The sequence below is a fragment of the Balaenoptera acutorostrata genome, chromosome X (assembly GCF_949987535.1).
Source record: "Balaenoptera acutorostrata chromosome X, mBalAcu1.1, whole genome shotgun sequence".
Lineage (NCBI taxonomy): Eukaryota > Metazoa > Chordata > Mammalia > Artiodactyla > Balaenopteridae > Balaenoptera > Balaenoptera acutorostrata.
The window spans coordinates 10241534-10313322 of NC_080085.1; the positions used below are offsets into that span (position 1 = coordinate 10241534).

Consider the following 71789-nt stretch of genomic DNA (forward strand, 5'->3'; position numbering starts at 1 on the left):
GCTGAGCTAGAGATGCGTAGTTCAAGTCTCCTGCGGCGATGACAGTGATGGACACCTTGGGCAGAAATGATGTAGTCTAGGGACTTGCTATTCAAACAGTGGTCCCTGGACCAACAACGTCAGCACCTCCTGGGAGTTCCTTAGAAAAGCCCCACTTTGTACCTGATAAATCAGAATCTGAATTTCAACAACAGACCCAAGTGGTTGCCAGGCATTTCACAGTTTGAGAAGCGCTGCCCTTATTAACCTCAGCGCTACTGACAAAGCATTCTTTACTGGGATGAGGTGTGTGTGTGGAGGGGGGAGCTTTTGAGGGTAGGGCATTTAGCATCCCCAGCCTCTGCCCACCAGGCGCCACGAGCATCTCCCCTTCCCTCCCCTCGAGTTGTGAAAACTACAAATACTCTGCCAAACGTCCCTTGGGGGACAAGATACACCTCCCCTCAGTTGAGAACCACTGACCGAAGGGCAAGGTATGGAGTAAATGGAAAGATGATGGGAATTGAGCTTTGAAGAATTCTAATTGTTCACAGCTGGCAGAAGATGAGCCTGGAAAGGACAATGAAAAGGAGGAGACAGATAGAAGGAAAGCGAGGAGAGCAGTGTCTAAGATATCAAGGAAGCAAGGATGATGAGGACGGTGTCACATGCCGCTGAGATGAAGGTGAGGACTGCAGAGTGCCCATTTAATTGAGAGAAATGGAAGTGACCCTCTGGGAGCTTGTTAGAAATACAGAATCTCAGGTCCCACCCCAGACCTCCTGAATCAGAATCTACGTTCGTTTGAACAAGAGCCCCAGGCCCCCAGGCGATTCCTACACACACATTAAAGTCTGCTAACAGAGACTTAGGTAAGTCTTTAAGCTAGTTTAGTAGTGAAGGAGAGGAAACAAAACGCTGTGCAATTGTATCTACAACCGGTTTGCTACATGTGACTGCCTTAAATATACTTACTGTCTATAAACAGATTTAAAGGAACCACCTATGGTTGAACACGGCACATATTTAAACAGGAAAGTGCAATTTCCAAACTCATAAATCAGAACTCTGGTTGCACTCCTGTTTTCAAGGTACTTGATGGCTTCAACATTTCATGATTTTATTAAAGTCTCAAGTACAGTCATTACTTTATACTTTCATGCAGGCAGTTAGTGCCCATGAACAAATGAACATGTGTTTGCAGCTAATTGGCTTTCATAAAAGAAGAATATTTAGTATAGTTTGGTGTAAGCAGAATCTTAATTAATATTTTTACTAATTGTGTTTCTATCAGTGGACGTGCTGTTGACGTATATTACTCTAGACCGGCGGTTTTCTTTTTCTTTTTTCCCCAATTTTATTGAGACATAATTGGCAAATAAAAATTGTACATATTGAAGGTGTACAACGTGATGGTTTGATATATGTATATATTGTGAAATGATTACCACACATCCATCACCTGAAATAGTTACCAATTTTGGCAGTGTGTGGTGAGAACACTTAACATCTACTCTCTTAGCAAATTTCAAGTGTGAAATACAGTTTTATTAACTGTAATCATCCTGCTGTGTATTTGATCCTCAGAGCTTATTCATCTTATAACTGACAGTTTGTACCCTTTGCCTAACATCTTCCCATTTGCCTTAGTGCCGCCCTCACCCATTCTACTCCCTGATTCTGAGTTTGACTATTTTAGATTCCACCTATAAAGACACTGTACAGTATTTGTCTTTCTCTGTTCGACTTATTTCACTTAGCATAATGTCCTACACGTTCATCCGTGTTGTTCCAAATGGTAGAATTTGCTTCATTTTTATGGCTGAATTTTTTATATATATATATCTCACATTTTCTTTATCCATTCATCCATCAGTGGACACTTAGGTTTTTTCCATCTCTTGACTAGAGTGAATAATGCTTCAATGAACATAGGGGTGCAGATATCTTTTCAAATTAGTGTTTTCGTTTTCTTCAGGTAAATACCCAAAACTGGAATTAATGGATCATATGGTAACTCTATTTTTAATTTTTTGAGGAACCTCCGTACTGTTTTCCATAGTGGCTGCACCAATGTACATTCTCACCAACAGTGCACAAGGGTTCCTTTTTCTCTACATCCTCGCCAACACTTGTTATTTCTTGTTTTTTTGATAACGGCCATTCTGGCTGGTATGAGGGGATATCTCATTGTGGTTTTGATTTGTGTTTCCCTGATGACTACTGATGCCCAGCACCTTTTCATGTACCTATTGGCGATTTGTATGTCTTCTTTGGAAAAATGTCTATTCAGATCCTCTGTCCATTTTTAAGTTGATTGTTTGCTTTTTGCTGTCGAGTTGTATGAGTTCCTTATGTATTTTGGATATTAACCCCTAATCAGATAGATGGTTTGCAAATATTTTCTCCTGTTTTATAGATTGCCTTTTCATTTTGTTGATGTTTTTCTTTGTTATGCAGAAACTTTTTAGTTTGATGTAGTCCCACTTGCTGATATTTGCTTTTGTTGCTTGTGCTTTTGGTGTCATATCCAAAAAAACATTGACCAGTGTCAAGGAGGTTTTTTGCTATGTTTTCCTCAAGGAGTTTTATGGTTTTAAGTTCTATATTTAAGGCTTTAATCCATGCAAACACACAGGTGTAAGATGACCCTGTCCCATCAATAACAAGGGCTACAACTGCAGAGAGTCTCAGGCTGGGGACAGTACCATGATATCCCAGAAGGGAGGAGATATTTATTGTGAGACAGTCCTGGTGATTCAGATCTCAGTTTCCCCACTTGCTATGGTGGTTCTTAACCTTGGCTGTCATTGAAATTACCTGAGGTTCTTCAAAAATCCCCATGCCTGGGCCCCACCAATGAAGCTTCTGATTTAATTGGTCTGGGGGAGAGCCATTTGGTCTTGAAATCTTGCAGGTGATTCCAATGTGCCGGCAAAGTCGAGAATCATCACTCTATTGCAAGCGGTTCTCAGACTTGAGCGTGCGTCAGAGTCACCTGAGGGGCTTGTTAAACCTCGGATTGCTGCGTCCCACATCGGTTTCTGATTCGGTAGGTCTGAAGTTGGAGCCTGAGAATTTGCATATCTAACAAGCTGGGCCCGGGGGCTGCTGATGTTACTGAGTGGTCCTCAGACTTCATTGGCTCTGCCCTGGAACTCCTGAGTTTCTTGAGTTCTGACATTTGCATTTTAAATAAGAGCCAGGTGATCCCAATGCACGTGATCTAGATACAAAGCCTTGCAAAACCGCGCCCTAGATGGTGAGATCGCACTGGGAGGCACAGTCATCTTTGAGGTTGTCGTCCGTTTTCTTTCCTTTTCCTTCATTCCCATTCACGCTGACCTTAAGCTCTGTGCCCATTGCCTCGGGGGACATGTGCGGGGTAAGTGAGTTCTTGGGATTTTGTCTTCTAAAAGCCTAATAGTCTTAGGGGATCATGAGGGGTTTGTGGAGGTAAAGCTACTCAAGGACATCTGGGTCTCCAGGAATGGCAAAAGGTGAGGTTGCTTCTCCACCTTTTTTTGGAGAGAGAAGCCAAGAGGGAAGGGAATGGGAGGGCTGGGGAGGCCTGTTGATTCAGAGAAAAGAGGGGACCTGCCAACTTCATGTGGAAGATGAAGACGCACCCCCGTGTGTCACTACAGCAGAGCCAGAAACTGTGTACAATTCCTGGGAGGCAAGGGTCCTCCGGTCCCCTGAAGGTCTGAGTTAACCTTCGGGAGAGTCAGGTAGGATGAAAGCTCAGGGACAGAAACAAAATCGAATCATAGAAAATGAAGCTGTCTTTGTGTACATCGCAGTTGGTAGACTGACCTTCACACCGGATATCTGTTCTACTCTTGGAACGTTTTCCACCTGGCAATATTTCTTTTGTAATTTGGTTTTGTTTTGTTTTCTCAAAATCTAACTCAGTAAGTGGATTTAGAATAGATACAGGGAAGTCTGAGCTTTATTTCACATCTTTCATAACTTATGAAATTGACCCTTTTCTAGCTCATTACTTAGTTAAAATTTTCTATCCCCAAATGGGGGAGCAAAAGCTTCATGGTTTTGCTTTTCTTGAATCTTAAACCTTTGAGACCCATAGGGCAAATTATGAATAAAAATTGTTTTTATTTGGAAGCTTGGGTTGCCCTAACTGAAACGGCCCCCAAACGAAGAATAAGACCTTTATACATGTGTAGATTTTATTAACCTTTGCAGCAGTGTAAAATTTTATACTCAATTTATCCCATGTATATCACACAAAAAGGACCCCTCTGCCTGTTCAGGAAGGGAAATACTGGGCAGGGTGCGCCACCTGGTGGCAGGATGGTTATTAACTCCTTTGCCATGGGCTGGGTCATCCAGAAGTAATTTCTGACCCTGAAGGCGGTTCTGAGGTCCCTTGGAGGTGGCAGATCCAGAAAGGAAGAAACAGAAATGGTTTCCTCCAACTCTAAAAGCCCCACGTTGAGAGAGATGAAGATTGGGAAAAGAGAATTTGAAGGAAAGAGGAAAGAAGACAAGTTGGGGTGCGGAGAGGGAACAAGGGGTCCTGGGGATTGTGAGGAATCCATTTAAGACCTTCTGGAGTCTTCCTTTCCATACCCAGCCCGGGGCCTCAAACCTAAGAGAATGTTCTCGTGCTTTCAGAGTGCCCTCATCTATGTGAATTAAGTGGCTGCCCCCCAAATCTTTTCGCATGTTCTCAGCCTCTAGTATTGATACCCGCCCCCCCTACCAGCTGCGCTCTCCCCCAGTACCCAACCTCACCTCCTATATCAGTGACAAAGAAATTGGAGACCCACTGACATGCACTTCTTCAAATCCCCTCCCCTCAACATCAAAATATATTGTATGTAACTGTCCTCTGCACCAGCTCACAAAACCAAGATTCTTTCCCCAAACAGCCTATCCTGTTTGCAAGGAGTGGTGGCCCTCCCTTAGGTGTCCCTTCCTCTTCCCCTTCCTAAGTTACAACTCCACCCACCCCCCCTCCTGGTTCACGCCCTTTTGCCTACTTGCTTCATCAGATATGCTCCATCTGTGGCATAATCACTCTCTTCCATCCTGCTTTCGCTTCTCCTCACCTGAACGTGGTTCTTCTAAAATTATTTTCCCTCCAAAGATGTTTGTTGTGACATTCAGGAGACAATATTTCATTCTTTTTTATGGCTAAGTAATATTCCAGCGTGTGTGTGTGTATACACACACCACATCTTCTTTTTCTTTTTGCCACACCGTGCGCGGGATCTTAGTTCCCTGACCAGGGATCGAATCCATGCCCCCTGCAGTGGAAGCGCGGAGTCTTAACCACTGGACCGCCAGGGAAGTCCCTATACCACATCTTCTTAAGCCAGTCATCTGTTGATGGGCACTTGGGTTGCTTTCATGTCTTTGCTATTACAAATAAAACACCTGAAACTAACACAATATTGTAAGTCAACTATACTTCAATTAAAAAAATTTAGGACACCCAAGTGTCAATCAGTAGGAGAGTCATTAAATAAAATGTTATGTCCATACAATGTATATAACATAACTATTAAGGCACAAAACAAAACAAAAATAATAAGACAGATCTATATATCTAAAATAGTGCTAGGTGAAAAAAAGTGGTAAAGAGCAGTGTATATCATATGATCCCATTTTTGTAAAAGAATTGTTTGTGATGATATGTCAATATACATAGGAAAAATCTTGAAGAACATACACCAAACTGTTAATAGCCATTATCTTTGAGGAGTGGAATTTGGAGGGCTTTCATCTTATATGTTGTACATTCCTGAATTTGAATGTTTAGAACTATGTAATATTGATAATATTATAATCAGAAAAGATTTACATATAATAAACGTCCCTTAATTCTACTGATATAATCCTCTGTGCTCCCCATTCATTTTCACCAACACTTGTCAACCGATAAGTATACAGGGCCGAGCTGGACAAATAAAACAGCCCCTGGGGGAATTCCGTGGCGGTCCAGTGGTTAGGAATCTGCGCTTTCACTGCCACGGGCACGGGTTCAATCCCTGGTTGGGGAACTAAGATCCCACAAGCCTTGAGGCGTGGCCGAAAAAAAACAGCACTTGGGTTCAAAAGGTTTACGGTCTGATAGAGGATGTAAGATGGACCTCTGGCTCTGTGCCCTCTTATCTAGCTCTGTGCAGAATGTGACAAGTTCTACAGAGCTTTCGGTTCATTTGGGCAAATTACTGAACCCTTGCAAGCATGCTTCCTTCTGTAAAAGTGGAGATTTTAATAACCACCAAAACACAATGGGAAATGTACATGGGTAGTGCCTTAGGTGGGTGCCTGGCACAGAGGAGATGAAATGCCACGAGGCAGGGAGGGGCCTGGGGACTGAATATGGAGAGCGCACATCTGCTGGGTGGGCCTGGCCAAGTGGATGCCATTTGAGATGGGCAGGACACCGACAGCTGTGTCCCAGATGCTCATGGCCGAGAGGCACCCACCCATCACAGAATGCAAGCTCCTGTGATTCACAGAGCTGGGGTGAGGTGGGGCAAGGACAGACCTCTCCAGGAGCAGGAAGAGGCTGCAGAGTTGGGAAAGGCGTAGGGCCTTCTCAAGGAGTGAAGGGCGGTCACGTCAACTGAAGGGCAGGACTGAGGTCCAAAGCTATTGAGAGGGAACGTTGGGAAAGATTAGATTAAGACTGCAGAGAAACCTGCTTCCCGGCTCATGGGTCCATGCTTACGGTGGAGTTGGAGCCGAGATAATGGTAATCAGTGCGCTCCTTCTGGAAAGTTCATCTGGTGTGCTGGGGTTGGTGCTGGGAGGTGATCATGTTTGGTCTCATCCTCCGCTACTGTTCAGCCCCTTAGAACCCAGCTTTTGATTCTACCACACTCAAAACTACCTTCTTGAGTGTCACCAATAATCTTCTCTTTGCCAGATTAGGTGACTTTTTATAAGTCCCTACGATCCTGTGCATCGTTAGAATATTGGATAGTGGTTAAGAGCACAGTTCTGGAGCCAGAGGAACATGACTTTTTTAACCTCTTTGTGCTTCAGTTTCTTCGTATGAAAATTGGGAATAAATTGGGAATAATAGTCCCTCCATCACAGGGTTCCTGGGAGAGGTAAAGAAATTAATCAAGGAAAAATCCCTGGCACATAGTAAGCTCTGCCTAAGGGTCAGCAATGGTTGTGAAACACATCGTTTCTTCTCCTCCCACTCTCCTCCCTTGTCTCTTCATCCCTCCCTCCCTTTATTCCCAAAACACTGAGCTTAGCTTCTACTATCTCCCAGCCACTGAGGTGGGTGCTCAAGGATAAAATGATAAAATGCCTGTCCTCAGGGAGCCCCCATCCAGAGTGGGGCACGGGCTAGTCAATTAATAAATGATAAGAGCCTTGGAAGAGGGAAGCAGAGGATGGCTTGGCCCTTTGGGAGCGCAGAGCAGGAGGTCCAACCCAGCCATGAGCGGGGCTGATTCAGACACGCATCTCCGAGTTGGTGAGGTCCTGGAGGACTCGCAGGTGGTAGGCGAGTTGTGGTGGAGGGGTGAGATGGGGCCGTGTGAGCGTGTGCCCAGAGGGGTGCATGAGCAGGACTTGGGAGGGGAAATGCCAGCGTCTCTGAAAGACGAGTGCTGGGTCAGAGGGGGGCTTGGCTCTTGAAGACCTGGGAAGGGAGACAGAGCTCATCAGAAAGGGTCCTGTTGGTGATCCTAAGAAAGTTAGACTTTACATTGAAGGCAATGGGAAATCCTCTGGAGAGCCTTTGTAAGCAGGTAGGGTGGAGGGCAGTGGCTGAGGTGCTAAGAGCTGCATTCTAGAAGAACCATCCTCTTCTCTCTTTCTTTCCCAGTACTGTTTGGTCCAGGTTTGCCTCTTCCTTGGACTGCTCTTTGTCTGGCTTCTTTGACAGCTCTACTTCCATCACCTTCACTCAACGAGGAATTTTTATTGAGTCCCTACTGTATGCCAGGCCCTGTGCAAGTAACCAGGACTGCTTTTGATCCTCTTTGAAAAAAGCTTTGTCTTTCCTCTTCTTGTTTTGAGCAAGAAAGTTCACATTTTATTTTACATATATTTGCATGTATAGACACATACGGAGAGAATCTTAACCTTGCTCAGTTTACATAGTCACTTATTTTTAATATTTAAATAAACTTTTAAATTTTAGGATAGTTCTAGATTTACAGAAAAGTTGCAAAGATAGTACGTGGAGTTTCTGTGCACCCCACACCTAGTTTCCCTTATTATTAGCATCTTATATGATTATGGTACATTTGTCACAATTGACAAACCAATATTGATACATTATTATCAATTAAACGCCATACTTGATTCAGTTTTCATTAGGGAGGAGGATGTTTGTGCCTCGAGTGGGGGCTTTTCTGCCTCACTCGTCCCTTCTGATCTAGGGACATCTGTCAAGACCTAAATGTGCTTTGGCAGACCTGGAGCAGCAAGAATTAATGTCGGTGTATATGCAGTCCGTCACTGGAGAGAGAAACTTGATGATAATGATGAGATTTTAATAAAAGAGGTGGGGAATAAGAACAAAAGGTTGATGTGACCAGAAAACCCACCCTCATCCTCTTCTCAAAACGTTGATGGAGTACTTGATACCGCTGGGCTCTTCACTTAGGGCGTTCACGAAGGGAGAAGTTGAAAGAACACAAAAGCAGAAGTGGAGCAGTGAGAATTCCAAGAGTCCTCTCCAGCACCATTGCACTCTTGACCTTTGGCTTTGGTTCCCTCATCCATGAAATAAGGGGCCCTTCCAGCTGTAGAGTGCTCTGAGTTTTTCTGATGTCTTGGCCCATCATCTGGGGGACACTGACTTCAGGAAACACAAGAAGATGTTTCAACTGAGGGAAGGACCGAGGTTTTCAGATAACTGGTCTGCAACCTGTGACTGGCTCAAGAAGGGAATTCGCAGAGGACTGCAGGGACCTTGCCTTGTCCCTGTTTCTGGGTAGTCAGGGGTGCTATTGAAAGGAGATGGTCCCATTCATCATGATGAAATGAGTTTCAGTTTGGTTTATCTGGGCCACCATGTACAGTTGCACAGGTTGTCCACTGCTCAAGGGTAGTTGGCCATATGGCCAAGTGAGCCTGGAATCCAGCCCTACCTCCTCTTATCTAGCTCTGTGCCCTGATTTGGGGCTGCATCAGCCCACAGGAAGAGTGCTTTCAGCAAACATTTTCATCCAGAAGGCTGCCATTTTCTAATGGGTACTGAGGCATTGTATAGACTAGCACGTTAAGCTTTTGTTTGAAACAAGAAATGATAGCACAGATGGACAAGAACTTCTGCGGTGGGGATGCGCACAGTGGGGTAGGACTAAGTCAGGGCAAGTGGGTTACGGGGCTCAGGATTTAGCGAACCAGAGCAGGAGGACCAGGAGACCGACGATACCTGCTTCCTGCGGCCCATGTCACCTGTGTCCGCACTGATCAGAAAAGGCAGCTTGCTGTCCCCTCAGGAGCTCTACACCTCAGTTTAAAACCAGGACAGGCTCATATCAGATCTGGCCTTGTGTAGAGGAATCCTCTTGTGTATTTCTTCATCCGAATCCTTTGCTTGAGAAATGTTTCTTTTATAACACCCCTTCCGCTTTAGCCTTTTTTATATTTCATGTTGATTTTTTTTGGACAAACAACTGATTCCCAGCACCTGGTCTTGTCCTAGGTCTTGAGCCGTGTCCAGGGTTTCACGGTATGTCCACACGGGATTTCACTGCAGCCTTGATGGATTGAAGCCATCCGCGGCCCTACGAGTGCGCCGGTGCTCATTGACGCCACAGGAAAGGGTCGCAGCCAGTGCCTTGAGTGGTCCTCCCGGCCTACTGCGGGCAACAGCCCAGAGGTGAGTGAAGTCCATGACAATGAGAGCAGTAACAATAATCCTAGCTCTGCTAGTTGAGTGTTCGCTCTGTTAGGGACTGTTCTAAGGGTTCCGCAAGCATGATTTAATCCTTAAAGCCACCATGAGAGAAAGATACTGTTATTCTTCTCCCCATTTGAGAGCTGAGAAAACTGACGCTCAGAGCGGCTCATGCACCCCAGAGGGTGGTTTGTGCATCTGGGATGTGCGTGCTGTCTGGTAGGTTTGCTTGGTGGGAGCACTTGATGACCGATCGTCTCCATTTCGAAATAAAGATTTGAGTCAGCGTGGATGGCAAAGGGAAGAGCTGCCCAGAGCCCTGTGCCCTCACAGGGCAGGGCCGGGAGAGCAGACCTGGCCCCTGGTAGCCAGTTTCTGGGCTTGGGCAGAGGGCCGGATCCTCGGACCGCTTTCCACGTGGGCTAAACTTCTGGTTTGCGGTGACTGTCCTGACCTGGTGTCAATTCCATTTTCATTTTCATCTTTTACGGTTACTGGCTGTGTGGAAAAACCTGTGATAGCTCATTTGATTTTAATTAAGTAGCTCGTTTTTCTTGTTTGCCTGGCATGGGCACTGGACTGTTGGCAAGTATAACCCAAGTGTGCGCCATGCTTTATGTGATCCCAACTGCCTGGTCTACGATTGGCCAACATTCTGTGGCCTGAAGGCCAGGCCATGTGTGTCTGGCTTTTCTAGAAATGCTGACCACTCTGCACTACTCCAATAATGGTGGTCATTTTGACTTACTTTCTTAAACTTTATTTCTAAGCAAATGTTTCAAGAGAAAGCAAGAGGCTGCCTGGCGGCCAGATGAGGTCTTTGAGGTGACTATTACCCAGGTTTTTGGTGAGCCCACGAAGCCACGGGCCGTGTTCTCTGACGTCATGGGAATCCCTTCCCACGCCATGTGTCGGGCCTTGAATCACCTGAGGGACCAGTGGTTAGAGGGCAATTTAGGAGTGGCCGCCAAGCCTGTGAGTTCTGAAAGGCATTCCTTTGTAACAAGGTTTCCAAAGCCCATCTATTGTCATCCAGAGGTTATGCAAGAGAGGCAGACCAAGGGCCTTAGGGAAAAATAATAACAATAAAGTGTGTGTGTGTGTGTGTGTTTGTGTGTGAGAGAGAGAGAGAGAGAAAATGTCAGTCCCCACCACCCTGCCCCCAGTGTGGTTTCCTCCAGTTCAAGGAGAGTAAGGCAATATGAAGCACATTATATCCCATTCTAGACTATTCTTTTGGCCAGGAGTCAGCAAATATTTTCTGTAAAGTAAATATTTTAGGCTTTGCAGGCCAAGAGGCCAATTGAAGGCATTATGTAGGTACTTATAGAATAAGAGAAAAGCGCATTACACAATTATTTAATTGGTAACATTCAAAATATAATCATCAAATGCAGTTTTTTTGTAATATAGGTCTAATAATGAGAAGAATGGGATTCTTTGGTGGGGGGATGCTAACATTTTTGCCTCATTGGAGTTTACAGTTAGTGTTCTGTCTCATCAGATCGATGGCAAATGTTCATCTGTGAAAATCATTCTCTACTCCCTGGGCAGATTTGGCCCACATGCTGGAGTTTGCTGACTCCTGCTTGTGGCTAAACCTTCTAGGGCCTTCTCTGTGAGAGCTTAAAATCCAATTCACTTATCAGAGCAAATCAGGAAATTAAATTTTCCTGCCTCATGCTTCTGCTCGTCCATTCACTCACTCATTCGATGAACATTTATTGAGCTTATAACACGTGCCAGGTACTGGCCGAGGTGCAGGGACACCCAGGAGGGAGATGCCCACTCTGTACCCACAGCCTGGTGAGGGACCCATGCCCACCTCACCATGTGCTGTCCTGGAAATGTGTGGAACGAAGACGAAGTGGCGCAAATGTTATTTAACTACATCCATGAATTCTATGAGAAAAACTGAGTTTGTGCAATCCTAAATCAAGTACACATTTGTGGTAAAGTTGAAGCAAAGACACTAAAATTTTTCAAGGAAAAGGAAAAATTTCCCCATTTCTCCCTCATTTCCCCCCAGTCCTGCTCCCCAGAGCTCACTGCTCTTAACATTTTGCTGAGGATCCTTTTAGCCACCCCTCACCCGCCCTCACGTACACACAGATAAAGCCAAACTAACAAAAATGCACCAGATCGATCTGGCTCGGGTTATATTTAAATCGTTTTATAAATGACTTTTTCCTACCCCCACCCCATTTCAGTTTTGAAATTTTACAGCATAGTCAATAAATGATTTGGCAACAGTTAAGAAATCACAAGTTCCCTTCTTCCCACATAAGCTTTTGCAAACCACAGGCGAGGTTCTGCTGATGGTAAAGCGGCCAGTTTTAGGAAGTTGGTTAGTTTCTTTGTCCATGTGCGCCCATAGCACAGCGGGTACCACTCCGCAGCACTGCAGGTTCTAGAATGAGCAGTTAGAAAGGACGATCCCAGAAGAGTGGTAAGCCACTTCTATTCTTTTAACAAAGCTTTCCAAGAAAATAGAGGATTTCTGACCCCGAAATAGGGTTTGGTGGCAAATGGTGTGACCAAAGAAAGTGATGAATGTGCAAATCAATATAAAAAGGCGAAGTCTTGGGGCAACTCTAAATGTAGACAGAGTGGTCCAGTGTGCAGGAAATTTCAAAAATCAAATGCAGTGGTCTTATCGTTTTCAAGAGGAAAAGAAGCAAATTCCAAGTTAGGAATTGAACTGGGGTATGACTTTCTGGTCCTGCCAGAAACGGTATTCTCATCTAGAGTGAAAGGGCTGGGGGTAAAGCAGGTGGGGAGGTGTTTGTCCTTTGCTCTTTCCACAGAAAAGGACAACCTCTCTTGGCTCACTCCGGGTCGCTTGCTAGTGCCTGGGCAAAGCCCACACTTCATCTACTACCAGGAGCTGAATGTGCATTCATAATTGCTACTTTTCTTGTTCAGAGTTTTTAAGTGAAGATGTTACTATTTCCATAATCATATTCTATAGTGTTTAGACATAGCAGGTGGTCAGCTTTTGTTACTGTCAGGAACTGTCAGATTGAAAACCTTTACGATTTTTAAAAAATGGTATGTTTTCTAGAAAATTGAATGAGATTTAAGAGCCATTGCAAAGACTGATTTCAAGAGACTCTCATCCCACATTTACTGTAGTATCTTTTTTTCCACGCTCATTTAGTGCTTATTAAAGCTCTTGGAGTTATTTTTTTTACCAGTATTTAATGTATATATAAGTTCTTGAAGTTCATTTTTTGTATCCAGTGAATGCGCATTATAGATCTTGAAAGTAAATTAAGTCTACCCTGAAATTGTCTGATGCTTTACAAAATGACTGCAAGGGCTCATAAGGAATTAGGCCAGCAGGGCCAATGACATAGATGGAATTGCATTTGAACGTATCCAATTTTGACTTGATATTTGTAAACTGCTGTGATAGCCAATATAGTTGTATTATAAGAAAGTGGAAATAAGATAAAATAAAACTAAACTTGAGAAAATGGCCCCCCTCCCTGTCATTGGTGGGGGTGGAAGGCAAGGACCTAGCTGTCTCCTGGCCTCAGGGAGAGGTTCTTAGCCTTGACTGTATATTAGAATCACAGAGTGAGCTTTAAAAAATCCCACTGTCCAGGCTGAACCACAGAATAATGGAATTAGCATCTCTGGAGTGGGCTGGGGCATTCGTAGCTTTTCAACTTCCCACGTATCTCAATGGGCAGCTGAAGTTGAGGGCCACTGTCTTAGGGCAGCATCTGAACAGCTCTTTTGGTCCTTTCCTTAAGGAGCACAGACTTTCTTAGGGGGTGACAAGGCCTCCAGGAAGACCCAAAGCTTATTCATTAGTCCCTTAGCTTGATTCCAGAAAGCAAAATAAAAGTTCCACGTATGCCTTATCTGAAAAGCCGAGGCAGTGGATCACGGCGAGGGCACTTGATGAAGTCCATTCTTCATTCTGCTTGTCATTCTTTCATGTGATAGTCCTACAAACTGCACGGGGGTTGATGAGAGAGAAGGCAGTCCCGTGGAAACCCAGACTGACAGTATCGGGGTATGTCTCGCAGGGGAGGATGTCATGACCCAGGGTCAGTCTTGGAAACTCAGTTGGATATTATTTGTGTGTCTCAGCGTGACGTCACCTCTGGGGTCTACTGAGGGGGATGTCATTCCAGTGAAATCTCATTTGAGTTCAACTGAGTTACTAAATGGAGTTGAGGGATTTGTTATTTTTTAAAGTATTATCCCCAATTTAGAACTATTCAGGGCTATGCGGACACAGTACATTTAAATGCATAACCCATGGTTCTGGATCGGCATTAGCAATACAGGCTGTGTTGACTTTTCAGGTGGTTACGAAGAGCCACCAGCTGGTGAATATGTCTAGAATCAGTGGCTTTCCAGTTGTTCTGTGGAATTACAGAGCATCTGGAAGTGCTCTCTGTTAGACTGATCAGTGGAAAGGCAAGGTGGGTAATACCCCCAGCATTTAAGTCCAGAGGGTTCCAGGTATGGCTTTGGTGTTTCTGCTGAAAATTGAAACCAGATCACTGCCAACCAGCCACTTGGTACCAATTTGTTAACTACGTGGGTACCTCTAGGCTCAGTTTCCAGTCTGCCACCTACCATCTAAGTGACCTTGGGTAAATGAGCCTCTGAGCCTCAGCTTCCATGTCTGTAAAATGGGGGCCTATGATAGCACCCACCTCACTGATTTTTATGAAGCCCAGACAAGAAAATGCATGACTTGTGCTCCCAGTGTTTGCTTCATGATAAAGCACTCAACAAATGCGTGCTACCGTATTTCCTGGAATTCAAATAGCATAATTTTTCATATTTTTATGTGTATGAAATCAGGCTCCGTCTCTTCATCGATACGTGCATTTCATGTGGTAGTGGTTTCTTTTGTCTTCCAAACCTGTTAGTGAATCCATCAAACGTGGAATGGATCAAGTCAAGTATCTATTATTCACTGTAAATTTCATCTAAGGTGACAAATTCTGTCTGCCCAGCCATTTCTTTATTAATTTACTTTCATAATATCAATATATCAGTGGTCAACATAGTCAACTGCAAACACATCAGAACCCATGAAAAATGAGAAATATTTCCAGTTTGGCAAACATTTAGTTCTGGTGGAATCCTGCATCATGCTCAAACAGCTAAGTCATTCAGTTGGGCGGATTCATCACATTTTATAATCAATAGGTGCCCTTGATCCTTTCATGTCAGGGTGTCATCAGCAGGATCTATTCTGAGAAAGGGGTGCAACTGGGGAGATGGTCTGAGGCAAATCACCTCTTAACAAAGGGAGCTTTCAGAGAGGGAGGAGGGAGGGGGCATCTTTGCAACATCGCTGCTTGCAGCCTCGGGAAGGGGTGTGAAAAGATAAAAAGCTGTCTGTTCCAGGAAGGCAGCTTTAGGTGCCTCACAGACCACCTTCACCCTAGATTGTGTTATGGTAAAACCTGCAGGGTTTATTTTAGCCTTGCCTGGTGGGGTTCGCTGCCTTTGCACCCTGCACTTCCGGTCTCTGCCCTGCCTACAGCTCTCGCCCCATGGGCTGGGTTCTGAGCGTGGCTTCTGGGCTCACTCTGACCCCCAGGGTGCACTCAGCTAAGGCAGGCTTTATTGAGCTGTCCTCCAACTGCACTGGCCTTTCACAGTTATGTTTTTGGTGTCCACTGGGGCCCAAGGTGAAAAGGAAGATTTGGGTGGGGACTGAGATAGGTTGTTTTCGTTGTGCCGTTTGGTTCCCTCAGAGCCCGAAGGAGAGGATTGGCTTATCGTATACCATGGACCCAACCAAAGACCTGATTTGCCGTGGAAACCAGAAAAACGGTTGTGAAATTACTTCCTCAGTAGCGTGCAATGCTATACTCGGCAGGGTGCAGGAAGTGAAGCAAATTTCTTTTTTGCGTGTGATTCATATGCTTTCTTTAAAGAAATGGGTCTTGATTTTTTTTTCCTGGGTGTTCCAAGGCAACACCCAGCGAAAGATTGAGACCGTGTAGACTCAGTCATCCTCAGCAGGGTGTGCTATGCACTGAGCTCTCTGGCCTGACCAAAGGGCTTTTTCTGGCAGCTTGAACTTGTCTCAGCAGTGGGTTCCACCGGTCAGCTCTTATTCCCCTGCTCTCTGCTTTTCCTATCTGTTTCCTGGGGCTGCTGTTGCAGAGTACCACCAATCTGGTGACTCAAAACAACAGAAATTTATCCTCTCCCAATTCTGGAGACCAGAAGTCTGAAATCCAGGTGTTATCAACAAGGTGGGTTCCTTCTTGGAGGCTGAGAGGGAAAATCTGGGCCATGCCTTTCTCCCAGCTTCTGGGGGTGGCCGGCAAGCCTTGACGTTACTTGGCTTGTAACTGCGTCCTTCCCATCTCCGCCTCTATCTTCCCATGGTCTTCTTTCCGAAGTGTGTCTGTGTCCAAACTTCCCTCTTCTTATAAGGACATCAGTCGTTGAATTAGGGCCCATCCTAGTCTGGTATGACCTCATCTTAACTTGATTCCATCTGCAAACACCCTATTTCCAAATAAGATCACGTTCACGTGTAGAGGCTAAAACGTCAACATGTCATTTTGGGGGGACATGATTCAACCTGCAACACTCTCCTTTTCTGGTCCTCTTTCCTGCCACTTCCACTCAACCCTCGGCCTTCTCTTCAGCCTCTCCCAATCTAATATTTACCTTGCTTTTCAGTAAGTATCTCCTACTTATCTTGTCTAGTTTCTGGGGACCTGATCTGAGCCCCAAGATGCCATCATTGACAACCAGGGCCAACCTCACTTTGGGCACAGAAGACACAGGACCTTGGGCCCATGACGCTTCAAGCAAAGATTTTAATTTCTTTTAAAATCAGCAAAAGAATGAATATATTCCAGCCTGGATTATATTTGTCTTTATACCAACGTGGTCATAAAATATAATTTTTACTATTTTTTTTTTATGGAGGCCCATGAGGGCCAAAGTATCTCAGGCCCATGAAAGTCATAACTTGGTCCCATTGACAATCACGTTCTCTTTTCTGATTTAACATATGCCGAGGACAATTCAGGAATCGCTAATGTGCTTCCAGTGAAGGAGATTTAAATATCAATTCACAATCCCTTACCTGAAACCTGTAGGCCAGAATTGTGTCAAAGTTCAGAATTTGTATTTTAGCAAGAGAAGACGGTACGTACAGGATTTATTACAAAACACTTCTGATGGGCCAACGGCAGCCCTGATGATTACGCACAATGGTGACTTCTGCCGTGAAACCCCAGGGCTCCTGCTAAGTGGATAAATAAAGATCATACTAGCCTTAGGTCAGTTTGGATCAGGTTTTGCTGCCAAATAAGTTACGATAAAACCCGAAAATCTTCTGGTGCTCAGATTTTTAAGGATTTCAGAATTGCAGAGGGGGTATTGAGCATCTGTACAAGACAGGATCTGCATTAAGAAAATAAACCATCAACCACTGTCCTGGGTGCCAGAAGACCTGATTCTGTCAATTGCTGTGTCTGTGATTTTTCTTTTCTTTTTGCTTGTGTCCATCTTTCTTTGATGCTGGGTGAATTCCAGGTGACTGGCGCTGACGGTTATTTCATACTCAAGAGTGGGACACCAAACAGCTGATGAAAAGCTTCAGCTGCAAGGACTGGCCTTCCCAACGATAGGTCCCAGCCTAGGATGGGAGCTAGCTTCTGGTTAGCGTGTGCCAGTGTGATTGGAGATCTTTGTTGTGGTGCTGGGCCAGGGCTAGGGTGAGGAGAGTGAGGCACTGGCTTTGGTGGAGAATTTCTGGGAGAGAGGGTCCCCAAAAGCTCAGCAATCAACATACATAATATTTTAATGTTGTATTTTAAAAAAATCAAATAGGCAAACTCTGGTCCTCAGGCTGGTTGCCTATTTCGGTAAATCAAGTTTTCTTGGAACCAGAGCCGGGATGGGGTGAGGCAGGTGAAACACTGCTTTGCAAGTGCAGGGTCCGATTCTGTCGTTATTTAATACTGATATATAGTCCATCAGGGACTTTACTTTTTTAAAACTATATTCATCTTGATGACTACATTTTGGGGGGTCCACTTAAATTTTACACTCGTGGCCCTGCTGCTGTGCCTATCCATTTTCCCAATGAGATGCTCCAGTCTCCTGCCTGGGGTGCTGGAGTGGGGCGTTTATAAACCAGGTGGATGTCAGAGGCCCCAGAGCCGGAGGAGGGAAGAGGATGGGATTCTGCGCTCCAGATACACACTGTGCTTTAACCCTCCTGTTTGCTTTTTGACAGTTTGCCCCTGCCTTCACTTGTGCCTGAATTCCTGAACCGAAGGCTCTGGATTCAGCCTTTCGAGGTAGTAAGTCTCAGGGAGGGAATCAGGAGGGGTCTAACTTCTCATGCAGACTTTCAACCCATCCCCTGTGCAGCCCTGCCTGGCATACCGCTGCCCTGACTGTTGCCCGCCAGCTCCGGAGTCTTTCCGGGCTTGTATGCTGTGAATTGACCTCGCTCTGGTTGGCTTTAGCCTTCTCTGCTCTGCCGTGCCACCTACCACTCATCTACCTGCTTTCCATCTTCCTCAACTTCATACACATTCCTTGTCTGCTGTGGTCTCCTCTCATGCCCTTTCTCACCTTGTAGGCTCCTAGCCCTTTGCTCTCACTTTAATGGGCGCCTTCAGCTGTCAGCCTTAAGCAACAGAAATCTCTTTTCTTTCTTCCTCCCTTCCTCCCTTCCTCCCTTCCTCCCTTCCTCCCTTCCTCCCTTCCTCCCTTCCTCCCTTCCTCCCTTCCTCCCTCCCTCCCTCCCTCCCTTCCTCCCTTCCTCTCTTCCTCTCTCTCTGTCTCTCTCTCTTTTATTTGCATAGTTTTACTTTCTATCTTATTTGCATAATTGCCCCTTTTCCCTCTATTTACAGAGTTGCCATTTCTCTTTTTTCTCTTCCACATAGTTGCCATTTCTCTATTTTATTTGCAGAGTTGCCATTTTTCTTCTGCCAGGCTGGATGGTTTTTATTCATTGGTTACACCTTGATGGGGGTAAATTCTCTCCAGTATCCTTCTTAGTTCTCTGGAACCTGGTTCCCTTTGGTGTCCTTTTGGAGCCAAGACTTTTGGAAGCTAGAGGCATGGGTGTGGCCAAGAGGAGGAACTTGGCTGGGAAGGCGTGGCTCTTGCTTTCCAGGGCTTTGGGCTCTGCTCTCCCACCTCAGAGCCCGTTGAATGTTGAGCTAGGGTTCACTCTGTGGGTGATGAGCTTTTGCAGTTCGTTTTGCGTCTGTGAGGCCCTGAGGCGGGTGGAGAGGCTTGAACAATCAGGGTTTTCTCTCCCCGCCTCCCACTCTTCCCATCCATGTACTCCTCTTCAAACTGAACTTATTTGGAACTTGTCAACTCTTGTTCTTACCTCAGGACACATTTCCGGGAGGGTGGAGTTAGGAACCTCAAGCTTTTCACTCAGAAATCCTTTCTGCAACGTTCTGCTCATTTCCATGCTCCAAGCTTTATTTTAAGTTGCCTCAGGTTCTCTGGGAGGCCATATTCATCCTGAAGTGTCAGAAGGCTCTTCTTCTGGTCTCCAGCGCCTCCTAGAGGCTTTTCTCCTCTGTTGCTCAGTGTTGTGTGAGAGTCGCGTTTGGACTCTGTTTACCACGCTAAGGGAAGAGTCTGCCACCACCTGGCCATCTGTTCCCCAGGGGACTTTTTAAAAATTAATTTTAAAATTTTTTTATTAAGCTATAATTCAAAAGTATAATAGGAAGCTGACAAGCACTACCTCAGCCAGGTGATCAAGGTCCACATCAACAGCGAAAGTCGTGTACGTGCCCTAGGTGAGCTGTGACTCGAGTGGCACTTGACCTCTCAGGTTGTCCTCCCCCAAACCCATTACCCCAGTCTAATCATGACAGAGACATCAGACACATCCCAACTGAGGGACAGTCTACATGACCATCCCCTTTCCCATCCTTATTTTGCTCCCTAGTACTTTCCACCATCTAACATCTTGTAATGTAAGCTCCAAATGGGCAGGTATTTTCATCTGTTTTGTTCATTGCTATATTCCCAGCTTGAAAACAGTCCCCAAAATAAAGAACATGCTTAATAAATATTTTTGAATGAATGAATAAATGAATATAGAGCTACCTTTTCCTTTTTAATTGCTGCATAGTATTCCATTGTATGAATATAACATCCTGGTTTATTTAACCAGACCACTACTCGTAGGCATTTAGATTATTTCCAGTCTTTTGCTATTGCTAACAGCCCTGCATGGAACATCCTTGTATATAGGCATTTGTATATGTGAGGGTCTCTCTTACAATCTGCTTCTAGAATTGAAATTGCTGAGTCTATCTCTCCAATTTTGGCAGATATTACCATTCTCTCCATCTTAGAGGTGGCCCTAATTTAGACCCCTACAGGTAAGATATGGGAACACCTGTTCTCCACAGCCTCACCTACACAGTAGAATCAGTGAAAAATTGTATCTCAGTGTAATTTTTTGAGTGAAGTTGAGTATATTTTCCTATGTTTTTTTTTTTTTTTAAAGTGGCCAGCCGTGAGAACAGGTGTTCTAGGAAGTCTTCAAGTTGAGATTGAGGAGAAGGGTTTTGCTTTTTTTAAAATTATTTATTTATTTACTTCTGGCTGTGTTGGGTCTTCGTTTCTGTGCGAGGGCTTTCTCTAGCTGCGGCAAGTGGGGGCCACTCTTCATCGCGGTGTGCGGGCCTCTCACTATCGCGGCCTCTCGTTGCGGAGCACAGGCTCCAGACGCACAGGCTCAGCAGTTGTGGCTCACGGGCCAAGCTGCTCCGCGGCATGTGGGATCTTCCCAGACCAGGGCTCGAACCCGTGTCCCCTGCATTGGCAGGCGGACTCTCAACCACTGCGCCACCAGGGAAGCCCTATTTTCCTATGTTTAAGAGCCATTTGTGTTTCCTTTCTGTGAACTGTCTGTTAATATGTTTTTGTTCATTTTTTATTGAATAATTTGTCTTTTCAATTATGCTTAAAAAGTCTTTACATATCAAATATATCACCCCCTTATCTGTGATATGAACTGCAAATACTTTCTCCTCCTTTATTTCACTTTGGGCATTGTTTACTGTGCTTTTTGTGAGGCAGAATTTTCATCTGTGTGTGGTTTAACTGGTCAGTCTTTGCTTTTTTTTTTTTTTTTTTGACCTCTGCTCTATTATTTTTTCATGATTCTGGAGTAACTAGGCAATGCCGTTAGACAATAAAAATAGATTGCATAAAGGGTGATAAGAAGATCATCATTATTTGTAGATGGTTTAATTGCTTAGCCAAGAAAATCACATGGAGAGGCAACTATTCCAAATAATCAGAGGATTTAGTATAGCGATTTGGTATAAAATTAATATATAGAAATCTACAGTCTTAGTGTACACCCGTGAGAACCTGTTAGAAGGTAAGATAGGAGTGATCCATTCACAAAAGAAGAGTGACGAACAGGACTTGCCCTATCAGATGCTAGCATACCTAAAAACTGTAATTATTAAGACATGTGGTACCAGCATGTGAATGATGAAGAGATTGACAAAATTGAATAAGAGTCTAGAAATAGATCAAAATACATAGGAAAGCTAGCATATGATAAAGGGAGCAATCAGATCGGTGAGCAAAAGATTATTCAATAAATGATGGTAGGGCAACCAGGTCTCCATTTAGAAAAAATAATGTGGGTCCCCACCTCACATTTTATGCCAAAACAATTGCAGTGGGATAAGATATTTCAATAGAAGAAAATGAAATCATAGAAGTACTAGAAAAACAGATGCTAAAATTGTTGTTGTAGAACTGAAATGTGGAAGATCCTTTATGGCTTACACTGCCCTGGATGATCTCATTCACACTCATGGCTGTACTTGTCATGACTCCCAAATTCATCCCTGTACCAGAACTCTCCTCTGAGTCTAAGATGCACATATGTAACTGCCTACTGGATGTCTCCACTGGAAGATCACAAACTCAGCTCAAGGTCAGCATGTCAGATTTAATTAATACTATTCACTCCCCGCTTCCCCAGCCCCAAATGATCTTTTTCCCTCAGTGAATGGCACTCTCTCTCATTCATCCAGTTGCACAGACCAGAAACCTGGAAGTCACCACGAATTCTTCCCTCTCCCTCATAATCCAACCTCCCCATTATAATCTATTGCCATGTCTCTCAGTGTTACCTCCTAAGTATCTCTTGAATCCATTTCTCTTTATCTCCATTGCCACCAACTTGGTTCACGCTACCATCATCTTGCTCCTGAAGGTCTGTGCCCTCTTGCCAGTGATGACTGTAGAATAATGAGCATGGTACCACCTTCAAAGGCTTGCGTTGCTCCTCAGATCAAGATCAAAATCCACTCTCATCTTTTCTTAACATCCCTGACTTTCTTTCAGTCCCTTACATTCATGTGCTCGTTCAGACGAGGACTGAAAAATGTCTGTTGACCGTAGTGACATGGAGCTACTGAGGACCTCTGCAACATCTCTATTCGTCATCTCTCACGTGCCATTCCAATCCTCTTGGCCCTGCTTCTTATTCTGAGTCCTACTGTTGCAAGCAGTTCTCTGCAGGTTTCAGTCGCCTTTGAGGACTTGAAACCTGGTGTGCTTTGTCTCAGGCCCCCACCATGCCCCTCTTGACTCCTGTACAGGGCTCCTCTGAAGGCACAACACGGGAAAATCAAAGGAATACACGCAGGGCCTTTGCATATGCTGGGACATTCTTTTGACCTCTTTCTGTTTTATACATGCCAAATCAACCTTAAAATCACAGTTCAAGTTCCATTTCCTCGGGGAAACCTTTCCCAGCCTCCATGAAGAGGTCAAATCCTCCTCTTTTTAGGCTCTTCTAGTGTCACTTACTTCTTTGTGTCACCGTTGAAATCTCGTAATGTTGTGTTTCACTCACGTCTGTTTAACCCACTAGACTGTAGAGCTAACTAATAAGCTGTGCGTGTCATCAAATAGACCCCCCCCCCAAGGCCACCCACTAGCTAGGAGAGGACAAGGAAGAGTCAGGAAGTAACTTCCAAAATGTTCACACTTGGAAATCACATAGGCTTAGATCTGCTTAGGTGCTGAGCAAACATAATATTGCCTGGGTTACTTGCCAAAGTTTCTCGCATCCCCGAGCTTCGTTACCTCCTTGGCACACCTGTGTCTCCCAGTGGAGATGTTGAACTTTGAGACCTGGGGTGGCCTCTGCAAAAGCTGCATATTTTCAAGCTGTGAATCATCTTTTAACACACATTTTCTAGATGTATTAGTTTTCTTTTTTTTTTTTTAAGTGTTTTTTTAAAATTAATTAATTTATTTTTGGCTGCGTTGGGCCTTCGTTGCTGCGCGCAGGCTTTCTCTAGTTGCAGCGAGCTGGGGCTACTTTTTGTTGTGGTGCGTGGGCTTCTCATTGCGGTGGCTTCTCTTGTTGCAGAGCATGGGTGCTCCGGTGCTCTAGGTGCACAGGCTTCAGTAGTTGCGGCGCACAGGCTCAATTGCTCCGCAGTATGTGGGATCTTCCCGGACCAGGGATTGAAGCCACGTCCCCTGCATTGGCAGGCGGATTCTTAACCACTGCACCACCAGGGAAGTCCACCTAGATGTATTAGTCTTCTATTGCTGCGTAACAAATAACCCCCAAATTTAAACACTTCAAACAATACACATTTATTAGCTTAAATTTCTGTGGGTTAGAGTCTGGGTGGGCTTGCCTGGGTTCTCTGCTTTAGGTCTCATAAGGCTAAAATCAAGGTGTTGGCCAGCTGGACTCTTATCTCAAGGCTCTGGCTGAGGATCCGTTTCCAAACTCATTTGGGCTGTCAGTCAGCTTTAGTTCTTTGTGGTTGTAAGATCAGGGCCCCCATTTCCTTGCTAACTGTCGACAGGGAGCCACTGTCAGCTTCTACACGCTGCCTGCATTCCTTGTCAGGGGCCCACCCCCTCCATCTTCAAGTCTGCAGTGATGTGTCCAATTCTTCTCCTGCTTCCCATCTCTCTGACTCTTCCTTCTGCTACTAGCCAGAGAAAACTCTCTGCTTTTAAAGGCATATATGATTAGATTAGGGCCATCTAGATAATCTCCTTTTTGTCACATAATGTAACATGATTACAGGAGTCATACCAAGGGGCAAAAGTCATAGGGATCATCTTAAAATTCCGCCTAGCACACCAGGTAAAGCAGGGCTTTCTTTTAGTAAAAGTTAAACATTAAGCAGCGGCACCTTGATGGTGCTATAGTTGGAAATAACTACAAGAGACTGAAAATGCCTGGAAGTTTTGTTCCACTTTAATTTTCATCTCATAAGGAGCTGGCTTTTCCTTAGCTGTTACAAATGGCAATAATTATCGATCCTCAGAATACTCAACATCCATGTAAAAATCTTTTCTAATATAGGAAGGGTATGGCAGTGACTGTTAGTTCACTAACCCTAAATTCCAGGAGAATTTAAAAAGAAAGCACGTACTTGGTTTAACTCACAATAAGGACGTGAGTTGGGCTTCAGTGAAAAATAGTTTAGTAAAGATTGGTCTCCACACCCGGTCAAATAAGATTTTGAGAGTTTTTTTTGACTATAACCCTTGATCATACCAATAACATTAATCTGTTCATTGCTTCGTATAATTACCAAAATAATATACTCAGCCCCCCGAAAGAGTTGCAGAAAGTGAGGCACTCTACTAAATGTTACAATGGATGCATAAAAATATAAAACGTCATGTCTTCCCCACAGAAGTTTACAAAAGCAAAAGAATGGCTATTCGTGCCAGTGTTTGTATGATAAGGGACATATAAATAGTAGCCTCCTTAGAAAACATTTTTTGAGTGCTGTCTACATTTGAGGAACTGTTCTGGCATAAAGATTTCAAAATGAGATTGTGTAGCATGACGGTTAGTGATTAAAAATGCCATGTTGGAATCAGATGGACTCGTCTCCCCTCTACAGTGTGTTATCCTTCTGAAAGTTAGTTAAGGCTCTGAGTTTGTTTCTTCACTTACAAAATATGGATAATAATAGAACCTATCTCATTTGTTGCTGGGAACATAAACATGGGTGAGAAAATGTTTATGTTTGGCGTAAAACATGACACTTTGTTTGCTATTATTATCGACAGAAAATGTCCACTTTCATGCTAGGACATAAGAGAATTTGATACATCCCATCATAGAGGTATAGAAAAATTGTGGGAAATACCAATAAAATATATGCTGTGTAGGTAAAAGGTAAGAGTCATCTCTGGATCTGGACTCTCCTTGGGACTGGCCAGAGTTTCATCGAGTTATGCTAATAGGTCGAAGCGACAGATATATAGCTTGCTGTGCTATAGATCTGGCGTGAACCATAGGCAGGGTCCAGCATCAGGCCCGTTATGGTGGTGAGGCATCTTGATGAGTGCTTCTGCAAAAGCTTTTCAGGTTTTCTTGTCATCACATCTCAGATAGCTTCATCTTTCGCTTCTTTGAGCACCACGAAGGTGAACATGGTCAAAAACTAAAATCGTTTGGAACCTAATTTAATGCAGTGTATTTAACGGTTAAGAGAACTCCCACTTCGAAACTCAGGCCAAGTATGGTTGAAGCACTGTGAATTTCATCATGAAATGCCCGGCAAATATTGCCACTCTCATATTGTGACTCCACTTTGATTTTCCTTAGGAAAACATGACTCTTCACTTTCTGCTTCTGACCTGCCTTTTCCTGCTAATCTCTGATTCCTGTGAGTTCTTCGCTGAAGCAAATTATTCTAGAAGCTATCCTTGCGATGAGACAAAACAAAATGGCTCTGTTATTGCAGAATGTAACAATCGTCAATTACACGAGGTACCCCAAACAGTGGACAAAAGTGTGACAGAACTAGACCTGTCTGATAATTTCATCAGACGCATAACAAATGAATCATTTCAAGGGCTGCAAAATCTGACTAAGATCAATCTAAACCATAACGTCAAGCTACAGCCCCAGAATGAAAATCCTGCTGTAAAGAACGGTATGACTATTAAAGACGGGGCATTTCTCAACCTAAAAAAGCTAAGGGAGTTACTGCTTGAAGACAACCAGTTACAAGAAATACCGGCTGGTTTGCCAAAATCTTTGAAAGAACTTAGTCTAATTCAAAATAGAATAACTGTGTTAATGAAAAAGAACACTTCTGGACTTAGGAATCTGGAAAGTCTCTATTTGGGCTGGAACTGTTATTTTGCTTGTAATGAAACCTTTGCCATAGAAGATGGAACATTTGAAAACCTTACCAAGTTGAAGGTGCTGTCATTATCTTTTAATCCCCTTTTCCACGTGCCACCCAAACTGCCAAGCTCCCTCACAGAGCTCTATCTTAGCAACACCAAGATCAGAAACATCAGTCAAGAAGACTTCAGGGGACTGAGAAATTTAAAAGTACTAGATTTAAGTGGGAACTGCCCAAGATGTTTTAACGCGCCATTTCCCTGCAAACCTTGCGACGGAGGTGCTTCAATTCAGATACATCCTCTTGCTTTTCAAACCCTGACCCAACTTCGCTACCTAAACCTCTCTAGCACTTCGCTCCGGAAGGTTCCTGCAACCTGGTTTGACAACATGCGTCATCTGAAGGTGCTGCATCTCGAATTCAACTATTTAATGGACGAAATAGCCTCTGGGGAATTTTTGGCAAAACTGCCCTCCTTAGAAATACTTGACTTATCTTACAACTACGAGCTGAAAAAATATCCACAGTACATTAATATTTCTCAAAAATTTTCTAAGCTTACATCTCTCCAGATATTGCATTTAAGAGGTTATGTGTTCCAGGAACTTAGAAACGAAGATTTCCAGCCCCTGAGGAACCTCTCAAATTTAATGGCTATCAACTTGGGCGTTAATTTTATTAAGCAAATTGATTTTACCGTTTTCCAGTCGTTCTCCAACCTGAAAATCATTTACTTGTCCGAAAACAGAATATCACCCTTGGTCAGTGATACCGAGCAACATGACGCAAATGGCCCCTCTTTCCAAAGGCATATCCTTAAGCCACGCTCAGCAGATACTGAGTTTGACCCACATTCGAATTTTTATCATAACACCAACCCTTTGATAAAGCCACAATGTTCCAGTTACGGCAAAGCCTTAGATTTAAGCTTGAACAGTATTTTCTTTATTGGGATAAAGCAATTTGAAGGTTTTAGGAACATTTCCTGTTTAAATCTGTCTTCAAATGGCAACGGTCAAGCGTTAAATGGAACTGAATTTTCACTTTTGCGTGGTATCAAGTATTTGGATTTGACAAACAATAGACTAGACTTTGATGACGATGCCGCTTTCAGCGAATTGCCATTGTTAGAAGTTCTAGATCTGAGCCACAATGCGCACTACTTCCGAATAGCAGGGGTAACACACCGTCTAGGATTTATTCAAAATTTAACTCAGCTGAAAGTTTTAAACTTGAGCTACAATAGTATTTTTACTTTAACAGAACCATACCTGAAAAGCATGTCCCTGGAAGAATTAGTTTTCAGTGGAAACCGCCTTGACCTTTTGTGGAATGCTCAAGATGTCAGGTACTGGCAAATTTTTAAATATCTCAGCAATCTGACACGGCTTCATTTAGCCTCTAATAACCTTCAGCATATCCCCAATGAAGCCTTCCTTAACTTGCCCCGGAGTCTCACTGAACTATATATAAATGATAATAGGTTAAATTTCTTTAACTGGTCATTACTACAGCAGTTTCCTCATCTCTGCTTGCTTGACTTAAGTGGAAACGAGCTGTCCTTTTTAACTGATAGCCTATCGAAATTCACATCTTCTCTTGAGACACTGCTACTGGGTCAAAACAAGATTTCCCACCTGCCGTCCGGCTTTCTTTCCGAAGCCAGCAGTCTGACACACCTCGATTTAAGTGCCAACCAGCTCAAGACGATCAACAAATCCACGTTTGCAACTAAGACCGCCACCAAGTTAGCCATTTTGGAACTAGGTAGAAACCCTTTTGACTGTACCTGTGACATTGGAGATTTTCGAGAATGGATGGATGAAAATCTGAACGTCACAATTCCCAGATTGACAGATGTCATTTGCGCCAGTCCTGGGGATCAACAAGGCAAGAGCATTGTGAGTCTAGAGCTCACAACTTGTGTTTCAGATACCATTGCGGCAGTATTCTGTTTCTTCACCTTTTTTGTCACCATCTCAGTTATGCTGGCTGCCCTGGCTCATCATTGGTTTTATTGGGATGCTTGGTTTCTCTATCATGTGTGCTTAGCTAAGGTAAAAGGCTACAGGTCTCTTTCCACATCCCAGACTTTCTACGATGCTTACGTTTCTTATGACACCAAAGATGCCTCTGTCACAGACTGGGTGATTAATGAGCTGCGCTTCCACCTGGAAGAGAGTGAGGACAAAAATGTGCTCCTCTGTTTAGAGGAAAGGGATTGGGACCCGGGACTCGCCATCATCGACAACCTCATGCAGAGCATCAACCAAAGCAAGAAAACAATATTTGTTCTAACCAAAAAGTATGCCAAAAACTGGAACTTTAAAACAGCATTCTACTTGGCCTTGCAGAGGCTAATAGATGAGAATATGGATGTGATTGTCTTTATTCTGCTGGAGCCAGTGTTGCAGCACTCGCAGTATTTGAGGCTGCGGCAGAGGATCTGCAAGAGCTCCATCCTTCAGTGGCCTGACAACCCCAAGGCGGAAGGCTTGTTTTGGCAGAGTCTGAAAAATGTCGTCTTAACTGCGAATGATTCACGGTATAACAATTTGTATGTCAATTCCATTAAGCAGTACTAACTGTTGTTAAGTCGGGGTTCACCAACATACTAAGAATGCACAGCAATGACCCTTCTGTCTTAGCTATCACTTGGTGTGTAACAAATTACCCCCAAACTTAATGGCTTAAAATGATACAATTTGTTATCTCATAGTCTCTGTGGATCAGGAGTCCAGGCGTGGCTTATCGCTGGATCCTCTGCTCAGAGCCTCTCAAAGGCTGTGATCTCCGGGTCAGCCAGGGCCACAGGCATCTGCTAGGGCTAGCATCCACTGCTGAGCTCACACTCATGTGGTGGTTTTCAGGGTTGAGTTCTTCCTGGGCTGTTGGCCCAAGGCTGCCCTCAGTTCCCAGCCACGTGGACCCCTTGCTGTGGCAGCTTGCTTCATCAAAGCCAACAAGAGAGAGAGATTGCTGACACAGTGGAAGTCGCCATCTTTGTAGTCTAATCAGGGAAGTGATAACCCATCACTTTGGCCATATTCTGCTTGTTAGAATTAAATCACTGGCCCTGCCAGCTCCATGGGAGTGATCACCTCAGTCCTGGAAAAGTAGTCCATGACCGAGACGGGCGGTTGTGATAGCCTCACTCAGCCTGCCATCTTGGTCATAAATGGTGAATACCAGGAGAGGGGACCATTGTGGCCATCTTAGCAGTTGGCCTACTATACCTTCATTTCAATATCTCAGAACTTTTGCAACTATGATACTTCTGATGTTAAGTTGCTATGTAGATTTATCATATATCCATGGCTATGTGGTTATATTATGCTGTGTTTGCATTAGTCCTTCTTTTACAATTACTTTTATAAATACTGGCTATAATATTTCACTTCTAAGGTTTAGATGCCATTTAAAGGCTAAGATGGATGGTATTTAAAGTGTTTTGCTTTTGTGTTTTTTTTGTTTTTTTTTTTTTACTTCTTAACCATTTTTTAAAAGTGTGCAGCTAAATTAGAAGCATTTGGAGTATCTGTCAATTGCCATTGCTGTAAATCATGAAATTAATGATTAAAATGCTTCATTTCACATCATGAGCATATAATAAATACACAGTAGGGAAACAGATCTATAATATAAAATAAGTTACCTAAATGTCCATCGACAGATGAATGGATAAAGAAGATGTGGTACATATATACAATGGAATACTACTCAGCCATAAAAAAGAACAAAATAACGCCATTTGCAGCAACATGTACGCACCTGGAGATTATCATACTAAGTGAAGTAAGTCAGAAAGAGAAAGATAAATACCATATGATATCACTTATATGTGGAATCTAAAATATGACACAAAGGAACCTATCTACGAAGCAGAGACAGACTCATGGACAGAGAACAGACTTGGTTGCCAAGGGGGAAGGGGGTGAATTGGGAGTTTGGGGTTAGTAGATGCAAACTATTACATAGAGAATAGATGGACCACAAGGTCCCACTGTAGAGCACAGAGAACTATATTCAGTGTCCTGGGATAAACCATAATGGAAAAGAATATTAAAAAAGAATGTATATATAACTCACTTTGCTGTACAGCAGAAATTAACACAACATTGCAAATCAACTATAATTTAAAAAATAAATAAAAGCCCAGGGGATTAAAAAATAAAATAAAATACCATCAACACTGGGTTTTTGGAGAATACTTAGGAAGAAAAAGCTTTGGTAGAAGTCAAAGGGGGAACAGTTTTCATAAAATTTGTACATTAAGATAATTATTAACAGAGAAATTAATTCTATCTTTAGTTCCTACGCAGAAGACGTAATGTCAGAATGCCTACCTGTCGGTACCCTTTATGCAGTTCTGCCAAATGTAACAATGTTGGCATTCCCTACCACCTCTGCTACCCCTTGGTTTTTCTGCATCTGTCCATAGCATCTTCTATCCAGTGTAGTATGAATCTTGAAGAGGTACCTTATGAACTTGACCTGAAAATAACTGGAAATTATTCGAGCGTAAGAAAGTAAAGTCCCTTTAGAATGAAAAGAAGAAAAATCTCCAGTGCACCATACTTCCTTAAGTACAGTCTCTTAATTAATCTTGCAGCATGAGTTATCTTTAAATATGAGTTTCTAAGGAACTGAACGAAATGATGTGTCTTAGTGTAACATGGACAAAGTGGAAATCAGTCAAGGACAATTTTAGCTTTGTCACGTTGAACCCTGTTCTGTGACCATGATGTTAATAGAAAGGTATTTATGCTTGCATTTGTTGAGGCGTGAAGACAAATATCTGAAAGCAGGACCATTCATGGTGGGGTGCAGTTACAGCTCGTTCCTATGGATGCCACATTAACTTGTTGTCTGGTAGAAGCTCATTCCTGTGTTCTCTGATTGTTTTGGTAAAATAAAAATGTACATTTTTTCAGTGGTAGTGATTACAGGTCTATGTTAAGCTCACATACTTTGGCAGTGTCCTGTTGACAGAATGACAAGTTAATGAAAGTCACAAACAATTTTACCTTTTCCTTAGCAAATATCTTCATAAAGTGAAGGTAGTGAAATCAATGGTTAATAAAAACATTTGTTCTTGAAACTCACTCATTCCTCATTTAAGATACCATTATGGAAAAATCAGAACTGTAATTTTGTTGGTTGGTTGGTTTGTTTTGTTATGTTTTTGTGGGAGAAGGAAGGATTATTACTTGCAGCAAGTAAGGAGAACACCGGGGATCTTTGCCGAAGCGGTGTCTCCCAGACCTCTGATTTGTTAAAGAGAAAGCATTGTTTTGTTTTCTGTTATTTTAAAATGAATATATGATAATACCCATATACAAGCTTTTAAAAATTCAAATTTTACAAAGGGATGTATGATTAAATTTCAGTCTCCCTCCCAACACAACTTCGCTTCCTAGAGACAATCACTGTTAAAAGTTCTTATGTATTGTTTTGTATTATAAGTGTAAAGGCTCAGCTGCTATAACTAAGAGATCCAACAATACTGAAGTTTATTTCTTTATCGCATACGCTATGGCCTGAATGTTTGTGTCCTCCCAAAATTCACATGTTGAAACCTAACCCCCAAGGTAATGGTGTTAGGAGGTTGGACCTTTGGGAGGCGATTAGGTCATGAGAGCAGATCCGTCATGAATGTGATTAGTGCCCTTATAAAAGTGGCCCAAGAGGGCTTCCCTGGTGGCGCAGTGGTTGAGAATCTGCCTGCCAATGCAGGGGACACGGGTTCGAGCCCTGGTCTGGGAGGATCCCACATGCTGCGGAGCGGCTGGGCCCGTGAGCCACAATTACTGAGCTTGCGCGTCTGGAGCCTGTGCTCCGCAACAGGAGAGGCCGCGATAGTGAGAGGCCCGCGCACCGCGATGAAGAGTGGCCCCCGCTCGCCGCAACTGGAGAAAGCCCTCGCACAGAAACGAAGACCCAACACAGCCATAAATAAATAAATAAATAAATAAACAAACAAACAAACAAACAAACCCAAAGTTTAAAAAAAAAAAAAAGTGGCCCAAGAACCCTCCCTTGCCCCTTCCACCACGTGACGGTACAGCAAAAAGATAGCTACCTAGGAAGAGTGCTCTCACCAGACACCGAATCTGCCAGTGCCATGATCTTGGACTTCCCAGCCTCCAGAATTTTGAGAAATAAATGTTTGTTGTTTATAAGCCACCCGATCTCTGGTATTTTGTGATAGCACCCTGGACGGACTGAGACACCCATAACAGTTCCAATGAGAATAGTTTGGGTTGGCAGGGCAGCTCTGCTCTACATGGCCATTCAAGATCCCATGTTCCTTTCTCTTGTTGCTCTGCTGTCCCCCAGGGAATTGGCATCACCTGCATGGTCCAGGCAGGGTCACCGGTAAGGGTGGGTTCCAACTGTGGGCAGGGGGAAAAATAACAAGGAAGAATACTCAGACCAGTGTCTTAAGGCCTAGACTCAACAGCGGCAAACATCTGCTCCCCTTCCATTAGTGAGGACCTATTTGACGCCACATAACTGAAAGGTATGTTGGGAAATATATATATTTCAAATATAACTATGGAAGCAAGAGAAGGGATTTGGGAGACAGCTAGCAGTCTCTGCCACAACTTCTAGAAGCTTTCAGTTTGCATATCTAAGCCTTTAATTGCTCTTTTACTATAAAGGAGCAGACTCTATACTAGTCGTCTACATTTTGCTCTTTTCACTTAAAATTTCTCAGAGTGTATATTTTTCTTTTTAACGGCTGCATGGTAACTGACTTATACGAATGTACCAGAAGGTATTTTCCCCATCCTTTATTGCTGAACATTTAGATTGCTTCCAGTCTTTTGGTATTACAAATAATTCTAAAGTACTTACGTCTTCATGTTCACGTATACCTATCTTTATAGACGAAATAAGTTTAGTACAGTGGTACTCACAGCGGGCTGCAGACTGATGCTGAGTTGCGCCCTGGGGAGCCACCCCCAGACAGAACCTCCTCCGCACTCTCAGTACCATTGCCTGCCACGTGGAGACTCCGTCCCAGAGGGCAGTCTCCATTCTTTGGATGCAGCTGGTTCCTACTCAAATATTCTACACTGTTCATGCAACAGAAATTGAGTGAGCACCTACTGCGTGCACCGGATGTCACTGTGTCAGAGCGCACTTGTGGGGAGTCGTTGGACCAATGGTGACTGGCCTGCCCTCCCCTTTCCAAGTCTGGGCCTCAGGTGAGCATGTTTCCTCGGGGTGAAAGAGGGGAAGGAAGAGAGGGCCGTGGGAAGGAGCAGCTGTGTTCCAGCAGTCAACATCTGTGTGTGTGAAGGACTCTCTGGGAGGTCTACCAGGCCTCCATGCTCCAGCTGGTCCTGCCATGGTACTGGAAACCATCCACAAGATGCTCATTGCTACATGTTATAGGAGCCAAGCATTCAAGCATTAACACTTTAGCTATAATTAGATCCTCAGACCCCCTTCTACTGAGATAGAATAGGCCTCACACATTCCAAACCTCTTCTATCTTTTTCAACGCTCCATCCTCCCCTATTATCATCTTTGGTGGTGAGAATACAAAAGTATCGGGCCTGGGATATCTCACCTTTTATCTCATCTATCTTCTTCAATTCACAATTTCTACTTAATGGACAAATGCTTTTTTGAACAACTTATACGTGTTGGTTCCAAAATGGCCAAAATCTATCAGCTAATCAATGGATAAATAAAATGGGATATAGCCGTACAATGGAATATTATTCAGCCTTAAAAAGGAAGGAAGTACTGACACACACTACGACATGGATGTGCCTTGGGAACCTGATGCTCAGTGAGGGAAGCCAGTCACAGGAGACCACATATTGTGTGATGCCATTTATAGGCAATGTCCAGAATAGGCAAATCCATAGAGACAGAAATTAGGTGAGTGGTTCCCTGGGGGCTGGGGGATTGTGAAAAGATGGGAAGTGACTGCAAATGGTAACAGGATTTCTTGTTGGAGTGAGGCAAATGTTCTAAAATTCATTATAGTGATGGTTGCACAACTCTGTAGATCTACTGACAGCCTTATTTCTCTGCTTTGCCCTTTTTTGGGTGGCTTTTCTAGCATCGCCCCACCATGTCTGAAGCTCCTGGCATTTCTACTCTTCACTCTTGAAGTCCTCTCTTTCAGCTCACTTTGGTCCTCTGCTTTTTTGTTGGAGCTGGTCAAGATTTGCCAGATCCCTCTTTGGCACTGATCTCTGATTGTTGGCCTCTGTAAAATGCCCAGGTCTGGTCATAGCAAATCATTCCACCTTTCTGAGCATGATTCCTCATTTGTAGAATGGACCACATGATCTCTACGTTATTTTCTAACATTACAACTGTATTAGTTTCCTAGGGTCACCATAACAAAGTACCATAAACTGGGTGGCTTAAAAACAAGTTTATTGTCTCACAGTTCCAGAGGCTAGAAGTCTGAAATCAAGGTGTCTACCGGGCCATGATCCCTCTGGAACGTGTAGGGGAGGATCCTTCCTTGCCTCTTCTAGCTCCTGGTACTTGCTGGCAGTCCTTGGCGTTTCTTGGCTGTAGACGCATCACTTCAATCTCTGCCTCCATTGTTACATGGCTGCCTTCCCTCTATGTGTCGCTCCTCTTCTTATAAGGACGCCAGTCATCTTGGATTAAGGGTCCACCCCTACTCCAGCATGGCTTCATTTTGACTAATGTGATCTGCAACAGCCCTATTGCCAAACGAGGTCACATTCTTTTTTTTTAAATGTATTTATTTTTGGCTGCGTTGGGTCTTCGTTGCTGCGCGCGGGTTTTCTCTAGTTGCGGCGAGCAGGGACTACTCTTCACTGCGGTGCGCGGGCTTCTCATTGCAGTTGCTTCTCTTGTTGCGGAGCACGGGCTCCAGGAGCACAGGCTTCAGTAGTTGTGGCTCGCGGGCTCAGCAGTTGTGGCTCACGGGCTTCAGTAGTTGTAGCTTGTGGGCTTGAGAGCGCAGGCTCAGTAGCTGTGGCGCGTGGACTTAGTTGCTCCGCGGCATGTGGGATCTTCCCGGACTAGGGCTCGAACCCGTGTCTCTTGCATTGGCAGGCGGATTCTTAACCACTGTGCCACGAGGGAAGCCTGCGGTGGCTTCTCTTGTTGCAGAGCACAGGCTCTAGGCACGCGGGCTTTGGTAGTTGCGGCACGTGGGCTCAGTAGTTGTGGCACGCAGGCTCTAGAGTGCAGGCTCAGTAGTTCTGGTGCATGGGGTTAGTTACTCCGCGGCATGTGGGATCTTCCCGGACCAGGGCTCGAACCCGTGTCCCCTGCATTGGCAGGCGGATTCTCAACCACTGTGCCACCAGGGAAGCCCCGCGAGGTCACATTCTGAGGTACTGGGAGTTACGAAGGACTTCAACATAAAATTGGGGGCGGGGGGACACAGTTCAACTCATAACAACAACCATGGCTTTTCTTCTTCAGAAATCACTCAGAACTCCACAAAAGTTGAAAACGCCCTTGTGAAAGGGAAAGTCATCTATGAATATTGGAAGAATAAAGGCAATTTCCCTCTCAGCTATTAATAGAGCTATTATACTGATATGGCCAGGTTTCCACCGTCATTATCCTTGAACTTAAAGCCATAATAGTATCGATTATTTCCCGTGAGTACAAAAGAAGTTCGCACAATTGTATTCTCTTCCTTTCTGCCCTTGAGTGCTTTCAGGGAATGGGGAAATTGGTAAAGCCCCATGTCTTACTCAGCAATCACATTGTAGTCTTAGAGGAACAAGGCAAGGGATAACTGTATTTTGAACCTGCAGGAGGCATCTCAGGACTTCCTCTGCCAAAGACTCAAAATGGAAAATGGTCTTTATAAATGTCCCTTCAGTGTGCAAAGGGAAGAGACTAGAGGTTCCAACAGAAAAACAAAAACCCCACTTATGATAGTAGAATATTGCCATTGGGAAGCTGTTTATTTTTTGAGCCTTTTAATTTCTAGTGAGAAATGCACTTCTAGTAGAGAAAAAAGACCCCTCTGTCTTATCTTCCCAGTCTTCCTCTCCTTTGACATTATACCTGGACTATTTTAGGGATAAGTCTCTAGTTATCTCAGTAATGATGACACCAGAAGCTCAGAGATGACCAAGAGCGATGTCTGGATTTGCAGGAAAAGCTCAGATGCAGGTGCCCAAGCCAGAAACCCGAGGCCCACTGTCGACCCCTCCATCTCACTCCCTCACCCAACCATTCATCTAGCAGTCTTGACTTCACCTCTTAAATTTCTCTCCCATTCATCCTCCGTCTTCATCTCCATCATCAACATGCCTTATCCAAGCTACGAGCATCTCTCATTGGCTTCCTGGTAATCCACTCTGGTCCCTCCAATTCAGTAATAGCCAGTGATTCGTGTAAATGGTGTGAGTACTGAATTAACTTTAAAATCTTAATTCCTAAACAAGGCACACAACGCTCTCTGTAACCTCCCATTCGCCTGCCCCACCAGCCTCCTCTCTAAGTATCTCCATCACTAGCCTTGGTTCATGCTGAGAACGCACCAAACCCTCTTGCGTCAGGGCCTCCACACATGCTATTGCCCTGAGGCACCTCTTCCTCCAGGCTTCACTTACCTAACTCCTCCTCATCCTACAGGGAGAGGTTAGACATCACTTAGAGAGGCTATTCCCTAACCTCCAAATCTCACTTATACTATCATCTTAGCATTGATCACTAGTTTTATTGTGTAGATGATAGAGAAATGGATAGAGTGCTATTAACACATGGGTCTTCCATTAGACTGTGGCTTCCAGGGACGAGGGAAGGTGGCTTTTGGTCCATCGTTCTGTCCCCAGTATTCATTACCGTGCTTGATACACAATAAAATTCTCAATAAATACTTTTCAAGTGAATGAATGAATGCATGAATGAAGGTTCAGATAGACTTCTCCAGCTGCACGCCAGGACAGATGTGGTATGAGCAGGAGGTCACACTGTCACGTATCACACTGCAGTGCCTGTAGTGGGGGAAGAGCTTCTTAACCCTCCATTTCCCCCTTTCCCACTCCCAGTAGCAAGCATGCTGGTTGTCAATTGGGTCCTATATAGCGCCAACCATCTTGGATGCCGTGACGCTGAGTCCATGAGGTTGTGCAAGAATCATTTGCATTCTTCTCTGACTGTTGGGCTGTGGTTCAGAGCAAGTGCGGCATAGACGAAGAAGAAGGCAAGGGGAGATGTCACGAAATGGAAGAAGTCAGTTGAGTGCAACAGTATAGAGATCATGTGATGATCCGTAAACAAATACATAATAACAGTGAGTCCGTTCTCCACCAAAAATTCTCCTGAGGTCAAATAGCTTTGGGAACTGCTTGGCTATCAGAGTATTCCTAATAGGCATTTCCATCTCCAAGAGGGATTTGAAGGCCTGCTAGAGAGTCATCCAACGTAGTGAGCCCCTGGAAATGTTCCCAGGTACATGGCGACAGTCACTATTCTGACATGGATTGTTCTGTTTTAAAAGCCCCCAAAATAATAGTCTGGGCCACGTGCCTTGAGGCCTTTATATCCAGCTGATTGCCTCCTTGAACTGGCCCTACCGGGTCTCCAGAGGGGACATTATGGCTTCTAAAGAGAGAAGTGACAACAAAGCAGATTATAATTGAGAAGTAATAAATAATGAAACTGTAAAAATGATAGAATCTTCTTTGGTATAGGATAAAGAGGTTAATATTCATTTCTAAAGCATCATTGGCCATGTAAAGGATAATTTTAGTACTTGACATAAACTGAAAACAGACATGATACTTCCATTGATTGGGCTAAACTTTGCTGTGGCTGAACGAGCTCTTTAGGGACTTATTAAGGAATATTGTGCTTTCAAAGATGTCAGATCCAGTGGGAATGACTAAAGCAGTTAGTCTCTAATCTTGGAAGAATTTCCACCTTTGAATCAGCCAACCAGATCTAACCAAGGTTGGACACTCTAGCGATATTGCTTACATTGGAAACCAATATGAAATGTGTACACGTATGTAAAATGTATACATATAGTATATGTGGAGAAGTATCTATACATAAAGATGGTCATTACTGACTGCTTAGTAGATATTAAGAAATTTAGTTAATAAAATTTAAAACAAGGAAATTGTGAGGAAAATGAGAGCATGACACAGCAATTTCTCTATTTCTGTTTAAATGTTTTTTCCTACTCTCCATTTTATAATGGCAGGGCCACTGAAAAGCGTCACCTCATAAAAAAAACACAAAAAAGACAAAATCCTGAAGATTTCCTCAGAGGGAATTCCTTCTCCTGGTTCAGCACATAGGCTAAAAGGTAGCTAAAGGTGAACAGGTATTAGCTGTGTTCAGTGGTGGAGGGGAAAAGAGAAAGAACAGGAAGGATGGGGTGAGTGGGAAAAGCCACAGTTCAGAGGCATTTGAGGGAAGGAGCAGAAAATAAACTGCTTCACAGGCTGTAATAACCCACATATTACCTTTGATCTCTAGAACTTACTGTTTGACACGTATATAAGCAAATTAAGAGATAAGGAGCACGTAACAACGATGATTGAGTGGAGCTTCCCAAAGAAAGTTTAAAATTTATGTCCGAATATTGATCATTCCTTTATGAAGCACATTTAATTTGCCATCATAACATACACATTCAAAGATGCATTTAACTTTTATGTATACATTTTTCTTTAATTGTTAGAAATTTGTTTTTATTGATCCAGAAATCTTTCTCCTTATATATTCCTATATATTTCTCCCTAAATATTCCACCCACTGGGCATGGTGCTGGACACGGAGGACTTAAAGATGCAAGTACAGGATTCCTGAACTCCAGGAGTACAAATCCAGTAGAGATGATCCTGGACAAATGATACTGCAGAGTAATACTTAACTAGACTCAGGAGAATGGGAAGACATGAGTCAGAAACAGGTTCTAAGGCAAAAATCCACACCTTGGAGACTAAATGGATTTATGGAGTGAAGTCCAGGAAGGTTTCCAGGCTTTAGGCTGACAGATTTGGGAGAAGAATGAGAAATCAGTTGTAGAATCTGGCCACTTTGGGGAGAACTGGTTTTCAGTTTTGACTTGTTGACTTTGGGTGATGGTGGGAACCTTTAGGGCAGGGCTTCTCAACCTTGGCACTGCTGGCATTTTGGACTAGATTATTCTTTGTTGGGGGAGGGGTCTCCTGTACATTGTAGGATGTTTAGCAGCATTCCTGGCCTCTACCCTCTACATGCCAGTAGCACCCCCTCCCACAGTTTATATGCTACACCTATCAAGAAAAAAACTTACTAAATTCTTAGAGTCCAAGTCTCTATCCATTGGATTATAAAAAGTTGCCCACTTTTGTCATTAAACTTGGAAAAAACAGGAGAGGGTTTATTCCACATTTATACCACAATGTACTCACACCTGTATCCTCCCAAGTGCCAAGCACAGTTTAGAGCATTTGTTTAATAAATGTGGAATAAAATTCTGGAAAGTGAACTGATAAATATGTTTATTGTATAAATGATGCACATGGCCTAAAAGTGGCTAGTTTGGTGGAGAAAGTGATACATTCACTTTATGTGCGACTCAGCCTTCTCGATACTTCTTGATATTCCATTACTTCTCTTCCAGCCCTGCCTCAGTGGCTGCCATTTTCACTGAAGCAGTGGAGCCCTCCATAGTTCCACATACGATAAACCCAGAAATGCTGACAAATCTATAAATAGTGAGAAGGCCTTTGTAGAGGCCCCAACTGTCGTGAAAACTATGGGGTAAGGAAACCAGCCCAGAAGTGAGTCAGGAACCCAAGGGGCAGGTCACATCCACCATTAAGCTTGGGTTTTCTCACCAGCAATAGGGGCTTATAAAAACAATATATAAAAAAAAAAAAAAAACAATATATAGAAATAGCCTTTTTAGTGAGTAACAACTCTCTGTATTGTATCTATTATATCTAATCCTCGCCAAAAGTCTCCAAAGAGAATATTCCTGTAACCGTTTACAGATGAGAAAGCAGTTTCTGAAAGGATAAGGGACTTGATCCAGGTCACATGTCAGAGTGATGACATACCCAATTTTATTGATATTTTCTTTGAAACCTAAGCTTTCTCTGCTTCCTTCTCTGTCTCCAGTCCCGTTGTTGTAAAGGTCAGATGAGATAATAGGGTGTAAATCACGATACAAACGTAAGAGATGAGGATGATAAATGTCCTCTTACCTTAATTATAAAAGTCCTATGTGTCTTTTGAGGCCTCTTTCCAGCCCACGTCACCTTCTCTTTGAAGCAGTGGTTCTTAAGCTTTGGCAGGCATCACCTGGAGGAGTTGTGAAAACACAGTCTGGGGCAAGCCCAAGAATTCGCTTCTGTAACACGTTCCCAGGTGCTTCTGATGCTGCTGGTTGGGAACCGCACTTTGAGAAGCACTGGTCCAAGCATCACCCAAGAACTGCACTCAGACTCAACCATCTCTGCCTCCACGTTCGACGGCAATTTGCTCCGGTAACGTGGTACCTCCTTGTTCTGTCTTGCTCACTTAGTCGCTTCACCTCCCTCCCGGACAAGACTGTAAGTTACTTGAAGGTCGGGACCACAGTTTCCTCACACCTGAGTGCCAAGCACAGGGCGTCTTAGAGCAGTTGTTTAATTCATGCGGAGTGAAATTCTGGAAAGTAATCTGATGAATATGTTTGTTATATAAATGATGCACACGTTAACCTTTCCAGAGATTTCCATGGTTTGTTAACGGAGGACAGTATCTTAAAACCAAACGAATGCATTTCTAATGACGTCCCTTTGAACAGTCTTGAGAGGATATAGTTTGAGCAAACAGCTACTGTGACAGGTTGGCTTTTTCTGGTCTCCCTGCTCCTCCAACTCATCAGGATGGCTTTGCATACCTTCCCAGCCTCCAATGGCCAGAAGTTTCAAGTTAGGCCCTAATCTGGACACATGATCACGATTTTCTGATCACAGAACATGAAACATTACAAAAGGAAGGCTCATTTAAGTGGCAAGTGAACGTGGTCCAAAGATAATGTAAACTACTAGATGCGTGTGTCTCCCTATTCGCATTACCCCGTCTGATACGTTTAAGGAAAAGTCCTTTCTGCCTGCAGCACTGCTGGTGAATACGGAGCGACAGCGTGAGCTGGGTCCAGCTGGGACTGACCTCCACCAGGGGGCGTGCGACTCGCTCTGCCACAGGAGTCAACACCAGTCGCCGCCGACAGGTGGCAGCCGCGGTCTGCCTAAAGTTTTTGGTTTTCGCTTCACAAGGATCTCAGGGTGTGGAATCCGTATTGTTTACTCTGAGACCTAGCTTCTTACCTGCCTGAGGACTCAAATCCTCCTCCAACCAATACTACCACAGCCTCAGAGCAAATGTGTTGAGACTAAGAGAGCTGATAAAAGTCTGGATCAGTGCACATCAGAGAATGGGCTCTCTCTCATAAAACCGTACATGGTTTGTCCAGCAATTTCTAGGTTTCATCAATCTCGACGGGAACCGGTAAACTCAAGTGCCAGTTTTTTATTGGCTCCTGGTGAAGTCACACGAGGCTGGGAGAACTGGTTTTCTAAGTGTGGGGCTTCTTTATTCCCTGAAACATGTTCTAGAAAATGTTCTGAGGCCTTTCACCTGCTGCCCAGCCAGGGCCTCCAACTGTAACTGGATGCTAAGCTTTTCTCAAACAGACACTTTATAAACAGCAGGAAACCCCAGAAATAGAAATGTAAAGTGGGAGCGAGGAAAATAAACTGGGCTGCAGCGGGTCTCTCCTGGGCTGCACATGGGGATCAGCTGGGAGTTTCCCACCCCAGAGCTTCTGATCAGCTGGTCTGAATGCAACGTGGATAGTTGGAGTTTTCAAAGATCCCCAGGTGATTCTAGTGTTCAGCCAAGACTGGGAGCCATTGTTGTTAGATGGGAGCCTTTGCTCCTGTGTTAATTAAATCCTCATGTCCACGAACTAGATTCCTACTGCCTTGAGCACGTTTAAAATAAAACCCCAACCTTAGGAAGGAACAGTTAGCACAGGGTCAGAGAAATGGGAACCTGATTTAAATGGAGCATAAAGCAAAGTCAGTTTTTTCTCTCTCAAATCGCCTCCATTAACTGCTCCCAAAGAATACCAGCCTGCTATTTACTTTATCCATCTCGAATGAAGGGCTTGTATTTGCTGACCTTCAAACACTTCCAGGTTGTCTAAGAGGAAGCCATGTTGCACTTCGACTTTTGAGTGATCTGGCAATTTTTTTTGCATCACATCCCTTTGAACCTTTGCATTGGACGGTGAAGCCTACCACCTTAGGTTGATGGTTACATTTTTTTTTAAAATAAATTTATTTATTTTTGACTGTGTTGGGTCTTTGTTGCTGCGCGGGCTTTCTCTAGTTGTGGCGAGCGGGGACTACTCTTTGTTGCGGTGCGCGGGCTTCTCACTGCGGTGGCTTCTCTTGTTGCAGAGCACAGACTCTAGGCGCACGGGCTTCAGTAGTTGTGGCTCGCGGGCTCTCTAGAGCACAGGCTCAGTAGTTGTGGCGCACGGGCTTAGTTGCTCCGCGGCATGTGGGATCTTCCCGGACCAGGGCTCGAACCCACGTCCCTGCATTGGCAGGCAGATTCTTAACCACTGCGCCACCAGGGAAGCCCAATGGTTACATTTTTAAACATGCTGTTAAGTCCCATGATTCTCTTGGACAGTTAGACTAACTGCCCTCTCAAGGGCAGGCAGAGTTGGGGTGGGTGGGTGTAACATGGTCGTGGGGTGTGGTGGAGGGACCGGAGCCTTGGAGCATGTGACAAGCTGGCCTCACCCGCCTCTTGCCATGAGCGTGATCTTACGCAGGTTTATCACTGGCTTCAGGCTTCACCTTGCTCATCTGTACTCTAAGGCAATGATAACCATGTCGGATGGTTTGTCTTAAATAAATGGGATAAAGCTGTGATGTGCTGGGAATGTTTAACAACTGGTTCGGGGCAGGGAGGGGCATGGGAAGCACCCCGATTTGTAGTGTTTGCCTATTTCCGTAGTGTAAATGCTCCCACCATGGCTGATTTCAAGATACCAGTGTGACGTCACTGAATGTGGAATTGGGAAGAGATGTGTACCATCTTGGATAAACCATCTTGTAGTACCTGCCTAGAATGTAGCAGATGCTCACGAGAGGTTACATCCTTGGCATCCCATCCCCCCATAGGAACATATATGCCAACATAGGGCTTTACTATTTTTAAAGCTCTTTCACATACACTATCTCATTAAATTCTCAGGGCAACATTGTGAGATGGGCAGGGCAGGTGTTATTTCTACGTTTTACAGATGAGAAGCCTCAGGCTCAGAGAGTCTAGAACAAACTGCTCAGGGCCACACAGTAAGTAATCTATAAAATGGGGGCAGTAGGCAGAATCATGGCCCCCAAAGATGTTTGCATCCTACTGTCTGGGACCTATGAATATGAAGGTCACATGGCAGAAGGGAATTTAGTTGCAGCTGGAGTGAAGGTTGCTAGTCAGCTGACCTGAAAACAGGGAGAGAGTCCTGAATTATCCAGGTGGGGGCCATGTAATCCCAAGGGTCCTTACAAGGGGAAGAGGGAGGCAGAACCAGAGGAAATGTAGCTACAGGGGAAGAGTCAAAGAGATGCAATGTTGCTGTATTTGAAGATGGAAGAAGGGGCCACAAGCCAAGGAATGTGGATGGCTTCTAGAGGCTGCAAAAGGCAAGAAAGCAGCTTCTTCCCTAGAGCCTCCAGAAAGGGACACAGCCCTCCAGCACCTTGATTTTGGCCCCGTGAGACCTGTGAGGGACTTCTGATCTCCAGAGCTGTAAGATGATACATTTGTGTTGTTTAAGCTGCTAAGTTTGTGGTCATTTGTTACAGCAGCCATAGGAAAGGAATACAGTGGACTGGCAATTAGGCCTCCTCACCCCTCAAGTCGCAGGTCACATTCCACCTGCTGAGGGAGTCTTTTTTTCCTTGCCCTTTGTAGGCCTTTGCTTTCGCCCCTGAGTTCCCGTAATACCTGGCTTTTAGCGTTTACCATATGGTTGTAATTCTTGGCATCCCTGTCAGCCTTTTCTCTAATCCCTAAAGGCAAGATAGTTTTCTCCTCACTTTTGTGTCACTTTCTGCCAGCGTGGTACCTTCCCCGAGACCAGAGTGTAACAACTAGATTCAGAACGTATGAATGTGGGAATGAATGCTGACATTAGCAACAGTACTGCACCTCACCATTGCCAGAAATCGTGGTGCTGAGCTCTCATGGCTGCAGGATAATCAAAAGCATCTCTTGGTAGCATCGGGAGCTACCCCCCCACTTCCCGCAGTGCGATCTGGGAGCTGCAGGAAAGATCAAGACTCCCTGTCTTCCCATTGGCCCCAGAAGTAGCCTTTCCCCCCGGACCATCGTGTGTTTGTTAGCCTGTTCGCAGAGGAAGCAGGGTTCTGGCTCAAGACAGCCTGGTGAATGGGTTCCAGGAGCCCCAGACTCTGATGCCACCATCTTTGTTTCAGCAAAGCTGGTAATTGGATTTGAGCTTTTAGGCCAGTCACTTATTTACTCTGTCCTCATCTATCAAATGTGAGCATTACCAGTTCTGTGCTCAGGTAACTTTCAAGGCTTTAGAAAAAGGAGTAGAAGAGGTATGGACAGGCCTTGACTGTCACATCGTTAATATGCTGAGAGCAGATGCGATCACGTGCTAAGAAGAGCCAGGGCTACATAGGAAAGTTCACAGTCGCAGAGAAGTGAAAGTGAATTGTGTCACTTTCTATCACGTGACAGCCTTGCGGCGCTGATGAACTCACTGAGACTCTGTTTCCTCATGTGTGAGATGGGGATAATGATGTGTCTCATTTTTTGATCACTCCCAGTGTCGTGCACCCTGTTCTAAGCCCTTCGCCGTTATCTTTATTTTATAGTTACACAGTTTGTCAGTGTCAGAGTCAGGACAATTATGTAATTTGTGAGCCCAGTGACTTTCTTCAAAATGGCTAAGAATTTCAAGATGGCAGCAGCAGAACGTTAGACCAAGCACAGGGCCCTTCTAAGCGCCAGGCTCCTCTGTGACCCTGGGCAGTCTGACTCCAGAGCCTTCTATCTTAACGTCTGTGCCATGATGGCTGTCTCCTCAGGTTGTCGTGAGGTTGGAAGCGAGGCTCATGCGTTCTTAGCAGCAGGAACGGTGTGCACAGTGGTCTGGAAGTAGAGGCATGGAGAGGAATGCACATAAGGGGTGATAAACCCTTGTGACTACAGCTTTGGTGACTTGGAGGCAGCAGAAGCGGGCAGGTAGATAGTACACGTTCCAGACGTGGTGCTCTGCAGGCCAACCAGGGGCCCTTGCCCTCTAGGCTGCCGGTGATAGGAAGTGCTTGCTGGAAGGCTTAGAAGCAGGAGGTGATGTGGACACAGGTCCGGGAGCTAAACCTAGGGGGCAGTGTGGAGCAGGGAGGGCCGGGGCAGGAGCACAGCCTAGAGGAGGTTGTTTTGATGACACGCCAGGGGCACAATGATGAGGGGCTCCTGGAGCAGAGACCGGGAAATGGGGAGAAATGGACAATTTCGACGTAAGTCAAAATGACGAGTTTGGGTTACAATCCGGATATGGGGGGAAAAGGAAAAGCTTCTGATGCCTGATGACTTGGCCTTTCGTTTGGGGAACATGAGGCCTGTCTTGGGGTGCTGTCACCTACACCAACTTTGCTTCTGAGCATGCAGCAAACAGGATACATTTCTTCAGGAAGAAGAAATTTTTGAGAAGACAAAAATTGATTTCACTTCCTAAAAAGACCAGCTGTCACTGGCCATACATTCAGTCATTTCTCAGTTTGGATTTTTCCCCCAAATATTCCAGTCCAGTTTTCAGAGGCATTATCAGTTCTTTGATTGTGTTCCTTGCGTATAATTATATAACAATAATTGTAAATTTCAGAGGAAACAAACTATGCAATTAGAATAAAACAAAACCAGAAAAAGAGAAAAAGAAATCCTCTTCCAACTCTCTCCCAGATTCTTCTTTTACACTGGGTAGGGGCCCGAGGAGTGACCCACCTCAAGCCCGACTGCCTGGGTTCAAATCCCAACTCCCACTTATTAGCGATGGGACTTTGGACAAGTTAGGTAACCTGGTTCCCTCTGTAAAGGGGGGTAACAATACTAGTTCTTACCTCATTCCTACCATATTACCTTGTTCTGAAGATTAAATGAGCAATGCTTAGACTGGTCCCTGGCATGCCTGATAAGCAGGCCATAAATGTCAGTCATCATCATAGTCTCCAGATTTTCTATGATGATCCTGAATGACACTGAAGATCAGAAGCATCTGTATAAGTTATCATATTATCTTTATTATTACTTCTCTATCGCCAATGGGAATGAAAGTACCATCAGCTGACACTATGGTCATGAGGTTGGGTTAAGCCTTCCGCCTGCCCTGGAGGCCTGGAAAGAAGGACTTGTGGGCTGGTCCTCCCACATAGCCTTGTCGACTGAAAAAAGAAAAAGCACAACCTAAAAGTTGAGAATTATGTTTTATTCGGCACACAAACTGAGGACTTGAACCCAGGAGACAACCTCTCAGAAAGCTCTGAGGGACTGCTCCAAAAAGTTAAGGGGGTAGCCAGGATATATAGGAGTTTTTGCAAAAATACCAGGTAGTCAGAACATTAAAAGATCACTGTTAAAGAAAACCGGACATCTCAGGTTAACGAATTTAGCAGTTTTCTTTATGTGGGAAGATGCAAGAATCTGGGCTCATTGAGATCATTCCTTTGATATGTACCGTAGCTATCAAGGGCCAATACCCTGCTTTTCTCCGTCCTGAATCCCCTCAGGGTGCACAGTCAGGGCGGCTGCAGTGGCTGAGGGCTTGATGGCTGCAACTTCCTTTGTTTATCCATACGGCAGGTGACAATTTTGTCCGTAGACTCAGAATATCAGAAGCCTGTGTTGAGCCAGGCCACAGGGGAGAGGGGAGGCAGACCCCATCAGTACCTGCCTTGGAAGAAGAGCTCTCCGGATTAATGACAATAACTCCCTGCTTGCAGGGTTGGACTTCTCTGCCCCAGGAAGCTTTCAGCAAGCATTATTCCTTCAGGGCTGACGTGTCTGTGTGCTGGAGATACAAAGAGAAATGAAACCTAGGCCCACCGACGAGACCCAGCCAGCCTGACAGGGAACAAACAAATGGCAGCAAGGGGAACAACTGTCACAACAGAAGACTTTCCGGGGCAGGGGTGTGCGGACTTCACTCTGCTTCAGGAAGTCAAAGCTTCACCCAGTAGGATGCCATTTAAGGCCAAGTCTCTAAAATGGCCGAGAGAGAAGGAACTGTCTAGGGTGATGGAAATGTTTTGTATCTCGACCAAGATGATGGTGACACTGGCATACATGGTCGTCCACATTCATGGACGGTAACTTAACATGAGTGCATTTTATTTGATGTAAAGTAAACATGGATCGAGTTGATTAGAAAGAGAGACTGCAAGGGCAGGCGTCCTCTTGTCCCGTTAGCACACTGCCTGGCCCTTGGTGGACTCCAGTCGTTCTCTGCCCAGTGAGACCAGGAAGGCACAGAGGGGCGAGAGTACTGAAACTTTCTGTGTGCCCAGGAGCCGCCTCTCCCTGGCGGCTGGTTCTGAATCCCGCCTTTGTGTGGCCACCAGAAGCCCCGGCAGAGGCCAGCCTCTGCGGGGGAGGGGCCTCGGCTAACCGCACGGACCCAGCCAGGCCTATCCTGGCCTTAGGGAGCGCGGGGAAGTCTTCTGGCTCGTTTGTCTTCACACACAGGCTCTCTGGGTCTGAACACGGGCGTGATTGGTGGATCGGCTCCAAGCCTCGCAGGCCTGTTTATCCTGTGGGTGGCTCCCATCTGCTCGGCTGTCTGAGCTCTCAGCTAGCTCTCCTGATGCTGAAGCTCTCTCTCCCCTCCTCCTCCCTCCCCCTCCCTCCCCTCCCTCCCCCTCCCTCCCCCTCCCTTCTCCTCCCTCTCCTTCCCCTCCCCCTCTCTCCTCTTTCACAGGACCCAGTGGGGCAGGGCTGGCAGGAGGCCCTAGAGGGAGAACTGAGAGGCCTGAAACTTACTAAGGGCTGTTCTGTGTGTGTGTGTGTGTGTGTCTGTCTGTCTGTCTGTCTGTGTTTGGGTGCATCTGGATGGACAGACAACTGAAGTAGGGATCAACCTGTGAACGGGTCTAAGTTTCCCCCCTCAAGGTACGATTGCCAGATCAACTCTAGGATGCCCAGTTAAACTGGACTTTCAGATAAATAACTAATCACTTTTAAATATAAATGTCTCAACTATTGCATGGGATAACTTATACTCAAAAGCTATTATTTATCTGAAATTCCAACCTTGTGCCATTCTGCTTTTCTACCAGCTAAATCTAGCATCCCTGCTGGGGTGTGATGGGAAACGGTGGGAAGAGGGAGAAGACAGCCTTCCTTTAAGCCTGCACAGGGAACTCTCCAGGGAACGAGCACGGCCCAGCTACACAGTCTTCACCAGGGCGTCAGAATCATGTCAATAACGGCAGTAATAACGGCGATTGCAGGGCGGGTGTGTGCAGCCTCTCTGCTCGGCTTCGTTGGAGGCGATTGTCCTGTAATTCACGTGGGAAAGCGGCAGTTGGCAGATGTGAGAAGGAACAGGGGCTGTGCAGATGCTGCATTCCATCTCCCGGGCCCCACCTCCTCTGTGCCACTCTTCTTCATCTCCCAGGATCTGGAGCCCCCAAGGTAGCCAAGTGGGAGTCCCTGGGGATTACGGGCATGGATTCGAGGTGGAGAGAGGTGACAAGATGCCACTCCCATCCCCGCCGGCCTCGCCTGTTTTTCCAGGCTTCCCCCATCCACTACTCATGTAGATCCCTCCCTGGTCAGAACTCCCACCGCAGTGCCCCTTGGGCACTTAACCCTCGAGGTAGGCACAGGAGAAGTCAGTGGAAAGTTACTTGCACATAAACGGACGGATGGATGATGAAACCCCAGGAAACCACGGCTCCTCCCCTGCAGGAGCGCCAGGCCAGAAGCCAACCTTCTAGCCTTGGGACCCGCTTCTCTTGCTACACACCCAGAGACCTTGGGCATGTCATTTACCACATGTCCCATTTCTTCCCTTCTAAATGGGAAGCCAGCTTCCCTATCACACCCTCACTGGGCTGTCAGGAGGCAAGAATGAGCTAGCAGGTGCAAAATAACGGCAACATCTAAAAATGAAGGCTCTGTACAAATGTATGCTTTTATAGTGGTCCAATCTGGCCACGGGTGCCTCCACTTAAAGAAATCCAATCCGTGGATATTCAGACACACACATACATCATTATATGATCCCAGGAGCAGCTTCCCAACCTCAATATATAGTTCAGTTCACCAAAATGTAATGTTTTGCTCCCATTTTACAGGAAAGCCTCCAAGGCACAGCTGCTCTCATGAAGGATGGCTCTGAACTGGGCCTGTGGTGGGCTGGCTGACTAAACTGTACTTGAGTTGCCTTCTAGAACAGAGGTTTGCTGGGGACCTGTCTACAGCCAGTTTGATTTCGGATTATAAGAACCATAGTCTTGACAATAACTGTCCTCCTGCCCCTTTAAGAACACAAGTTCCTTCAAGTGCAGATAAGCAGGAAGGGCCCCTACCCAGTCCTGACTGCCTGTTTCACTTCCTTTCAAAGGTGTTTTCTTACTGAAGAAACCCCAAGTCCAAGGTCACATTCGATTTCTTTCAAATGCATGCTCAACTCCCTTTGGGTTGGTTTTATGAAGTTTTTTGGCAGGAAAGGATACAAATAATATATCATTTTTTATTTTATATTTTTTAATAGACTTTATTTTTGAGAGCGGTTTTAGGTTCACAGCATAACTGGGTGAAAGGTATGGAGGTTTCCCATATGCCCCCTGCCCCCCACGTACATAGCCTTCCCCACCGTCAACATAAGTAATGTTTTTTTAAATGTACAAAAGATGAAAGTAAAACATAAAATGATATTTAAAATATAAAAGTAGTACATGCTTCTGGGAAAAACGTAAATAATAGAGGATTGCCCATTTCCCTTCCCCAGAGGAAACCTCTATTCATAGTTCTTAAAACTCCCCTCTGGAAATTGTCTCAATACCCCTCACTTTTTTATTGCACAGAGGAGATCGTACACTCTTTCTGAGGTTCTCTTTTTTCCGCTTAAGAGTATACTTTGGACATCCCTCCATGGCATCATGAATAAACCTGCCCCAATCTTTTTCTAACGGCTGCATCATTTTCCATTGTTTGGGTATTCTATCCTACATTTAACTGATCTAATTAATATATACTTAGGTATGTATTATATATATATGTATGTGGATGCAGACGTAGATATCTATCTTTGAGTGTGTCCAAATACGGCGGTTGAAAACAATTCTAACAGTAGAATCGCTGGATCATGCTGGAAATGCTGGGAGAGCCATTGGTACCTCTGAAAAGTTGGATTTATACTTCCCACCAGGGCCTGTGAGAGCTGCTTTCGCTCTCCTTCTCCTGCATTCTGACCAACCTGAGGCATCATCCAACCTTCTCAGTTTGTCAGTCTGAAAGGGACAGACTAGGGCTCCTTGTTTGATTTGCATCTGAAAGCCTCCTATGGGGGGGGGATCTCTCCCTACATCAATTTTGGCTCAGTGAGAGGGGCTTAGAGACCAGACTCTGGAACCAGATGAGCCACTTGCCAAACTCTACAGCCTCGGTTTTTCCATCTGTAAAATGAGCATCCATCCTTAGACCAAGTTCATGGGGTTATTGAGAGGATCCAACAGAGCAATACAGAGTATCTAGTGCTACAAATGTTAGTGTGTTTCCCATCAAAGCAAAAAAACAAAAAACAAACAAACAAAAAAACACCCCCCAAAATAAAAAACTGATTTCAACTGACCTAGTCAAAGGCCAATTAACAATTTTTGCGGTATCTGAAATCTCACCTTCTCCTTACTCGCCACCCCTGCTTGAGGGTGGAAAATGCAAATCAAATGCTGAAAAAGAAAACTTAAACTGTCACATTAAATGGTTGGTCTCCCTCGCTGAGCAACCTTGGGCGTGTTACATCTCTGAGCCTTGGTTTCTTCCTCTGTAAAACAGGTGTTCACTCTACCTACCCAACCAGGTCTTATGGGGAATGCAGAAGCGCCTGGCTCTGGCAAGCCCCCCACGGATGAGCCTCATTATTGCTACTGTCAGCCACGAATCCCTCCAGGGGCTCAGCCCACGTACCCCAGCAGGACAGGTGGAGAGTAAATTCCCCTCAACTAATAGACGATTCACAAACACCTATTAGATGCCAGGCTACTTGAAGACCCTGTGAGACTCTAAGCACTGCGTAGGGCACTGGTGGAAGGGAATCCTCCAACTTTCTGGTCTGCCCTTTGAGACAGGTTTCTCCATGTCCTTCAATGCTGTACAGAATCTCACCTGGGTTTGTGCATGGTGGGGAGAGTAATTCGCCTGCTTTGAGGTTACAATTAATCCCACCATGAGTGAGTGCTGTGGTCTGAATGTTTGCGTCCTCTCCAAAATTCATGTGTTGAAATCCTACCCCTCAATGTGATGGTATCAGGAGGTGGGGCCTTCACAAATGGGATTAGTGCCCTTATAAAAGAAACCCCACAGAGCTCCCTAGCCCTTCTGCCATGTGAGGATACAGTGAGAAGTCTGTGGCCCTGAAGAGGGCCTTCACCCGACCATGCTGGCACTCTGATCTCAACATCCAGCCTGCAGAACTGTGAGGAATATCTGTTGTTTGTAAGCCACCCACTCTGTGGTATTACTGAGCTAAGAGTTCTTTTCAAAGACCGCTGAAAGAGCCACACCATGTAAGGAACAGAGATACAATCAAAAGCACATCTCAAAGCATAATGGCTTCACTGTGGAGGAACCTGCCAGAGAACACCTTAGTCAAGTGATCAAAGTTAACATTCCCAACAATGGAACAAACCAAGACCACGTGCCTCCTGATGCGAGACACCGAGAAGGTCACAGCATCCCTTGTGTAGTATTCCTGCCAAAAAGGCAAAGCCCCAATCTAATCACGAGGAAACATCAGGCAAACCTAATTCAAGGGAAATTCCACAGAACAACTGGCTTGTCGTCTTCAAAAATATTTGTGTCATGGAACACCGAGAGAGGCTGAGGAAGTTCTAAATGAAAAGACACTAATGGGACATGACAACTCAGTGTGATACATGCTCCTGGACTGAAACCTGAATCAGAAAAAGAAAAATTGTTATAAGGATATTATCAGGCTAATAGGCAAAATGTGAATTAGGTCTGTAGCTAAGATAGCAGTGTTGGAGCAATGTGAAATTTCTTAGCACGGATAAATGTGCAGTGGCTATGCTGGAAAAGGTTCTTGCTCTTAGTAAATGCGCACCAACTATTTGGAGGTAAAAGCTGTCAGATTTGCAAAGCGTTTACAAGATAGATGATAGATAGATAGATAAAGAGTGAGAGAGAATGATAAAGCAAATGTGGCAAAATATTACCAATTGATGAATCTTCATTGTGTTTTTGCAGCTTTTCTGAAAGTCATCTTGTTATCATAAACAATCAGGTGTGGTCCAAGGGGGCCATCAGGAATAACAAAGACACTCCAAAAACTTGGGAAATTCCAAAAGTTTAGAGGCTCCCTCCCAGGAACGGGGGACCAAGGCCAGCCACATTCTTTCTTATGCAAAACCAGATCAAGTATTTTAGCTAAAAAAGTAAGGCATTTCTGCAAACATAGCCATAGAGTACAAAATAGAAAATTCAGACATTAAAATACCTCCTCCTGGCCCAAACTAAAATTATGTCCCTGTCTGGATGTAGATAGAAAAATAGAAAGACTGAAGTCCAAATGTATGCTTACTCTTTGTGCCAAGGACCATAAGTAGTAAAAATAAGGGGGGAGAACGTGTGTGTAAATATGCCGGGCAAGCCATTTTCATGAATGAGGAATTTTAGGTCTTTGGAAGCCAAGCATGCACATGCAGGTTCAAATCTGAGAAATGATTCTTGGAGGACAAAAACGAACAAACAAAACACACCACCGCAACAAAAGCCGGTGTGCTTTCGTTTGCTTAGCGTTGGGAACAATTCCATTACCAATCAATCATCCCACAGTTAGTTAAAATACTGCCCTTAGATGACTGAGTTTCATCCATGACTGAATTTGGCTCCTTCTCATCCTAGATCTAGAATCTTTCTCCTGAAGTATGCGTTGTCTGAGCTCTAGCACCTAAAATCATGCCTAAAGGACTAGGGGCCCACAGTTGCAAGTGAGGAGTTTGGGTTCGTGGTCATGGCTCTGCTAACCAGCTGAATACCCTTGGGCAGGTCACCTAACCTCTCTGTGCTGAGTTTCATCCTCTGCGAAAGATTGATACCAGCACCTAGCCCCTTTATCTGCATAAGGATGCTTGAGGGATAAAATGACACCCAAAATGAGAAAATGCATTGATAAAGTTGAGAAACACCAGATACATGTGAGATGTATTACAGAAGAATTACTGAAGCCCGGAATGTAAGGTGACACCTGTAAGCTGTAAGCTGGTCTTTTTAATTTAATTTAATTTTTTTCCCAACTGTTGTCCAATTTGCTGGTTCCCCTGAGCTGGTGCCTAAACCTTTTTAGGTAATCTGCTGCTCTCGACTGTGGAATTTAGGCCAGGCAGAGAGTGTGCAGGGGGAAATAGTAAATTAAATTTCCAAAGCAGAGTTCTTCAGTGGTTTATCCGGTTTATTGGTAGCCATACCATCTCTTCCATTCTCTCTTAGAAACCCTGTTGGTGACTTCCTGTAGTTCAAGAGACCTCTCTTTTAGACAGACTGGGGTCCACAGTCATCCAAGTGGTCTTTGGAGAGAATCCACGTACTTAGACAAAAATTACATCTTTATTTTCATCAACCTCTACCTGAGTGTAAGCATTTCCTTCAAGTATGCACGTAGGTGCATCTCTTAGTCAGCACGGGCTGCTGTAACAAAGTACCGTAGATTGGGTGGCTTCAACAACAGACATTTATTTCTCACAATTTTGGAAGCTGGGGAGTCCAAGATCAAGGTGCTGGCAGATTCAGTGTCTGGTGAGGGCCCACTTCCTGGCTCGTAGACACTCGCCTTCATTCAGACAAACGTTCAGTCCGTAACAGCAAGGAACCTCTGTTATTAGCAGTTCCTGTGACTGCATCAACAACAGAAATCACAGATATTTTTATATCTGTTCACGTTTTGCACTACACACTCACCACTATTTTGAATTTATGCTGGGTATGAGACCTCCTCGTAGATTGTGTTATTTAATGCATAAGGAAGCATGTATATTACTGCACCACAGTGTTTACAACTCTTTTGGTAACTGTATGGAAATAGAATTGCTTTCATTCGTGATCCCAGGTTTTTTATTTTCTGCATTTATGTAATTCTGAGAAAGGGTCTAGAGGCTTCCTCAGATCGCCCTGGCACAAAAAGAGTTAAGAACCCCAAAGCTCACTCCACCCTGACTCGCCTCCCATTTCCTCATAACCAGACCCTGGGCTGTGAGGAAACAGGACTCTGATTCACTTTTCTTTTCCTTTTTTTTTTTCATTTAAAAAATTGAGTTAAAATTCATATAACATAAAATTAACCATTTTAATGTGAACGATTCAGTGGCATTTAGTACATTCACAGTCTGGTGCAATCACCACCTCTAACTAGTTCCCAAACATTTTCATCACCGTAAAAGAAACCTTGGACCTATTAAGGCTTCACTCCCTTTTCCTCCCTCCCCAATTCCTTGGCAGCCTCTAATCTCCTTTCTGTCTCTATGGATTTGCCTATTCTGGATGATTCACATGAATGGAATCCAGAATATGTGGTCTTTCGTATCTGACTTCTTTACTTAGCAGGTTTTCAAGGTCCTTCCATGTGGCAGCATGCATCAGTGCTTCATTCCTTTTGATGGCTAAATAATATTCCATCGTATGGTTAGACCACATTTCATTTATCCATTCGTCCATTGAGGGACATTTGGATCGTTCTCACTTTTTGGGTATTGGAATAGTGCTGCTATGAACAAGAGTACAAGTATTTGAGTACATGCTTTCGATTCTTTTGGGCATACACCTAGGAGTGGAATTGCTGGGTCGTATGGATATTCAATGTTTAACTTTGTGAAGAATATGATCAGCTTTTACATCTTTAGTTAAATCTATTTGCTAAAGTGAGATTTGGTCATTGTAGTGTCTGTGAATCCCAGTTGTCCATATCGTCTTGACCAACTCAGACAATTCATTCCTGGCTATAAATTGCACAGTATAAACCTAGAACTCAACTCTCTTTTTCCTGGTGCTTTCATTTGCCCCATGTTTGGCCTTTGTGTGAAAAGATGACATCCTCCTCTTCTTCTTGCTTTGATGGAAATTATGTCTACGGGATTCTTTCCCTGGGAAGGCTCCAGGGAGGGTGGGCATCAGAGAGAATTGGGGAAGTGGGTGGACACGCTGGTAAAGGCTTGCTCCTTCATTGGCCTCGGTACGTGCCAGTCAGTTCTGATGTGCAAGTAAGCTGATCACTGCAGGCACCCGTCAGACAGGAAAGAATAACGTGGCAGAAAGGAAGGCAAGAGAGCTGGTCTGTGCACCCACCTAGGAAAAGGTGGTGACCGCCCCGGGTCACCAGCTCCAAGGACAACTAGGCTCAGGTTGAAGCTTAGCAGAGGGTGGAGAGGCTGAACTGTCCCGTGCACACGCTCAAACTTTCCACTCTTGGGCAGCTGGGTGGGAATGACGAGAGAGGGCGTGCTAGGCAGAGGAAGAGACGGATGAGTCGATGGACCCATTCCTGGGTCCTAGGAAGAGCCAGGGGCACTGGGGGCACAGAGGGAATGAGAATGAAAGGGGCAGGACTGACTTCATAACTTGGGGACACAGGGCAAAATGAAAACATGGGGCCTTTTGTTGAGAATTATGAAGAATTTCAAGACGGCAGCAGCAGAGCATTAAGTCAAGCACAGGGCCTCTATGAGGGTGGGGCCTTGTGCGACAACACAGGTCACAGGCCCAAGAAACCAGCCTCGGGGAGGGGAAATGGTCAGGGTCAGCCAAGAAGGCTGATTAGGGCCCACGTGCGGTGTCCCCCCAAATTTGGGCCACTTGTCCATTGCCCACCTGAGCTTCATTTTTCTCCCCGTAAAGCCATTAACCACCTTCCGCTGATGACCTGGGAACTATATGCTACAAAAAAGCTTTGACGTCCACCGAAGAAGCACATTACAATATATGAACACTTATTACTTGCTAATGATAATTCTGCTTCACAATGGAATAAAAGTTTCATTTTTAACCCAGGAGGCTGTTGGGCGTATGTAATGCCTCCCCTTCTGATACGTTGTTTGACCTACTAATTTTGTTTTCACCACTGTAATATGAACGACTGCTGGGAAGAATATTAAAGTAGTGAAAAGCTGTGTGAAACTGCCAGTGTTCAAGATAAAGAATCCCCTTTATTGCGAGCGTGCCAGGCTGTGTAGGAAAAGGCAACGAGCAGATTGGGTTTCTGTAATGAAATCATTTGAAAATTGGAGCAGGCAAATTTTTTAAACATGTTTTTTTGTTTGTTTTTGTTTTTAAATTTATTTATTTATTTTTGGCCGCATTGAGTCTTCGTTTCTGTGCGAGGGCTTTCTCTAGTTGCGGCAAGCGGGGGCCACTCTTCATCGCGGTGCGCGGGCCTCTCACTGTCGCGGCCTCTCCCGTTGCGGAGCACAGGCTCCAGACGCGCAGGCTCAGTAGTTGTGGCTCACGGGCCTAGTTGCTCCGTGGCATGTGGGATCTTCCCAGACCAGGGCTCGAACCCGTGTTCCCTGCATCGGCAGGCAGATTCTCAACCACTGCGCCACCAGGGAAGCCCATGGCAAATTTTTAACTGATACAATCTATTACTATGATATCTACGCTTAAAAGTTTTAATGATGGAAACCTTGGATGGTTTCTTGAGATGGAATATAACTTTACCCTGATGTGGCCTACAGAACAAAAGTCTAAAGGCCTTAGGGTAGGATTCTAGAAAAGTGTAGTGTTTAAATGAGGCAGCTTCTAGGCCGGCCAGTCTGGGTTCAGACACTGCCTCAGGCTTTCACTATGTGGTTTGGGGTAAGTTACCTGATTCTCCAAGACTCCCTCATCTGCAAAATGGGGGACCTTAGGGTGCCTCTGTCAGAGATGCGTGCAAGGATTTGGGGAGATGACACATGGAAAGCTCCCCCCTTTATGGTAAGCCCTCAAAAAATGTTTGCTATTATTATGGTCATGATTGCTGCTGCTGTTGCTTTTGTTGTGGTGGTTCTTGGTGCTATTATTGTTATTACACCATCTGGCCCCTGCCTGCCTCTCCTCATTATTTCGTGTCAGTTTCTCTCATTGGATGCAAGCCCTGGGGGGAAATGAAGCTACTCCTCGCCCCCTGCATGTACTCAAAGGTTCTCTGCCTTCTTATTGTTGCCATTGCTGTGAGGAGGCTGAGTAACCACTTGAGGGGATGTTGTAGAGGTGAATTCAAGCCACAGAAAGGAACCGGGTTGAATGAGATCCCCTGTAAAGTTCCCCTTGGCTCTAAGAGTCCATCAGATCAACAAAGTGCACAGGAAAGTTAGCAGCCCAGGGTCCGACATTCTCGAGATTGTTCCTTGACCCTCCCTGCTCTCCTGGTACTGCCCCCTCCTTTTCAGCCCCCTAGCTGAGGGAGCCTTCTGTTCCGTTGCATGGTGTACAACGTGGAGCCCCCCCCCCCCCAGGCTGGGAATCCTGGTAGAGACGGGCCTCCGTGAGAGCACATAGACTTGGTAGTTAGATGTCGAGCAAGTTGCTTCAATTCTCTGAGCCTCAGTTTCTTCAGCAGTAAAATGGGGGTATTAGTAGCCACTGCACAGGGTGAGAACTGAATCAGATGTTGTACACAAAGGGCTTTAACAGAGGGTCTGACATACAGCTAGGCCACTAAATATCACCTCCCTGTCATCAAGGGGGGACTCGGGCTGGGTCTTTAAGGAGATTTAGATGAACAGATGGAGCTTGTGGGGTCCCAGGGGAAAGTGGCTTGAGGCAGGTGGGGGCAGATGGCAGGAAGCCCTGAAAAGTGGACAAAGGGACCTGGGCCTGAGAAAGCAAAGAGTCGGGAGCCTTGCTTAGTCCCCGTTCCCCCTCCCCTTCTCTGGTCAGTGCTCTGCGTAAAATGTAACAGGTTAAAAATAATAGGATGAATTTTCCTGAACTCGGATTTCAAGGGCTGTTTCCCCAGCTTTGGAAATAGCTACAAATCTGTCCCCGGCCCGCCCTGGAGAGCAACATAAAACACAGTGTGCCCTGACACCGCTTCCTGGTTCCACTGGGCACGGGCTTCAACGTGGCCACCTTCCAGCGCAGGCTCTCTTGGCACGGTTTTCACGGCGTCCGTGGCCTCCCGAGGAGAGGAAGGCAGGGCCTGGCTCAGGTGGGCTGTCTAGTCAGCTTTCGCTGGAGAGTCCTGAGCCCCGGGCACACGCTGCCGTTCTTTTGTCCCTCCAAGCCTCTGTCTTTTCTTCGGATTGAGAACTCCCACCTCAACTGGTGACCCAGCACATGCTAAAGCATTATAGACGGTAGCTTCCAGGAGGCAGGAATTATCCCTGACGTCTGAAGCATCAATACTGGAAGGACTGAAGAGAAGAAAGCGAGGCGGCTAGAGTCACAGGTGCAGAGTGGGGCTGAGCCAGGTGCAAGGACCTTCCTCACCGAAGCCAGTCAGTTCCATGCCATCCTTCACTGCTAACTGAGCAACTACTATGTACCAGGCATTGTGAGACACAAGGCAGCCTGCCTCCCGCTCTTCCTGGTGAGTCTCAGGCGCAGACCCGGGGCCCCAGGGGTGAAGAATTTTCTCAGCGTCAATAATACAGAGTGGCTACTGGCCGAGTTGTCACAACGCTGGATCTCTAAGCCTCAGTTTCCGCATCTGTAAACCTCTCCTCATGGAAAGGCCCTGGGCATGAAAGGCGAAAACAAACATAAAGCCCCTATTACAATGCCTGACTGAAATTTTATTGGCTGAAAAATTAGCAAAAGATCTCATTGAAAATCTCAGTAAACTGGTACTTTAAAAGAGAAAGAACTAATATAAAAACATCTAAAATGTGCAATTAATTCCAAACACTGAGGAGTTTTTTCTCAACCCTCCATCCTAAATAATAATAATAATAATACAAAGCAAAACAATAACAACACTGTCACACACCGAAGCATTTCAGCCTCCCAGCAATCCTGGAAGGTTAAGTACTGAATGATCCCATTTCACAGATGAGAAAATACACAGAAAAATTAATTCACAGGCCAGGGTCACACAACTCTCGGGAATATTCCTTGAGTTCGCATTTGCTTCCATCTGCCTCCCGCTGCCCGTTGCATTCTTCCTAGAACCCCCGGAAAGTCAGCAAGTCAGGCCTAACATGGCAGCCACTCTTCCTTTCAGGGACTTGCCTCCTTCTCTTTCCCTTCCTCTCTATCCATTTCTAAAGAGACAGGCAGAAGGAAGGCTGCTTGTTACCTAACTAGAAAAATGCTCCAGGGTTTACAAATTTCTACTCCTCCATTGCCTTCGGAGACATTGCTCTGCAAGGCCTGAGGAGAAGGCCTTGGGGAGAAGCAGGGAGCCTTAGTGTCGTACCTTTGTCATCCGGAGACTCGGGGAGGAAAGGAGTGATTTTTTGACAGCAGCTGGGTGAGGGGAAATGGACTCCCAGAACCCGACAGAAATGGTGTCAGCACGAAGCACCTGCCGGCTGAAAAGGGCCAAAAAATCCACCCTGCACGCTCCTTCCTGAGTTGCCACGATGAAGTGGACTCTCGGGCCAGTCGACTAGGGGAGGGTCAGGGGGACATGTCACCAGAGAGATGACATACTGTGCCTGCATGAAAAAGTCCAGTGCCCTCATTCGGGAGCAGAATGACAGCCGCCCAGCAGAGCGTGAACTGGGGAACCAGACGGTCACCTGCCCCTGCCCACCGTGTCCCCCTCCCTCCCCAGGAAGAAGGAAGTCTAGTGGACGCAGAAATGGGGAAGTCGGAGGTGCTCCTGCAGTGGCTTTCATGGGTCTATATAACAATTGACTCTAATCCCCAGTGAGACAAAAGCCTCGGCCATAAACAAGATTAGCAAGGGGTTTCTGGAAACATTTTCTGAGGACGCAGGGAGGGGGAAGGAGTTTTGTGTGTACTGCTTTATCTGAAAACTCGCACGACCTGGCTCTTTTTCCCTTCACAGGCCATGTGCAGCTCCCCTCCCCTCCCCCCATGGTATTTGTGACTAATTTCAGCCGCGAGGGGAGGGGTCCCTACTATTCACAGAGTCAGGTGCCATTTTGAAAACTGCTCCTCTCTACCTAGAGCTCCCATATTTCCGGATGTAACTCAGAAACGCACTTCAAAATGGAATCCTGCTCAAAAAGACTCCCTTCAAAATACGGAGTTCGATTTTTAAATTGAATCTTCAGATTTTAGAGATAATGGGATTGCAGTCTCTGGCCTTCCACCCGGGCCTCCTTAGCAATCACTTTTGTAATTTAGGAAAATCAGGAACAGGAAAGTAAAAGAACTTCCTCCTTGTCCGGCAGCAAATCAATAGCAGACCTTGAACTTGACTTATTTTCCTAAGAGGCAGGCGATGTACTCTATAAACTCCCGATAAATTCACCGCCAACCCGCAAATATTCCGGTTATTTGATTTGGGTGCTAACCAAACTTACAGCATTTAAAAAAATATGCATGTTACAATGAGAAAACTTTTTTTTTTTTTTTTTTAAATCACTTAAGGGTGCTTTACTTCTCACCCAAGTCTAGGAGAAAGCCAGCGAGGAGACAAAGAGGGCCGGGGTGGGGCGTAGGGCTTCCACTGGCCTGAAAGCTGAAATCACGGGAATCGCACCGCTGCAGTGGGCGAGGCCCTGGGGCGAGGGACACCGCACCCTGGCCTGGGGATGTCTGCAACGGACAAAGGCAGCTTCGCAGTAAAGGAATGCCAGTCCCCCTAGGTACCACCCAGGCCCTTAGTTATCACGCTCCGGTCCCCAAGAACAGGTTTGCGCGGCTGCTGCAAAAATCCATGATGACAGAACAGACATAAAAGGCTGGGGGGATGCATTATGAAGGAAGTGTTGCAGGGTGGGCTTTGCGCGTTTTGTTTTTCCGCCCTCGCTGCGGCTAGGTGCGTGGGTGGACGCGGGGGGTGGGCCCCCAACGCCGGGCAGGCCCCGGATGCCGTTCCGGAGACGCGGCGCGAAGGAGTTAAGCGCGCCGGCGGTGACGTCACCTCATTTGCATAGGAGCGCGCATATAGCGGCGCCCGCCGCGCCCCGCCCGGCACTCGGCGGCGACCACTGAGCAGACCTTACTTTGCTGGCTCGCAACTCGCTCCGGTGAGCCCCGGGGCCCCTGCCTCCTGCCCTTTGCTCCGCTTCACGCCCCGCGCCCGCACCCGCATCCCTGAAGCCGAGCGCGAGTGGTCCTCCCGGGAAAGGCTGCTGCTGGGGAGCTTGGGGATGCTAGGCCCTTCCAGATGCTGGGTAACGGGGTCGGGAACTCGGTGATTTTTGTTTGTTTGTTTTTTAAATACTTAAAAATTTCGCGTTTTGCTATGGCAGCTTCGAAGGGAACATTTTTTTTCTTTCCTCTCCCCCCTCCAAAAAAAAAAGCATTCTGCATCGCCTCAGGTGGTGATGAATCAGGAACAGAAAGATCCTTTGTTCCAGCTCACACCCACCCAAGCCCGGAGCTTCACAACCACATTTTTTCTCTCGCCTCCGATGGCTTCGTGGGCTGTATCTGTTCAGGTTTAAGGCGGCTGGGCTATATTATGAAATGTTTAAAACGCCCTTCTTGCGTGGGGATGTGTGCAGAGCTGCGGAATTGCTCCTAAATGCAGATCAGGGTTGATCTAGAGGGTGTGGGGGGGCAGCTTTGTGTGCGGCTGGCTGCAGTGTTGAGCAAAAGGAAGGAAGCGGGTAGGGCGGTGGTCGGTGGCGCCCGGCAGCAGCTGCTGCCTTTGTGAGCAGAGAAGAAAGCAGGACGGCTCGCATCTTTGGGGGAGAGGCCACGTATAGAAAACGGAAACATTTTGTGCAGCCTTGGCTTCATTTTAAGAAATCTAACTCGATTTTCTTCCCCTTAAACTTGAAATGGTTTCACTTTTCTCTAATGTTGAAACGCTGCAAGTAACGAACCCACAGTGGTTAATTTCACTGTTCCGAAAGATTCGGCTTCCTAGTGTGGGCGATCTTCCCAATTTGACCCCCCGCGTTTTGAAATACTAAAGGCGGGGAGAGGGGCTCTCTTTTTCTCCTGTAGAAAGAGGATGATCTTTAGCCCTGAATGAAAGCGGAAGGGGGCAAAGTGGGTTTTCCGGCAGGAGACAGCAGGGCAGAGGCGCATTTCTGAGTCGGGAGAGACGAGGGTAGGTGGCCCGCCCTCAATCTCCCTCTTGGCTTTGTACCTGCAGCTTCCTCTGCAGCCATGTCTGACAAACCCGATATGGCTGAGATTGAGAAATTCGATAAGTCGAAACTGAAGAAAACAGAAACGAGAGAGAAAAATCCACTGCCTTCACAAGAAAGTAAGCCTCTCTCCTAGCCCCCTTCTTTAGAAAAGGCCGAGCGGGAGTGGCGGGGTGGGTGGGAGAGGATGGGAGGGGCTGGGAGAAGAATTGGGTGGGTGCAGGGAGTGCGGGGGAGGAGCTGACAGTTTTTTTTGATTCATGCGGCATGGAAAGGTTAATTGAAAATTGCCTTGCAGCCAAGAAACACAGGGCTTTAATAATTTAACAGTTGAATGTTTAATATACCATATTAATATGCAAATACCTTTATCCTTTTCTCTGTTCGAATGTTGTATTTCACATAAATATTTCATGATGGAATGCCTATTTGTGCTTGTAGAAATTTGTCTGATGAGGAGAGATGTCTTTAAACGAAAGTACTGAAATCCTAGGCTCGGCTATACTGAATTCGCATCTCCAGTCCCCTCCATCTTTTTTCTTTTTGTCTTTTTCTTTTCCGGTCGCAGCGATTGAACAGGAGAAGCAAGCAGGCGAGTCGTAATGAGGCGTGCGCCGCCAGTATGCACTGTACATTCCACGAGCATTGCCTTCTTATTTTACTTCTTTTAGCTGTTTAACTTTGTAAGATGCAAAGAGGTTGGATCAAGTTTAAATGACTGTGCTGTCCCTTTTCACATCAAAGAATGGAGAACTACTGACAACGAAGGCCGCGCCTGCCTCCCATCCGCCTGTCTGGCTGGCAGGGAAGGAAAAGATCTTGCATGTTGGTGAAGGAAGGAGGCTGGGTGGGACGACAGTGAAATCTAGAGTAAAGAGCAAGCTGGTCCAAGGTGTCCTGCGGGCTGTAAAATGCAGTTTAATCAGAGTGCCATTTTTTTTGTTGTTGTTGTTCAAATGATTTTAATTATTGGAATGCACAATTTTTTTAATATGCAAATAAAAAGTTTTAAAACCTGGCTGGTGTGACGGGATGGTCTCTGAAAGGAGCGGCTTATTCAGATGAAACCTTTGCAAAAGGGTCAAAGGTGGGTGCCCTGGGGACGATAGATGACGAACATCTGGTCATTTGGGTAAAACGACACAGAAATGGGTTTCATCCAGGTATGTGAAATTACCTTGTCTACACTAGGTAATTAGATCATTTTCTTGGGCTCATTGAATTCCTAGTATCTAGCGTTGAACGAAAACTGATAGAAGCATATTTGCAGTGCTTAACTGTTGAAGGGTTTGTTTGTTAAGCCGACACTGAATTTATTGCATCTGATCAAGAAAATGAAGGTGGTGGTAATTCACAGCACACTGTTTCAGGTGTCAAACCTGAGTTATTTAGACAATTATCAGTCCTGTCAGATAAGGAGAAAATGACATTTTTAACAGCTGCTTTATAAAAGGATTGAAGATAATGTGCTTCCTCTTTGTCTAACGGCTGGTTCCAATTCAAATTCAATATTTAAAATTGCTTTTATAAGTGCACTTAATGGTTAATGAATATGACTTAATTCTCAACTTGGATAATGAAAAAAGTCTTTGGATTTAAAGGACACCAGCAGGACAAGGATGGAATTTGTGCTGTTTAAATCTGATAGGATTTAATTGGCTCACCTCCAGGCCTTACCTTTGTTGAGTCCTTGATAACTTCTCAATCATTTGAAATTCCTATTTTAACCTGTGGGTAAAAGCCAAGCCCTTGCTTGGGGGGGCGTTTAATGTGCAGAAAGAGGGAAATAAGGGTACCAAGTTTTTAAAGTAAAAGGGATGTCTTTCTTAACGTCTTTAATGGATTCTTGCCTTATATAAGGAAGGGTGCAAATTTTTCAAGAATAAGAGTGGAAACAACATTTAGTGATAGTTGATCTAATAGTTCAGCAAAGCTAGCTAAGATTTACAATGCAAATGTCCAAGACGTTAAACAACTCGCTACCCCACACACACACAACTGACTTACAAAAATACCCCCTTTTTTTTTTTTTTTTTTTTTTTAAATACCCATTTTTAAGGAGAGGGGGTGGAGGGCAAATTGCTGATGATTATTAAGCCGGTTGATTTAACTTCCTTGGCTCGACACTTTATTTTGAGAAATGCGCAGGAAACCATTTATCTGTGGTTTAGACCATCAACCAGACAATCACCTAGAAGACTATCTGCATTGCAAGGGAAGGGATGTGTGCAGGCAACTGCCAAACCTGAGAGGCCTCAGCCTGCTGGATCCATCGAGAAGAGCGGTGAGCACGCAGAGGTCTGGGAGCCTTCTCAAGACGGAGTCTGGCCCTCCAGCCCTGCATTTTCTCTTCCTGCCTGTAATGAAGGGTGTGGGCAAAATGAAAATGTCCATGCCACAAAGGTAAACCAAGCCCACGTAGCTGTTTGCTCTGTGCATTTTTCAAACAACGCCGAGATGAAATCAGATTGTAAGGAATGCACACAACTAAAGTGTTCCTCAGTTTTTAAATAAAAATGAGCATTAAGGGGAAAAGGGTGAATCATGAAATCAAGTGATGGGAGAGAAGACCTTTCTCTCCTGGGAGGACAAAGCTCAAATGTAGCTCCCTGCGCCCCGGAAAAAAATAAAATGAAAAATCTGGTAAGGATTGGCTGCTTGGTGTGTGGGATGGGGAAATTGATTGACAAGCTTCTGCATGTATCACACTGAACACTTAGCTGCTGCACATGGAGACGGGTGCAGGGTGGGAGTGAGGAGGAGAGGCTGCTTTTTTTTTTTTTTTTTTGATGGGGGAAGAGAGTTCTGTTTTCTTCCCAAGAGAGGGTCTTCCCAGATGGCTGGGGTATTTATGAATCAGTATGGGAATTTATACCCCTGCTATTGAGGAGCTTGGAGTGGACAATTTTTCACAAACATGAAGGGGACCTGAGGGTCACCGTTAGAATGAGGGATCCTTCCAATTGTAGGAGACCCTAGCCACCTCATCTTCGACCCTCTCCCCCTGCAAACCCCCAGGAGGAAACAGCCCAAGGGAGCTTATGTACAAGCCGAAGGTCATACAGTCCGGTCTGGGCTGGGACTTACGCAAACTTTGAATTGAGCAGGAAGAATAAAGCAAAAAGAGAGGAAGTAAAAGAGGCTTGTTTGGGACAGTCTTTTCATTTCTAAATCTCGCAAATTCCTCAACCATCACAGCCACACTTTTCAGTCTTCCGATGGATGGAATTTTCAAGCTACTTTATTCTTCCAGGAGAGCAGCATAGCTTTGGGGCTGTATCTCCGAGGATTGTGCATACGGGGGAGCTGGGGGGAAGCATGCGAAGTCTTAACAAACTCTCCCCTGTGCAGGGTCTCTTCCACCCCTGATAATCATTGCATCCCCTCCCACAGTCCTGTGAGTTAGATAATATCTCCTTGAAATGCACCGGGAAGATCTCTTTATTTCCCTAAAGAAGCATCTTAACACCTCAAGACACCAAAATGAAATAATTTTCTATTCTTTCTAAACATATGGGGCCAATTTTGTGCTTACTAGAAAGAACAGCACGTTTTGGAAACAACATTATGGCCAAAAAAAAAAAAATCTTGAGCCTTTTTTTAGTTCAATAATGCAAACTGAAAACATTGTTTCATAGCATCGAAAGCGCTTCACACTTTGAGAGTGGCTTACACACCAATCTAAGAAAATGAAATACATCAATTTGAAGTTCAACTATATTTTATTTGCATGCAAGGAGAAGGGCCTAAATTAGAAATTTAAGACACAGATGTACCATGAAGTAAGCTAAGAAGAAGATACGTTTCTAAGACCTATATTTACCTGGCTTATTTTTTTCTTGGATACTTGTATAGTTTTTGATCTTTCTAATCATATTCTCGTGCTGGTACCAGCCCAGCTCTTAGCTTCTGAGGCTTCTGTGGGCAGGGTCCCTGCAGTCTGTGTTCACATTTGTGTATTTTTTCTTCTACATCCAATAGTATGCCTTGCATAGTAGTGGACAAATATTAGGGCTTCAACAGACCCTCTTCCCCTCTTAATTGATGGGGACCTCATTTAACATGTTTTTGAACATACTTTTGAGTATGTGAATATCATGCTCGATAGCACAATTTTTAATATATATATATTTAATATATGTATATTTTTTAATCAAGGAGACTATACAGGGACATTCTTCTCCATACTTATTGCTAATACCCACCTAAATATAATGAAAGGAAATTCACAGGTAATGTGGAATCTCCATTTGTGAAATTTAAGAATTCTTTTACAAATGTATTTAAATAGCTTTGAATGCTAATTTGCCACCATCCTTGATGTGCTGATTTTGAATCAACGCTTATAGTCAACTACATATTAATAAGCCAGAGCACTGGGTCATTCGTTCACTCCACGGGTGTTTATTGCCTGCCCGGTACATGCCAGGTATTTTATTTGCCACAGAGAGAGTCGTAAATAAAATGTAGTCCCTGCCCTTGCATGTCTTCCCTTGGCTCAAGATGCCCTTTTCATCTAAACTTGAGTGGAAAATGCTAAGAAGTTATTCTTTTCCATTTTTAGGGTGAATGTCGAACCTAAGGGCTTTGTATTTTCAAATGAGTGTGAAGATCTCTGCTCTGCTTTGGTGTGGACTTTTTTCCAAATGTCTCTATAATGATTCCATTCAAATCTCTTCGAAAGCTCAACGGTGAGTGACATTTGATGGAAACCACCTGATTCTTTGCATCACAATCAAAAATTTTATCAGCATAGAAAGATTGGGCATAATAACTCCTGCCTCTTATCTTTTGACAATCCTTTATGAGGAATGCCCAAGACTTAGGAATGGACTGACTGGGTATTATTTTAAAATCTATCTTTTTCTAGGATTTTATCATTTAGATGCTGAATTTCCAGAGAAACACTTCTCTTTTTTTCGAACTTTATTTTATTGAAGTATAGTTGATTTACAATGTTGTGTTAGTTTCCGGTGTACAGCAAAGCGATTCAGTTATATATACATATATATCTATTCTTTTTCAGATTCTTTTCCCTTATAGGTTATTACAAAATATTGAGTAGAGTTCCCTGTGCTATACAGTAGGTCTTTGTTGGTTATCTGTTTTATATATAGTAGTGTGTATCTGTTCATCCCAAACTCCTAATTTATCCCCTCCCTTCCCCCCAGCTTTCTCCTTTGGTAACCATAGTTTGTTTTTTATGTCTGTCCGGAGAAACATTTCTTATTGCTAAATCCTTACCCTTCCTCTGTCAACCTTCCTTCTCCAATTTGACTAAGATTGTCAGGGGCAAAAACAGTCATTCAAATTTTGAAATCCTCAGAGAATGTAGCAAAATGGCGACCACGTGAGGATATCTGTAAGCCTAGCACCTGGCTGACGGACGGCTGGGTCACTTCTGTTTAGTAGGACTCCATAGCTTTGAGCCTCAACAGAGAGGGACAAGTTACGTTCATGATCTATTCAAAGCAGTTGGAGCTATTCCTGTCCCATTATTGTCAAGCCACAGGAAATTATGCCTTTCCTCATTACCATACTGAGCTCTGTAAGTGGCTGATACCCTTTGGCTACCCTTTGGCTACACAGAGACTTTGTGATAGTGTTTTCCCAACCTAGAAACAAAAATATTTCATAAGATTAAATATATATACTATTTATATATACATAATATTATATATATCGACTGTCATCCATTTATTTCAACCAAATGTCATGGCTTGCATGGAGGGTGGAAAAAAATCATTATTTATTCAGCAAACATGTATTGAGCACCTCCTGTGTACCCAGCTCTTTCCTAGCTGCTGGGGTTAGGAATCGGAATCAGAGCCGGGCCTGATGGGAGAGGCAGACCCGTGTGAGCGAACAGCCATATACAGCATGAATCATAGATCGGTTCGTTTACCCAAAAAATTCACCGAGCTCCATGTTTGCCAGGTAACACTTTGGGCTGGGAGATCCACAGCAAGCAGATTGTAAAGGGCCCTCCTGCTTGGCTAAGGAGTTTATTAACTGCCCTTTGGCAACTAGGAGCTCTCAGAAGTAAAATCCCTTAGCGCACTTAAGACAGTTTGTAGATTCTTCCTGTTCGGAATGAAGCTACATGGAGGGTAGGGCAAAGAAGTGGCTACCCGTACTTGTCATCGACAAAGCAGATTATCAGTGTGACATTAACTGAGTACGAGAAGGTAATAAATCAGACTTTGATTGGTATTTCCCAGTCTACATTTCAACAAGACAGGCTGTCACACCTCCATATTGGAAACGCTTTTCATGTTGATTTGCTTCCAATTTTTATACTGGTGTGGACAGGGGGTTAATATATTTGAAATGGTTAAAATGACTTTTTTTTTTTTTGGTGGGATCTCTGAGGTTTGCAGTGCCTTATCCTAGAGTTTGTACATTAAAAGCTAGTCTTCAATCGTGTATGAGTTTCTCCGTGTCTTCTCCTCTTCTTTTCTCTTCTAAGGACACTTGCCATTGGATTTAGGGCCCACCCAGGCAATCCGGGATGGTCTCATCACAAGATCCTTAAATCTGCAAAAACTCCTTTTCCAAATAAGTCAATATTCACAAGTTCCGGGGATTTGACGTGGATAGAGCTCTTGGGGGGGCCACCATCTAACCCACTAGGAATCATGACCCATAGATCTAGTTACACCACAATGGTTGAAGTGGTAAACTGGTGATCAGCTCTGTGGGCAGAGACATTTTACTGAAGAAGTGGGTTTGTGGGAGGAGAGAGGATAATTGCAGTTTTTTCATATTCATCAGAAACTTACTCCATGATATAAGGAGTCCTAAGAAGAAACTTCTAGGAGCTGTGAGTGAGTGGGGACCAAGGGGAATAGAATGGAAGGAACATCAAAGGTGTGGGATTGGTTGTATGTTTACTATGATGACAGAGATGAGGAACACAGGTGGTCATAGGAGAAAACAATTGTTCTGGTACAGTAATTGGAAATGCCCACCAGGCAAATGCAAAATGCCATCTGGGAAAATAAGTAAATATAGTAGTAGAAGTAATTGGAGAGGCCAGTCATGAAAATTAAAAAGAAAACAACAAAGTAAAAAGAATATAAACTGGGTTATTTGAAGAAAGGATTGTAGTATATAACCCTGACGTTGTCATTTCAAAAATTATTGTTTAACTTGAGCTAGGAAGACAAAAGCACCGTGAGTTCTTATATCCAAACATAAATTCTTGAAGCCATACAGATATGCCTAAAGTATTCCTCAAAGATTCCACTGACTTTCTCTTTAAAAGCCCCATGTTATCACAGAGATGCATGAATACATACATGTACCAAGAACAAACATACTGGCAACTAATGTTTTGAACTTTCATCTACTCAGGCCTGCTTTTCTGAAATAGCTTATGAAGTTTCCCATCAGGAGAGATGGATACGAAAAAGTCCGTCTGTTTAGGTCCTCAACCCAAGTAGCAAAGAATTAATTCTTCAGATTAGAAAGAGGTGAGGTCAATTGACGCTAACGCAGATATTAAGGACTGCCTGCCCCGAGGAAGGCAACACTTTTGAGCGTATCCCCTTGAAACAGCTATGATGTATTTTCTTTCCTCTTCTCCTGGAAGCTGACGCCTATGTATGTTGATGTCTATGTATGTTTAGAATTTCTCAGATATTTGGCTTGACCTGGGCCAGTTGTGACTTGGGCCCCTGCTGCCATGCTTGGTACTACAGGTGTTTCCAATTAGGGCTTCATTAGGGTGCAGGCGTGGTTAAGGCTTTGGATCACGGGACCAGGCAAACAGAGCTGTGAGGGGCTTAGGCTTAGCTGCGGAAAGAAAGCCGAAAGGGAGGTCTCCAAACTAGAGCGCTGACTGCCATTCTAACCTTGACTCCCCCAACCTAGCTCCACCCCCAAGCTTGGGCCACACCCTAGAGCCTGGTTTTCAAACCACAGGCCGCCCCGTCCCCTTCCAATTTCAGGAAATCAGTTTAGTTGATCCTTGCCAGCATGAAAAACAAAGCAAAGAAAAAAAAAATGAACAAGCCAAAACAAATCACTAAAGAGAAACAGCACGGGAAGGACCAGGCTCTCCTGCGTGGTAAAGGTAGGTTACTGTTTAATCAAACTTTGTTTCAGTTATTTATGTGAGAGTGTGTATGTGTGTTTAACCAGTCTGTGACGTAAGATGTTTTCTCAGTGTGAGTCAGAGGCACATTTATCAAGACATCCATCCCCCAGCCTCCTGTCTTTTCTCACTCTAGCTCCCACTCCTAGTCAATCACTTGGCATTGATTTAAAACCCTCACCTCCCCAGGCCCTTCCCAAGTCGCCCTGTACACCCCAGTCCTGACCTCCTCCAAGAGCCTCTGTTTTCCATTCCTTTGTCCAGGCTCCCAAGTGCTGATAGACACAAGATACACTTTTCCACGCCATCACCACTGAACTTGTCTCTTGTTCCTGGTCAGCTCCCTATTAGCTGTGCAGCCTCGCATATGCTTCATAACTGCTCTGAGCCTCGCTTTTCTCCTCTGCAAAGTGGGGAAGGGGAATGGTCCCAACGTGTGGGCTTCTCCTGAGGGTTGAAAGAAATACGTGCACCTCGTACGTTAAAGGTGTTCAATAGATGGTGGCTTTTTTTTTTTAATTTTTTTTTTAACATTATAGCTACTTTTATTTATTTATTTATTATTTATTTATTTATTTATTTTTTTTGGCTGTGTTGGGTCTTCGGTTCGTGCTGGGGCTTTCTCTAGTTGCGGCAAGTGGGGGCCACTCTTCATCGCGGTGCGGGGACCGCTCTTCATCGCGGTGCGCGGGCCTTTCACTATCGCAGCCCCTCCCGTTGCGGGGCACAGGCTCCAGACGCGCATGCTCAGTAGTTGTGGCGCACGGGCCCAGCTGCTCCGTGGCATGTGGGATCTTCCCAGACCAGGGCTCGAACCCGTGTCCCCTGCATTGGCAGGCAGATTCTCAACCACTGCGCCACCAGGGAAGCCCCCATGCCCTATTCTTAATTGATTGCTATGTTGGGTCTTCGTTTCTGCGCTAGGGCTTTCTCTAGTTGTGGCGAGCGGGGGCCACTCTTCATCGCGGTGCGCGGGCCTCTCACTATCGCGGCCTCTCTTGTTGGCGGAGCACAGGCTCCAGACGCGCAGGCTCAGTAGTTGTGGCGCACGGGCCCAGCTGCTCCGCGGCATGTGGGATCCTCCCAGACCAGGGGATGGCGGCTTTTATAATAAGGACGTTCTCCTACAGAACCACAGTGCCAAGATTGAATTCAGGAAATGGACCATCCAGTGTACTGCTCTTATCATCGAAGCTAAAGTCCGGATTTGAATTGTGCCAGTTGCTCCATTAATGTCTTTG

At 44.8% G+C, this 71789-nt stretch overlaps 2 protein-coding genes across 2 annotated transcripts; both read left to right on the forward strand.

Moving 5' to 3' along the window:
• Window positions 1-12199: 12199 nt before the first annotated feature.
• Window positions 12200-29116, forward strand: TLR8 (toll like receptor 8). The gene is made up of 2 exons (XM_007180333.2): window positions 12200-12278; window positions 25458-29116. The coding sequence occupies exon 2, from the start codon at window positions 25464-25466 to the stop codon at window positions 28569-28571; it is 3108 nt and encodes a 1035-aa protein (XP_007180395.2). The 5' UTR covers window positions 12200-12278; window positions 25458-25463; the 3' UTR covers window positions 28572-29116.
• Window positions 29117-61225: 32109 nt separating this feature from the next.
• Window positions 61226-63468, forward strand: TMSB4X (thymosin beta 4 X-linked). The gene is made up of 3 exons (XM_057539081.1): window positions 61226-61376; window positions 62456-62569; window positions 63019-63468. The coding sequence occupies exons 2-3, from the start codon at window positions 62470-62472 to the stop codon at window positions 63051-63053; spliced, it is 135 nt and encodes a 44-aa protein (XP_057395064.1). The 5' UTR covers window positions 61226-61376; window positions 62456-62469; the 3' UTR covers window positions 63054-63468.
• Window positions 63469-71789: the final 8321 nt, after the last annotated feature.

Bases quoted from the DNA above. Each gene is read 5' to 3' on its own strand.
- TLR8 (XM_007180333.2), top strand. From the start codon at position 25,464: ATGACTCTTCACTTTCTGCTTCTGACCTGCCTTTTCCTGCTAATCTCT.
- TMSB4X (XM_057539081.1), top strand. From the start codon at position 62,470: ATGTCTGACAAACCCGATATGGCTGAGATTGAGAAATTCGATAAGTCG. The intron at 62,570-63,018 runs GTAAGCCTCTCT...TTCCGGTCGCAG, and splicing joins TCCACTGCCTTCACAAGAAA to CGATTGAACAGGAGAAGCAA.